The sequence below is a fragment of the Lithobates pipiens genome, unplaced genomic scaffold (assembly GCF_037356315.1).
Source record: "Lithobates pipiens isolate NorthernLeopardFrog02 unplaced genomic scaffold, aLitPip1_a1.2 Scaffold_19, whole genome shotgun sequence".
Classification (NCBI taxonomy): Eukaryota; Metazoa; Chordata; class Amphibia; order Anura; family Ranidae; genus Lithobates; species Lithobates pipiens.
Genome location: NW_027507764.1, coordinates 65,810,963 through 65,883,051, shown reverse-complemented (window position 1 = coordinate 65,883,051; position 72,089 = coordinate 65,810,963). Strand labels below are relative to the sequence as shown.

The 72,089-nt window shown below is 42.2% G+C and overlaps 1 protein-coding gene across 1 annotated transcript; it reads left to right on the top strand.

The window, feature by feature from the left end:
* Positions 1-13,736: 13,736 nt before the first annotated feature.
* Positions 13,737-50,942, top strand: STEAP4 (STEAP4 metalloreductase). Its single transcript, XM_077490842.1, has 6 exons — positions 13,737-13,896; positions 14,027-14,186; positions 33,704-34,165; positions 35,833-36,360; positions 38,295-38,459; positions 43,260-50,942. The coding sequence occupies exons 2-6, from the start codon at positions 14,163-14,165 to the stop codon at positions 43,527-43,529; spliced, it is 1,449 nt and encodes a 482-aa protein (XP_077346968.1). The 5' UTR covers positions 13,737-13,896; positions 14,027-14,162; the 3' UTR covers positions 43,530-50,942.
* Positions 50,943-72,089: the final 21,147 nt, after the last annotated feature.

The window sequence follows — 72,089 nt, the reverse complement described above, 5'->3', positions numbered from 1 at the left end:
GATCCATCCTGAACCTTTCATTGTCTTTCATTATTATAGACCCTGCTAACTACCTCTTGCTGTGTGTACCCCCATGTCCACCTCTATTTGACCTGGTAGTCCCCCGTTTTGAGTCTCTGTTCGGCTGCTTGTCCTCCTCTACTGACATAGCATTTATGATATTTTATTTTTACTTATTTAGCTCCAGAAGAAGCACTTCCCAAGCACGAAACTAGTCAAGCAAGTTTTTGGAATCTTTGAAAAGCAGAACCAACATCTTGTCAGCTTGTTTTAACCCCCGATCTATTATGGTAGAGTTGTACCCTCCCAGGTTATTGTATATGTGACCTTATAGGGGGTTTTTGTTTTTAACTTTTTTTCACTTTTTTCACTTTTTTTAACGTTTCTTTCTGGCCTACCAATGTTAGCCCATTAAGCATATCCAAATTGGCAGTAACAATGTACCATGCAGTTATTGTAATTAATGTAACTGCAAATTAGATGTAATATTTTTTTCTTATTGGAAGATTAAGTGTACTTTTAGAAACACTGCTTTAACCAACGCCCTTGCTCTTCTCATCAAAAATCTAATTAATCCTTCAGGCTTGCATAATCCTCTTTTACATGTTCCTTGTTATTGGGACTACCAGACACTTACTTTTTTATGCAAATTTGGTACATGCTTTATTTAAACATAACACACATGAACCATTGTGTAACTGTGTGTATCTACTCATACAAAAGACCTTTATTGTTAATAAAATTACTTAAAAACTCCAGAAATTGCCAATTCTTAGCCATGAAGGATATATGTTGAAATAGTAGTATGATCTACCTACTGTATGTATATTAAGCTAAAAATTAATCACATGGGTATATGCTAAGATACAATATATTGGTCTACATGACCTTTTCATAGCATGAAAATATCCACTGAAGACCAATCCAGCCTATCCATAGTATGAAATCTTTTTTACCTGTATTACCCAAGACATTAGACTGTTGCAAGAATATCATACAAGTAATTACTTTTAGTCAGCTAAACCATGGAAAGCAGCAATGTTTAGTTGTAAGGAAATTACACAATATGTCCACTAAGGACCAATCCAGTCCATCCTTTGTATAATATTCGCTAATTTGTTATATTATAATAATATTATACATGTATTTGTATATAATACCCATAATTATTTTTGATTTTAAAGAAATTATGTGTGTATTAGTAATCCACTGAACCAAACATTATCACAGTCATCTTATTTAAAACAATGGTGATACAATGCGTATGAGAGTGTTTTACGGTGAAGTCCAGGGTAGGTGTACAGTTGGAAGGAGATGGCATTACAGGTGAGCGGCTGGAGGAGTCCCATGGATGGTACTACAGGAGAGTGGTTGAAGATTCAGGGCCACCTAACTTGAAGGGTACTATTCTGGGGGGAATTAGGGAGGTGCTCCGTGCGGTAGCTGGGTCTCTCACAGAAGATGCGTACGTTTAGGTTTCTGCCTAGCTGCCTGCAAGCCGTGACTAAGCTACAGAAGACCAGAAATGTATGTTCCTTGGGTGTGTTCCAGAGTTCAGGGGCTTTTGTCCACCCAAGGGATTGTGGGAACCCAAGGGATTGTGGGAAAAGAAGTTAAATGCGCCAGCATCTGAAAATAGTGGGGGAGATTTACTAAAATTGGAGCACCCAGAATTTGGTGCAGCTGTGCATAGTAACCAGCTTCGAACTTCAGCTTGTTTAATTAAGCTTTGACCAGTGGCAGCTGGTGAAGTTTTATAATGGGGGGGGCGCCAGACCCCACCCTTCATTTTTGACCCCCACTTGGTGAAAATGGGCATGGTTTCAGCAAAATAGTGGGCGTGGCTCTAAGGTGGTGTGGTTGGCATCTGATATGAACGAGGGATGGAGGGAGAGGGAGAGAGGAATGGAGGGATGGAGGGACAGCAGGCCCAGATCCTACACAACAGTATAAATATATGTATTCTATAAAGTTTAACAATCAGCAGATAAAGATATTCCAAACACTTGGTGTTAGCACTTCAATCATCCCGGCACCATGGTTGTTATGATGTCAGGATGATTGAAGCACATTATTTATATTATTACATTGTAATATAAAATGAAATCATTCAACTCACAATAATGCAGAAACAGTGGGAGCCCTGAGCGTGTCACTAGCCACGTCACCTGCCACCAGATGCCATCAGGTGCCCCCAGCAGAGTCCCTCCTTACATGCAGCCTGTGTCCCATTAAATGCATTAGTGACATATGATGACATATTTCCTGTTTGCGGTCCATGCTGGTTGTCGACCCCTCCCGCTGACATCATTTCCAGGATTCATGCTCCACGCAGTTTCAAATGGCACGATTGCTTCACCAGTGTTCCCAGAGCCTGGGGTGTTCACCTGCTGGGACCTTCTGCTGCTGTATTGTCAGAAACCATGAATCAGACCGAGACAGAAGTACAATTAAATCACACTTGTTTATTTATTAAAAATAAAAAGGTAATTAGAGAACGCGTAGTCAAAGCATAGCCAGAGTCCAGTAACCGGATCGAGTAGTCAGCCAGTCCAGAGTTCAATAACTAGATTGGGTAATCAGCCAGGCCAGAAGTCAGGGATATAAATAGAGCAACAGCAAGCAGGATAAGGAGCCAGAAGGGATGTCAGCAATCCAGTCTTATAACAGAACCGCAGGAGATGGTTTCTTGTGATGTGACCAAGGCGAAGGCAGATATGAAGTGAGCTGGACAGTTTTAAGTAGGCAGGTCAGACGAGCAGGATAAGGAACAGCTGGTAACTGTGGAGAGAGATGGTAGCTGGAAATTAGCTGACAGCTGAGAAGCCAGCCCAGAGAAGGAAGGCCAAAGCCAGCCCTGACATGCATATCGTTATCCCTGGAAAGCTGTGATACACTGGGACCTCCTGATGCTGGATCACCTGCTTCATACATCCATGTTATGCCTCTTCTTATCCTTGATTCTGTAAGTGCCTTTAATCTTGTTTGGGGATATTAAAAGTTTTAATACTGCACTTAGAGGCGCCTTTTTTCTTTTATCATTTTTCTATTAGAGATTGCTCCCCTCTTTAGTGTCTGCTTCCACTGGCAGCAGCGATAGAGGAGTCTGCTCCTCATACTTCCAGTTTTCTCTCTCTCAGGCGCAATAGGATACTACGAGCGCCGGGCGGAAGCTACTTGGCGCTCCGGAAAGTGCCGCAAGGCGAGATAAAAGACATAAATTAAGTGCCGCGTCTGCAATCTCGTCATTGCATAGACATGCCACTTCCCATAGTGCACTGTGTCCGCCGTCCGAACACAGTGCACTTAAGGACCTTTTTTGTATTTATTTTTTATTTTTTAAAGGGCCGGTTTAAAAAAAAAAAATTGTGACTGCCTGGGGGGGTGGGGGGTGTCAGCCATGCTCCCCCTATGGACAGACTGCCACTGGCTTTGACAACAAAAACTGGAAGCTGATTGGTTTCTATTGGTTTCAGAGCAAATCTCCCCCACTGAGGCAAGGGGCTAGTATTCTTCATGACTGTGTCACTGCTTATTGCATATCAACATATCAACAAGGGTCATAAAGTACAAAATATTATGTTACCTCATCAAAATTGTGTCTTCGTCCAGGAATCACACTCATTGGTAACTCCTACTATTAGACATGTGCAATCTGTCTCGTTATGAATCATTATTCATTATTTGGAAATTTGGAAGTATCCAAATCTCTGATTCACAATGCTAACGAATTTCTACAAATCCAAAATAAATAACAAATAAACATAATGTTTTCAGATTCATTTGTTTCATTCAGACCTTTTGTTAATGTCTGAAGCATCCAAAGTCACGTAGTAACGAATGATCGAATTGATTCAGATCCATTTTGTGTTAAAGTGGTTGTAAACACAAAAAAAAAAAACTGCAGGACAAAGGCATAATGAACTAGTATGCATAGCATACTAGCTCATTATGAAATGCTCACCTTAGATCGAAGACCCCGTAGTGGTCCCAGTACACAGCTCCGGCCGACGACATCATTACTGGAGTTACTTCCGGGTATAGCAGTTTACTGGTGCTGTGATTGGCCAGAGCCGCGATTACGTCACTCTCGCGCATGCGCGCAGGAGCCACCAGTGATGGCACACTAGCTGAAGCAATGTCACGAATGTGCCATTGCTTCAGTGTGCATGTGACGATGACATCGGCAGATGCTGATATAGGGGATATCTCCTAAACTATGCAGGTTCAGGAGATATCCGGGGTAGCTACAGGTAAGCCTTTTTGAGGTTTACAACCACTTTAATGTAGATTTAACATGTTTCTTTATTATAAAAAATGGACTACATATGAGATGGAAACATATTGCAATAAATATAGTAAAGTAAAAAAGTGAAAGAAGATGATGATTCCTACTTATTGTGTTTTTGTTGGATGGAAGTGGATCCGTCAGAGTCTCTAAATTATAGCATAAGGAATGAATCCAAAATTAATTCTGTTCCATTTATTCTGTTATGATTCAAAGATTCTGATGGATCCATCTCCATCCAACTCAAGCAGAGTGCATAAGTAATCTCCTGAAATAACCAATTAACACAATAAAACGAGTATAGACAATCGTCCTAAATCATTTCCGAAATACGAATTGATTCGGAAAAGCAAATATATGAATCAAATTGAAATATACAAATAATTCTAAGATAACGAATATATTGAAATGTAATGATAAATGAAATGAATAAATCTGAAACAAAACTAAATTTTCCTTTGTGCACATCTCTACATTCCTTAAATACATGCTCTGCTTGGATAAATGGTCTGCTTTTATAAGCAAAATCTGCCTTCATCAGGTTGGTCAGTATCAACCAGCTACATCAGGAGGAAACATCTATAACCCATTGGGGGTACACCCACCACCCTTATCATATGTATATGTTCTCTTTTGATGATATCTAGATGTAACTCCTCATATGGAACTTTTAGAAGCTTGTCCTAGTTCAAAAATCCAGGAAGTGGAGGGTGGGATCAACACTAACTGTATGGGCATTATTGCAAAAAGTGTCTACACACAACTACGCAATATCCCAACAATACTACACCTAAAATATTATATCCAAATATGTATCTATCTTACCAATATATCTAATAAACTGAATATACACTTTATGATCCATAGTGGCACCTATAAGCACATACTGTTTGCCATTTTGCCATGGTGTGTGTTTATATGTGCCAGTATGGATAAAGTGTATATTAGTAAGCCCATGTAGTAGGTGCCCCCAGCCTAACCCTTCCTGAGCGGGAGGTGATCGGAAACCTTTCAGTTCGAGTGGCAACTTCCTAACGGATTCTGCCCTCACTTTGGAGGAATTTTCGCTCTGTCCAAAATAGCCCTCTATCAAGGCCAGGACAAGGTCATCTAGAGCCCAGGGAGAAAAAGCTAAACTGCGCCCCCCCCCCCAAGATTTAGTCCCATGTCTACATCTACCCTAAAACTCATCCAACCACCTGTTTTCCAAGTGCCTGCTGGCCTTCCTGCCTCCTTTATGCAACACCAATCCCAAAAGTAATGGTTAGAAATGTAAAGGTAAATATAGATTTTCAATGCTTGCATACTTCAAGCTACTATTGTAGCATTTACGTTAAGTCCTCACGCACATATACTGCGGAAGAGGGGCCGCTTTGTGCCAGATAATGTACCTAGAACGTGATCTGACACTTCCCAGGTCTGGGGCGCACGCACTGCCAGCGGCCCGCTCCCGCTGTGATTGGACACCACGGGAGCCAGTCAGCGGATCCAGCGCATAGTGGAAGACGAGCAGAACAGCAGTCTGCCTATATAATCAAGCAGTGGCAGCTGGTGCTCAAAATTTTTTGGGGGGGGCAAACAAACTGAAAAATTCTTAAAAGAAAACCCATCAATTGCAGCCTCACTGAACCCATTAACCACTTAACAACCACCCTATAGCCGAATGACGGCTACAGGGCGGTTTCTTAACTCTGGGAGGCCGTCATATGACGTCCTCCCAGAATTCCGCTCTCGCGTGCCCCCTGGGGCGCGCACTCAAGAGCATCCGTGACCGCCGAGTCCACAGGACCTGGCGCATCACGGATCACTCATAGCGGCCGTTTACCACGTGATCGCTCCGTCAAATGACGGAGTGATCACTTTTAAACAAACCGGCGTCATGTTATGACGCCGGTTCCTCCCTCCCCCCTCTCTGTACCGATCGGAACAGCGGAGGGGGAAGAGATCGGTGTCAGCAGCGATGTGGGCTGCATCTGCAGTGCCCACATTGCTGCTCATCGAAAATTAACCCCTCAATTCCCTGACAATACTCTGCAATACCCTGCCATTACTCTGCATTACTCTGCAATACCCTGCAACACTCTGCAATACCCTGCAACACTCTGCAATACCCTGCAACACTCTGCATTACTCTGCAACACTCTGCATTACTCTGCAATACTCTGCATTACTCTGCAATACTCTGCAATACTCTGCATTACTCTGCATTACCCTGCAACACTCTGCAATACCCTGCAACACTCTGCATTACTCTGCAACACTCTGCATTACTCTGCATTACTCTGCAATACTCTGCAATACTCTGCAATACTCTGCATTACTCTGCAATACTCTGCATTACTCTGCATTACTCTGCAATACCCTGCAATACTCTGCAATACTCTGCAATACCCTGCAATACCCTGCAACACTCTGCAACACTCTGCAATACCCTGCAACACCCGCCAATACCCTGCAACACTCTGCAATGCTCTGCAACACTCTGCAATGCTCTGCAACATCCACCAATACCCTGCAACACTCTGCAATGCTCTGCAACACCCGCCAATACCGTGCAACACTCTGCAACACCCTCCAATATCCTGCAATGCTCTGCAATGCAATACTCTGCAACGCCATACTCTGAGATACCCAGCCATACTCTGAGATACCCAGCCATACCCAGCCATAGTCGGTGATACCCTGCAATACCCAGCCATAGACACCCCCCCCCCTCCCGCCGCCCTCCGGTGCTTCTACCGACTCGCCAATACGATCAAATCCAGAATCTTTTTTTTTTTTTTTTTTTTTTCAGGCTTCCCAGCTTAGAGGTGAGATGCGGGGTCTTATTGACCCCATATCTCACTGTAAAGAGGACCTGGCATGCCATATTCCTATTACAAGGGATGTTTACATTCCTTGTAATAGGAATAAAAGTGATCAAAAAATTTATTTTTGGGGGAAAAAATGTCAAACTAAAATAAATAAAGTAAAATGAACAATAAAAATTTTCTTTTTTTTTTAAAGCGCCCCTATCCCCATGTGCTCGCATGCAGAAGCGAACGCATACATAAGTCCCGCCCACATATGAAAACGGTGTTCAAACCACACATGTGAGGTATCGCTGCGAACGTTAGAGCGAGAGCAATAATTCTAGCCATAGACCTCCTCTGTAACTCAAAACATATAACCAGTAAAAAAAAATTAATCGTCGCCTATGGGGATTTTTAAGTAGCGACGTTTGGCACCATTCCACGAGCCTGTGCAATTTTGAAGAGTGACATGTTGGGTATCGATTTACTCGATGTAACTTCATCTTTCACATTATGCAAAAATTGGGCTAACTTTACTGTGTTTTTTTTTTTTATGCACAAAACTGTTTTTTTTTTTTTTAAAAAGCATTCGAAAAATTGCTGCGCAAATACCGTGCGAGATAAAAAGTTGCAACGACCACCATTGTATTCTCCAGAGTGTTTGCTAAAAAAACATATATATAATGTTTTGGGGTTCCTTTGTAATTTTCTAGCAAATAGATGATGATTTTTACATGTAGGAGAGAAATGTCAGAATTGTCCTGGGTGCTCCAGAACGCATGATGGCGCTCCCTGCATGTTAGGCCTCTGTATGTGGCCACACTGTGTAAAAGTCTCACACATGTGGTATCGCCGTACTCGGGAGTAATAGCAGAATGTGTTTTGGGGTGTAATTTGTGGTATGCATATGCTGTGTGAGAAATAAACTGATAATATGACAATTTTGTGAAAAAAAAAAAAAAGTAAAAAAAATCTTGATTTTGCAAAGAATTGTGGGAAAAAATGACAACTTCAAAAAACTCATCATGCCTCTTACTAAATACCTTGGAATGTCTTCTTTCCAAAAAGGGGTCATTTGGGGGGTATTTGTACTTTTATGGCATGTTAGGGTCTCAAGAATTCAAATAGGCCGTCAGTACTTCAGGTGTGACCAATTTTCAGATATTGGCTCCATAGCTTGTGGACTCTATAACTTTCACAAAGACCAAATAATATCCACCAATTTGTACTTATTTTTACCAAAGATATGTAGTAGTATAAATTTTGGCCAAAATTTATGAAGAAAAAATTACTAATCTGCTAAATTTTATAAGAGAAGCAAAGAAAAATTCATTTTTTTACAGAATTTTCTGTATTTTTTTCTTTTATAGCACAAAAAATAAAAAACCCAGCAGTGATTAAATACCACCAAAAGAAAGCTCCATTTGTGTGAAAAAAAGGACACAAATTTCATATAGGTCCAGTGTTGCATGACTGAGTAATTGTCATTCAAAATGTGAGAGCACCGAAAGCTGAAAATTGGTCTGGTTATTAAGGGTGTTTAAGTGCCCAGTGGTCAAGTGGTTAAACACAGCCACTGTGCCATCAAACACTGCCACTGTGCCACCAAACACAGCCACTGTGCCATTAAATGTAGCCACTGCACCATCAAACTCAGACACTGTGCCATCAAACGCAGCCACTGTGCCATCAAATGCAGCCACTGTGCCCATCAATTGCCGCCACTGTGCCCATCAATTGCCGCCACTGTGCCCATCAAACGCAGCCACTGTGCCCAACAAACACAGCCACTGTGCCCATCGATTGCCGCCACTGTGCCAATCAAACGCAGTCACTGTGCCCATCAAATGCTGCCACTGTGCCCATTAAATGCAGCTACTGTGCCCATCAAACGCTGCCACTGTGCCATCAAACGCTGCCACTGTGCCCATCAAACGCAGCCACTATTCCATCAAATGCTGCCACTCTGCCCATTAAACGCTGCCACTGTGTCCATCAAATTCTCCCACTGTGCCATCAAATGCTGCCACTGTGCCCCCACACCTGCTCGCCTTCTGTCTGGCACTTAGTGGGGCGGCGGGTGGCTGGCGGCACGCAGGGTCCTCTATGCTCCTCCATGTCCTTGATGCCTTCTCCCGTCCTCTCCTATTATTATTATTATTATTATTAACGATTTATATAGCGCCAACAGTTTACGCAGCGCTTTACAATGTATGGGGGAGACAACACAATTACAGTACAATACAAAAGGTACAGGAGGGCCCTGCTCATAGAGCTTACATTCTAAAGGGAGGGGGTGGTGGTACAAAAGGTAATAGCTGCAGAGAATGATTTGATGGGGGCTCTCCTATGATTAGATGCCTGATAGGCGTCCAATCACAGCGCCTGCCATTTCAGCCAATCAGGTGATGGGCAACAGACTCTAGCACCTGATTGGCGGAGAGGCAGTTCAGTGTTAGGAAAGCGAATAATGATTCGCTTTTCTAACAAAGCTGGGGGAACTGCTAGCGCCAAGCATGGCGATCGCAGGTCACCTTTTTTGACACCTTTTAGAGCCTATGGCTCTAATCAGGTGCTTCAAAAACACCCCCCTCCCCAAAAAAGGGGACGGGTGCCTGAATAGGGGGTGGCAGCGGCGGCCATGGCAATGCATGAATTTATCTATTGGCACACCACTGTAAACAAGGAAAAGATGTAGGATGACAATGCTACTGTTCCCGTTTCCCATTTATGCTCCCACATTGTTGCCATGTCACACAGACATCCTATGGAGACTACAGCAAATGCACCAATTAGTACAGAAAATTGTTTGTTTGGGCTAGCTTGGCCCAAATGAACTATTTTAAATTCCTGGTGCCCAATGAATGTGTCCCTTTGGGCCCCTACAGACATTGGCAAGTGTTTCCCTATTGCCCTGTTATATCAGTGATCTCTAGCTGTCTAGTGTAATGTCTCTCCAATCTATGACTGTCTCTAGAAGCAGGTTAGCAGTTTCCAACAGCTCCTACTGTTTATTATGCTTACAGTCTCCGATGGTCTCCTGCAGCATGTCCGCAGTATCTGACCATCTGCTTTTGTCATGCCCATAGTCTTTGACCATCTCTTGTTTCATGTGTAGAGTCTCTGACCATCACTTGAATCTTGTCCACAGTCTCTGACCATCTTTTTTATCTTATCTATAGTCTCTGACCAATTCTTGTATCATGTATGCTGTCTCTGACCAGGTCTTGTATCATAAATCCTGTATTGAGTTGTATTGTAACTGTACTGTCTGCCCTCATGTTGTAAAGCGCTGCACAAACTGTTGGCGGTATATAAATCCTGTATAATAATAATAATAATATTAAAAAAATAACTATACACTGCACTTAAATAACCTTTTTCTAACCCGTATATTACTCGATGTGGATTTGATGATTTCGTCATCTGGGACTTTTTATATGTAGAATGGCTTGATTACTTTTTTACACTATAACGGACTGTTGTTTGTTTGTTCATCTGTTGTGTAATGGCAGCAGTCTCTGACCATCTCTTCATTCTCTTGTGCCATGTCTCTGGTCATCTCTTGTGTCATGTCCACAATCTCTGACTATCTCTTGTATCATGTCTGCAGTCCATGACCATCTATTGTGTGATGTTCACAGTCTCCGACCATCTCTTGTACCATATCTGCAGTCTCTAACCCAAAGCTCCCAACTGTCCCTCTGTCCCTCATTCCTTCTCAATTGTCCCTCATTTTGGTCTGATCCATATAGATGTACATAAAATGCACTTTTTATCTATCAAAAAGTGTTTTCCAGAGCTAAACCTTTCACCTGATTTCTAAATTGCTGCATTTGTAAATTCCAAAAGCCAATATAAAGGAATAGTAGTGGTAAAAAAAAAAAAACTGGTGGGTTTAACCAATCTTGTTTTTTTTTTGCGCAATTCTCCTTTAAGGGAGTGTGACAAGGGTTGTGTCCTATGCCTGCATACGTTTGCTGATAGATGTCCCTCGTTTCCATCACAAAAAGTTGGGAGGTGTGCCTAACCATCTATTTTACTGTATCATGTTTATAGTCTCTGACCATCTCTTGTATCGTGCCTGCAGTCTCTGGTCATCTCTTGTATCGTGTCTGTAGTCTCTGGTCATCTCTTGTATCATGTCTGTAGTCTCTGATCATTTCCTGTACCATAACCATAGTCTTTGACTATATCCTGTTGTGCTGTCTCTGATAATGAGTATTCACTTAAAGAGGTTGTAACCCTAAAAAAATAAAAAAATAAAATAAAAGAGAGAGAGAGATCATATTCCTTTAAAGCAGGTTTAAAGTGGAGGGCCACCCAAAAAAAACAGCATTAATAATCTTAAAAAAAAACATTTGAAAAAAATAATAATTTTTACCTTACCAGAAATCCCTGTTGCTAGGCAGACTTCCTAATCTGCCTCTTCCTCCTCCGTGGTGATCTTCGGTCTTCTCTCCTCGTCGCGTTTTCTTCTGGGTAATGGGGCGCACTGTGTTCTGGGAACCGTGTGTTTCCTAACACAGTGCGTCCCATTCACAAAGCACTGCGCGACTCGCGCATGCGCAGGAGGAAACGGGCAGTGAAGCCGTAAGGCTCCACTGCCTGTTTCCCTTAGTGAGGATGGTGGCGCCAGGCCCCGAGAGCCGAGGGACGGGTCAGCCTCGGGCAGCCGACATCGCGGGTGCCATGGAAAGGTGAGTGTCCTTATAAAAAGTCAGCAGCTACTTTTTTTTAGCTGCTGACTTTAAAAAAAAATAATTTCCCCGCTGGAACACCCCTTTAATAGCATAGTGCTTGTGTCTAATCTGTTCCTTTCTAAGCTGTAAAAAAAACCTGGTCAATCCTGCCTATTCCTGTGTCCCAGTATATAAACTGATCACAGTAATCATGGCTGCTGATCCATGATACCGTGCTCAGTTTACGTGCCTCTGTCATTCCTCTTCCCCTCCCTCCCTGCCTATCAGCTCCTGTGTGTGAGCAATCTCCTCCCTACCCCTCCCCTCCTGCCAGTCCCTCTGTTATACCAAGGTTTACTACACAGTGTAAATGCTTGTTTTGAATGATGCCGCTAAATACCTTCCTTCAGATTGCCTCTGTGCTGTCATGTGACCTACCACTGCTCTCCTCCCCGGGAGGGTCAGAGCGGACAGCGCAGTGGTCACGTGACCTCCCGGCTGCCGGTAGAGGGGGATCTCAGCTCCTCCAGCTGTAGCCTTTAGATCGGGAGAGGAGAGCAATGAGAGGTCCCTTAACTGCACAAAGACGATATGAAAGGAATATATCTGTATTTTTAAACAAACATGTACACTGTGTGGCATACCTTGGTATAACAGAGGGGCTGGCAGTAATCCTACTCTGACTTTACAACCACTTTAATTTTATGCAACCCTTTGGTGATTTTGGGGGCTGCATGGGGAGGCCTCATTTCAAGAGTTGACCACCACAATTTAAAGGGATATTAACCCCTATCTGACTGGCTCATGTCGTCAGAAGTGCACATACAGGCATATTAACATACCTGTACGTTGCCCTTTAAGACACGGCCTTGTGGACACGCGCATGAGCGCCGTGAGTGTGATCTCAGGTCCCACAGACTCGATGTCCACGGGGATACCCGCGATCATCTCACGGAGAGGAAGAACGGGGAAATGCTGATGTAAACAAGCATTTTCTCATTCTTCCTAGTGACAGGACACTGATCACCGCTCCCTGTGATCGAGAGCGGTGATCAGTGTCGTGTCACATGTAGCCCACCTCCCCCCCACAGTTAGAATCACTCCCTAGGAAACACTTTACCCCTGCAGCGCCCCCTAGTGGTTAACCCCTTCACTGCCAGTCACATTTACGCAGTAATCAGTGCATTTTTTATCGCACTGATTGCTGAATAAATGTGAATGGTCACAAAATAGCATTAAAAGTGTCCGATCTGTCCGCCATAATGTCGCAGTCATAATAAAAATCACAGATCGCCGCCATTACTAGTAAAAAAAAATATGAATAAAAATACCATAAAACTATCCCCTATTTTGCAGACGTTATAACTTTTGCGCAAACCAATCAATATACGCTTATTGTGATTTTTTTTTACCAAAGATATGTAGAAGAATACAGATCGGCCTAAACTGAGAAAAAAAAATAGTTTTTAATATATTTTTTCAGGATATTTATTATAGCAAAAAGTAAAAAATATATATATATTTTTTAAATCCTCACTCTTTTTTTGTTTATAAATAAAAAATAAAAGCCGCAGAGGTGATCAAATACCACCAAAAGAAAGCTCTATTTGTGGGGAAAAGGGGACACAAATTTTGTTTGGGTACAAAGTCGCACGACCGCGCAATTGTCAGTTAAAGCGACACAGTGCTGTATAACATAAAATGCTCTGGTCAGGAAGGGGGTAAATCCTTCCGGGGCTGAAGTGGTTAAAGGGACATTAAACATGGAGCTAGATGTGAATGGGCTAATTGTATTTATTAGAGTTTTATTTTAAAGCTTTTGTATTTGGAAATTTAGAATTTTTCCTTTAGTTACTTTTAATAAAATCCTTTGCCAAGAACACTTGTACAAAATATTTATAACAGCCTTTTCTTTTTTCTTTTTTTTTTGCCTTGTTTGGTTTTGGCAGATGCTTCATTAGGCTGTGGTTTCCGGGTAGTAGGGAGGTTGTGAAATCTTCAACCAAAATAAATAGAAAGGATCAAGGATCAGCCAAGGCTGGTATTAAAACACACTCAGCAGCAAGACTTTGACTTTGAATACATTTCCCCGAGGCGTCTTCAGATCTTATTAAAGAGCATCTTTCAGATGCAGGTAAATATCATCTACTCACAATCTTTTCCAATGACTTAGAAACAAAAAGCAGCAGAAAGTGAAGAGCGTTCCTTGATGTTTTTTTTTTTTCTTTTCATGCTTTCTAAACTTTTGCCAAATCTTTCAACAGAATGTAATTTCTGTAATGTTGTGAAATCTTCGGCCAAAATATAATACAATCCGATCGAGGTTCAGCAGAGACGCAGACCCGGCGTGCACAGCGGAGGGACCTCTCCGAAGATATCCTCCTTGGCTTTGTATCTTTTATGAAACACATCTGTCACTTCTTGGTAAGTAAAGTCAGTTTACTTTGTATTGTTCTTAAAAGGACCCTGCAGTGTATTTTCAATAAGTAAATACTGTGAGCTAATACTGAGATTTATTTATCACATGGATTTCCAATTTTGACATTCTTGATGGACCATTATTGGGTTATTGTTATATATATATATATATATATCTCAAGTGGTTATTTGGGTCTCACTGCAATCATGTAGCTTCTTCAAATATTACCGTATTTATCGGCGTATAACACGCGCTGGCATATAACATGCACCCCAAGTTTAGGAGGGAATTTTAAAGAAAAAAACTTTTAGGAGGGAAATTTAAGGAAAAAAAACTTACATTTAAATGCCCATCAATGAAACCTTATCAGTGTCCATCTGAAGCCTTGTCAGTGTCATTTGCAGCCTTGTCATGCAGCCTTGTCATTGCAGCCTTGTCATTGCAGCCTTGTCCATCTTTGCAGCCTTGTCATTGCAGCCTGTCCGTCATGCAGCCTGTCCGTCATGCAGCCTGTCCGTCATGCAGTTTGTCCGTCATTGCAGCCTTGTGCATCGTTGTCCCCTCAGCTTTTGTTTTTAAAAATGGCGCCGCTGAGATGTCCTTCGTATCTCGGCGGTGCCCGGAAGTTCTCGGCGGCTTTCAGCTGCCTCGGCCGTACTCGGAGGCTTTCGGCCGCTCTCGAAAACAACCGAGAAGGGCCGAAGACGGCCGAAAGCTGCGAGAAGGCTCGAAGGTGGCTGAAAGCCACCCAGAGCCCAAATATCGCAAGGAAATCGTGGCGGATCGGCGTATAACACGCACCCGCAATTTTTCCCTGATTTTAAGGGGGAAAAAGTGCGTGTTATACGCCGATAAATACGGTAGCTTTTGACAGAGATAGTTTTCCAGCCACATTGAGTAACCATAGCTATAAAGTGGTTGTAAACCCTTACAGACCACTTTGACCTACAGGTAAGCCTCGATTAAGTCTTAACCCCATCAGGATTTACTTCCTCTTTAATTAGCAGAACCAGTAGATGTGCATTTAAGTTAATAAGGATACAAGCTCAACCATTGTGCAGCACTACTAAGAACCCACCATGTTGGTACACAATCATTTTCAGGGAGATGATAATTGGTCATTTCCAGCTCAGGAATTCTGCCATTCCTCTATCTCATGGTCCCCCACATATTAACATACCTCCCAACATTTAAGCCCCATACACACTATCAGATTTTCTGCTGATTTTTGTCTTCAGATTTACCAAAACCATGTAGTGCAAGGGCCTGCCTGATTGCATACAAATTGAAACTCCTAAGGCCGCGTACACACGGGCGGACTGTTCGCCCAACTTTGTTCGTCAAACAGTTTGACAAACAGTCCGCTCAAAATTTGCATGAGCGGACTTGACTACACACGATGAACGAACAGTCCGCTGAAACCGTGCGCGATGACGTGAACGGCACGTACGACGGGACTAGAAAAACGACGTCCTATACACTGCAATGCAACCTTCGGCGTGTAAATTCTTTCTGAGCATGCGCGAGACTTAGTTTGACGAACAAGCCTACACACGAGCGGACTGTCCGCTCAAACCAAGTTTCAGCGGACAGTTTTACGGGATTTCCGAAAAACTTTGTTCGTCAGACTGTCCGCTGAAACTGTCCGCTGAAGCCCACACATGAGCGGACTGTCCGCTGAAACACTGTTCAGCGGACAAAGTTGGGCGAACAGTCTGCCCGTGTGTACGCGGCCTAAGGTTTGACCTCATATTATATGGTTTTGGTAAATCTGAAGGAAAAAAATCAGCAGAAAATCTGATAGTGTGTATGGGGCTTTAGAGATGGGAATGAGGGACACCTACTAGCAAATGTATGTAGGCATAGGACACGCCTCCTGCCGCACCCCCTTAAAAGAGAAGTAACCAAAAAAAAGGTTAATTAATTCCACAAGGTCTTTTTTTACCACTACTATTCCTTTATATTGGCTTTTAAAGAGGAAGTAAACTCTCCCACTCTGATGCTTCTCTTCATTTAGTCCATTATAATAAGTAATTATCAGACTATATCCACTGTAATCCAGCCCAAATCGCATATTACTTACTGTTTAAAGAAACTTTAAAAAACTTGTTTCCAGGGGTTAGGCAGCGCCATCTTAAGTATTGTTTTCCATTGAGTCCACAGTGGAGTGTATTTCCCCCCTTACATTGAGCACTTCCTGTACTGTTAACCAAGCCTCCTTCTCAATCCAACGTTTCTATGGCAACCCTGCTTCCCTGTTCATAGCTGACTTGTTTTATTTCATAGTATTTACTTGTGCCGATGTCTAATGTTTCCCTTTTCAGCCTTATCAGCTTCAGCTGATAAGAATGCAGTAATGGCCAGGTTTACATTATATGTCATGTCACATGGTGTGTAGGAGGAAGCTCTGAATGAGTCTGAAGTCTCCTCGGAGTTCAGTGGTGTGCCGTAGGAAGTCCCGATAACAGATAGATAAGACATAGAGAATGTGCCGTAAATCAGGGGAGATCTGGGCATGCTCAGTGACTTCATTCTAAAGAAAAGAAAGGATTACAACAATACTAAGCAAGCAAGGGGATATCTACAAGCAGTGTTCATTAGGGTTTTTTATGCTGATTTACATGGAACAAAATTGAGGGGGAGGGTTTACAACCACTTTTAAATTTAAAAATGCAGCAACTTAGAAATCAGATGAAAGGTTTAGCACTGGGAAACACTTTTTTGAAAGATACAAAGTGCATTTTATATACAATTATAGAGATCAGACCAAAATGAGGGACATATGAGGGGGGGAGAGGGACAGATGGACATTGCTCAAATCAGGGACAGTCCCTCAAAATCAGGGACAGTTGGGAGCTATGTATTAACCCTCTCTGTGACACTCCCTGTAACCCTAAGGGTCTGTGTCATTCCCACATAGTTAAATGGGAAACCAACACTGGCTTAAAGCAGGACAGAAAGAGGTTAACTGCAAGTCAAATGCACCTGACATTGAATTCTGAATGATGTCAGAAGTGTGTGAAACTGTTGCCATTGACACAAGTTTAAAGCCAGCCAACACAAACTCTACCACTAACCTTTGCTCTAATTCTCACTCTCATCACCCTCTTTGTAGTTGTAGCCCTAACACTAAATCGTCATTTGACCCTAACACTAACTTTCCCTGTTCTGCTAACACTAGCCCCCCTTGTAGCCCTAAGGCTACTTACACACTGAAGGCACCAGCCTTTCGCGCTAAAGCGCTGCTTATTGGCCACTAGCAGGGTGCTTATAACCCCAAAAAGGGGTTAAAAACTCCTGTGTAGCATTTCAGAAACCTCTTTCAGGCGATTCGGAAACGCGCTGTCTATTCATTGCAATGGGCAGGGGCATTTTAGGGGGCGCTCCCAACCCTCCCCAAAGATGCTGCTTGGAGGACTTTTCCAAATGTCCCGCAAGTGCACCGCCTGGGTGTGAAAGTACCCATTGCAGAGAATGGGAAGTTTTCAGGCGCATTACATGCGCTTTTACAAGTGCTGAAACTGCTGAAAACTGCCTCAATGTGAAAGGAGTTTAAGGCCGCGTACACACGGGCGGACTGTCTGACGGACTTGGTCCGCTGAAACGTGTTTCAGCGGACAGTCCGCTCGTGTGTGGGCTTCAGCTGACTTTTTCAGCGGACAGTCTGGCGGACTAAGTCTTTCGGAATTTCCGTAATACAGTCCGTCCAACTTTGGTTTCAGCGGACAGTCCGCTCGTGAGTAGGCTAGTTGGACGGACTAAGTATGGCGCATGCTCAGAAAGGATTTACACGGCCGAAGGTTGCATTGCAGTGTATTGGACGTCGTATTTCTAGTCCCGTCGTACGTGCTGTACACGTCATCGCGCAAGCTTTCAGCGGACTGTCTGTTCATCGTGTGTGGTCAAGTCCGTTCATTCAAAAGTAGGACGGACTGTCTGTCGGATTGTCTGACGGACTTAGTTGGCCAGACAGTCCGCCCGCGTGTACGCGGCCTAACATTCACCCTCCCTGTAACCCTGACAATAACTCTCCCTGTAACAATTATAACTCTAACAATAATTCTCCCTGTAACTCTAACACTAACCCTGTCTGCAACCCTAACAATAACTCTCCCTAAAACTTTAACACTAACCCTCTTTGAAACCCTAACACTAACTCTCCCTGTAACCCTAACACTAGCCCTTCCTCTACCTCTAACACTCACCCTACCTGTAACCCTAACACTAACCCTCCCTGTTCTTCTAACACTCACCCTCCCTGCCACCCTAACAATATCCCTCCTTGTAACTCTAATGCCCCGTACACACGAGCGGACTTTTCGACATCCAAACTCCGACGGACTGAGTCCGTCAGACTATCCGATCGTGTGTGGGCTGCAACGGACTTTAGCTTCGCTAAAGTCTGACGGACTTTAGAAATGAAGCATGCTTCAAATTTTCCCGACGGAACTCCGCCGGACCCGGTCCCCTTCGAAAAATTCGCTCGTGTGTGTGCTACTCCGACGGACTAAAACCGACGCTAGGGCAGCTATTGGCTACTGTCTATGAACTTCCTACGTCGAATCCAGTCGTACGTCATCACGTTCGACTCCGTCGGAGTTTGGTGTGATGGTGTGTGGTCAAGTCCGTTCGGTCGAAAAGTCCGCCAGAACTCCGTCGGAACTCCGGCGGAACTCCTTTGGAGGTCTGTCAGACTTAATCCCTCTCGTGTGTACGGGGCATTACACTAATGCCCCGTACACACAAGCGGACTTTTCAACATCCAAAGTCCGTCAGACCGAGTCCATCAGACTATCCGATCGTGTGTGGGCTGCAATGGACTTTAGCTTCGCAAAAGTCTGACGGACTTTAGAAATGAAGCATGCTTCAAATTTTCCCGACGGAACTCCGCCGGACCCGGTCCCCTTCGAAAAATCCGCTCGTGTGTATGCTACTCCGACGGACTAAAACCGACGCTAGGGCAGCTATTGGCTACTGGCTATGAACTTCCTTATTCGAGTCGGGTCGTACGTCATCACGTTCGAATCCGTCGGAGTTTAGTGTGATCGTGTGTGGCCAAGTCCGTTCGGCCGAAAAGTCTGTCAGAACTCCGTCGGAACTCCGGCGGAACTCCTTTGGAAGTCTGTCGGACATAAGTCCTCTCGTGTGTACGGGGCATAACCCTTCCTGTTCATCTAACACTAACCCTCACTGCAACCCTAACAATAACTTTCCCTTTAACCCTCACACTAACCCTCCCTGAAACCCTAACACTCAACCTACCTGTAACCCTAACAACAACTTTCCCTTTAACCCTCACACTAATGCCCCGTACACACGAGAGGACTTATGTCCGACAGACTTCCAAAGGAGTTCCGCCGGAGTTCCGCCGGAGTTCCGACGGAGTTCTGACAGACTTTTCGGCCGAACGGACTTGGCCACACACAATCACACTAAACTCCGACGGATTCGAACGTGATGACGTACGACCTGACTCGAATAAGGAAGTTCATAGCCAGTAGCCAATAGCTGCCCTAGCGTCGGTTTTAGTCCGTCGGAGTAGCATACACACGAGCGGAGTTTTCGAAGGGGACCGGGTCCGGCGGAGTTCCTTCGGGAAAATTTGAAGCATGCTTCATTTCTAAAGTCCGTCAGACTTTGGCGAATCAAAAGTCCGTTGCAGCCCACACACGATCGGATAGTCTGACGGACTCGGTCCTTCGGACTTTGGATGTTGAAAAGTCCGCTCGTGTGTACGGGGCATAACCCTCCCTGTTCTTCTGATGCCGCATACACAAGACCAGACTTTCCGGCAGACTTGGTCCGAAGGGATTAGTTTGACGGACAATCCGATCGTGTGTGGGCTAGTCCGATCGTTTAAAAAAAAAAAATCAGACAAACCTAGAAATTGAACATGTTTCAAAACTGTTTGTTTGTGTGCTGGTCCGATGGACCAAATACGACGCAAGGAAAGCTATTGGCTACCAAACTTCCTTGTTTAGTCCCGTTTACGTCATCACGCTCAAAATGAACGGACTTTCGAACAGACTTAGTCAGTTTGTGTGTGGCCAAGTCCGTTCATTTGGAAAGTCAGCCGAAAGTCCTTCGGGAAGACCGTCGGACCTATTCTGCCGGAAAGTCTGGTCGTGTGTACGCGGTATAACACTTACCCTCCCTGTAACCTTAACACTAACCCTGCCTGTTCTTATAACATTAACCATCTCTGCAACCCTAACACTAACTCTCTATGTAACCCGAACACTAGCCCTCCCTGTAACCCTAACACTCACCCTACCTGTAAGCCTAACTGTAACCCTCCTTACACTATCCCACTTTCAGGAACTGAAACCCCCTGAAACCACCTGCTGGTGGTTCTGTAGTTCCTGAACCAGAAGGTTGCAGTTCCGGTGTCTCCCAGCAACAAGCAGATCCCAGCAATTAGTCTCCACCTGATGCTGCCTGCTGGGAGGGTATTTAGTCCCTCCTTTACATTTTCTTCTTGCTTCAGACGGCTTTCACATCGAGCCGCCCCGGGCGTCGGCTGTAAAGTGCGCTTTACCGACGTGTTAGTGGCACTATTCGGTGGCGGTTTTAACCCCCCGCTAGCGGCCAAAAAGGGGTTAAATCCGCCCACAAAATGCAGCTGGAGCAGCGTTTTGCCAGCGGTATTGCATCGCTGCCCCATTGATTTCAAACTTGTGAAGCCTGGCAAGCCCAGTAATAGTTTAGCAAGTCATTTTCAATCTTGCAGCACAATGGTTTGCTATCTGGGTACCTGTCCAGGGATCCATCGTCGTCCTCTACTGGGCTAGACCTTCATTAGCCTTTGGGATCCTGGCTCTAACATCCTAACTGTGGGGAGGGGGGAGGAAAACTGTCAAAACTAGGTATGCCTCCTCCCCTAAATAAATGATATGCCTATACCCTTCTGGGTGAAGTTCCACTTTATTTATACCTGGAAGTATTAGATATTTCCCTTTAGGCTCCTTTCACATGGGCTTGTCCGTTTGATGGACTCCGCTTTGCTCAGTGGGGAATAAATCCTCTGATCCCTGCTGAGCAGGTGGATGACAGGTCCGTCTCCGCTCACTGTGCTGAGATGGACCTGTCAGAGTTCCGCTCTACTCTATGGGGATATTGGATGAAAATGGACCGCCTGTCCGATCCGCTAGACGGATGGAAAATAGGGTCAGCATCTGTCTGGATTTGACGGACAGGATCGGATAGCAGTGGGTGTCACTCAATGGACATGTCACCGCTAGTGGTGAATGGAGCATCAGATCAGGTCTCCATGAAAAACTGACAGGCAGACCTGATCGGAAAGTCCACGTGAAAGGGCCCTAACTCCTGGCATCCAAAGTTGGTGTCATTGGAGGAAAGCAAAGGCATGTTGCTGGAAAGCAGCATCAACATAAACTTGTTATTTTGGCCTACATGGGGAAGCATAGATTTCTTTCAAAGCAAATACGTATACTGAAAATGTACTGTAAGTTGCTAGCTGCCTCTGCCTTCTGTACTTGTTAGTTATTGATGTAACTAAAGTCGAAATTCTTGATGTGCATATCTATTTCACAACAGTGACTCTAAGTCACTGGATCAGCATGATAGTCAGCCAACTTGTAAAGAAAGGTAATCGACAGAAGCCAACTTTCTGCTCTGAGCACAGGAATTCTTAACCACTTCAGACCCGGACTCATTTACCCACTTCCTGACCAGGCCATTTTTTTTTGCGATACGGCACTGCGTTGCTTTAACTAACAATTTAACTGACAATTGCGCTGTCGTGCGACGTGTCACCCAAACAAAATTGACATCCTTTTTTTCCCACAAATAGAGCTTTCTTTTGGTGGTATTTGATCACTTCTGCGGTGTTTATTTTTTGCACTATAAACAAAAAAGACCGACAATTTTGAGGAAAAAAAACAATATTTTTTACATTTTGATATAATAAATATCCAAAAAAACAAAAACAAATTTCTTCATCAGTTTCGGCCTGTATGTATTTTTGATTAAAAAAATCGCAATAAGTGTGTATTGATTGGTTTGTGCATAATAGGGGATATATTTATGGCATTTTTATTATCAGGTGTTTTTTTTTACTAGCGATTTTTAGCAGGAAAGCGACATTGTGGAGGACAGATCAGACACATTAGCCACTGATTACTGTATAAAGCTACTTTCCCACTGAGACCCTTTGCAGGCACCATAGTGCCTGCAAAGCACCTGTAAAGAGCCTCTCCACTAACTCCAGTGTGAAAGCCCGAGTGCTTTTACACTGGAGCGGTGCGCTGGCAGGACGGTAAATCAATGTCACTTTGCAGGTGCTTTTAACCTTTTTTCTGGTGTCGTGCTGGGGGTGTGCGCGCGAGCCCCTGGCGGTGCACGTGCACCTTCTATAGCCCTTAAAGCGCCCGCTATACAGCAGTTGGAGCCATCCTGCCGCCGTATAACACCAGCGGCTAAAGAACTTAAAGTCATTTTCAGCCCATAAACCTGCCATCTTGGCCTCGGTTTAATCTTCAGCTGCCATGATGCTGCAAATGTGATCAGTTATGACACCAGACATTGGATGATCTGACAGTTTGGTTGAGAGCACAGCCAATGTGACAGTTAGCATTTCTGGCAAGTCGGTATGTAACTGTTTTTTGAAACTGCTAAATCGATGGGTTTACTTGCGCTTTAAGCAGACTCTAAAGGCTGTAGTATGGTGGCCGTAGCACCGGCTACAATAAACCCCCCCATCTTCCCGTTGGGTAATCTATAGTTTGGCCCTGTACTTTGTGTTTAGGTGGGCAGATGGACGAAGATCGCACAGGAGGCATTTTATGTAACAAACAAAATTGAACAATAAAATCGGGAACTCTGACACTTTCAGAATAAAAATGATTAGCAAGACAAATGCGTTTCAAAACTGTTTACAGGCTCTAAAAAATAAAAATAAAAGATAACGCAGCAGCTGGTCCCTCGGCTCACAGGTGTAGTCCGCTCACACTTCTAAATGGAAATGGAATTTATGGCTGGCATGAGGTTAGACAGGAGATAAGGATGTATGACTTTCACAAGGCATGCTGGGATTTCAATGTAATGGAAAAAGTTCACATCGGGCTCTGCAGTTACTTGTATCTGTTGTATCATCAAATGAAAATAGTTTACTTCTAAAAAAAAAAAAAAAAAAAAAATGATTTATCGCATAAAGTAAAAAAATGAATGGGAAACAAGGATCTTTTACAGTATTTATAGATAAATAAGGGGATTTTATCACTGGGTGTTAATCTCTAAAAAAAAAAAATTGTTTCTGTGTATAGTTTGTAAATATATCCCATTACATAGTCCAGCTTTACGTTCCTGCTGTGTACAGCGACTGCTCTGCTCCTCTCTCTCTGTGCGTCTATGGGCCGGTCTGACCTGTACAGAAATGATAAGGCTCCTTTCACATCTAGGTGTTTGCTTTTTTTACAGTAGTTTTTCGGGTGTTTTTGCAGTGTTTGTTCAGAGTTTTTGCAGTGTTTTTGTGCAGGCGTTTTGAGCTGACAAGCGAAGAAATGAAAAGCAGTAAAAGGCCTGTAATATGCCAAAAAGAAGCTAATTTTTGAGCGACGGGCATTATGCTTAACTTTGCACTCTGATATACGTTGGCACAATGGCAGCCGTGGGAAAATGGGTGTACTTGTACGTCCCCTTTAATTGGCGGGGTCAGCGGGCGTGCGCCCGCCCGTAAGATACAGCATGACCACGCCTGCGAGACTGGCAGACTCGATGTCCAGCGATCGTGTCACGGAGCCGCAGAACAGGGAGATGCCTATATAAACATGGCATTTCCCCGTTCTGCCTTGTGACATGACAGAGATCACTGCTTTCTGTCACCGGGAGTATTAATCACTGTCATGTGAGTTGTAGCCCACCCCCCCCCCCCACCGTTTGAATCACTCCCTAGGACACACTTAACCCCTTGATCGCCTCCCTAGTGTTTAACCCCTTCCCTGCCAGTGTCATTTACACAGTAATCAGTGCATTTTTATAGCACTGATCACTGTATAAATGACAATGGTCCCAAAATACTGTGAAAAGTGTCCGATGCGTCCGCCATAATGTTGCAGTCACGATAAAAATCGCAGATTGCCGCCATTACTAATAAAAAAAATAATAAAAATGCCATAAAATTATCTTATTTTGTAGACACTATAACTTTTGTGCAAACCAATCTATATACGCTTATTGCGTTTTTTTTTTTTTTACCAAAAATATGTCGAAAAATACATATCAGCCTAAACTGAGAGAAAAAAATTATAATTTTTTTAGATATTTTTGGGGGATATTCATTATAGCAAAATGTAAAAACTATTGCTTTTTTTTCAAAACTCTCGCTCTGCCAAAACGCAAAAAGTGCTCTGGTCAGGAAGGGGGTAAAATCTTCCAGGGCTGAAGTGGTTAAGGCGACAGAGCGCTCAGATGTGAACAGGGGCCATTGAAATGAACAGGATTTATCTTGTTGGGCATTTGGTCTGAGGCTTAGGCTGGGTTCACACTATTGCGAATTGGATGCCTGCATCTAAATCGCATGCCAGGAGATTGTGAGCGGCTCCGGAGCAAATTGCACAGAGTCCTGTGTGTCTTCTGGTCCAATTCAGGTCCGAATTCAGCCCAAAATTCAGACCAAAATCAGACCTGAATTGGTGAGTAGGGACTCACCGGACTCCTGCTGTGAGCCGCTCTGCACGGCAGTGTGAACCCAGGGAAGTGGTTAAAAAACGCCCCAAAAATGCCAGTAAATCGATACGCTTAGGTGTGAATGGAGTCTGTGGGGCCAAAAGCGCTTGTAATCTGTCAAAAAGAAGCTCTTGTACTTTTTTGAGCGTCAGACATTTTGCTTCAGGCGACAAAACACTGTGAACAGGGGACTATTGAACTTGGAATTTTGCTTGTTGGGTGTTTTGGAGCTTCAGCTTTACAAGCTGAAAAACACTCAGGTGTGAACAGGGCATAAGGGTAAACCTCAGTTTAGAATACTTTCCTGAATGCAAAACAAAAGGTGGCAAAGTGTTACAATGTTTTTTTTTTTTTTTAGACAACACAGCAGCCACAGCTTGAGTAGAAAAGCCAGTCCTCTGTGCTGCAGAGATGGACCCTTGCTCCATCTATAATGAAGCAGTGGTCCCTTTGCAGAGATCTGACATGTTCCCTGCTAAGTCCTAGGTAGAGGTCTCCTATGAGCAGGAAGGATAAGCATTGCCCATTAATTCCAGTGCTATAGGTCTGACTCAGCAGTGGGCACATCAGACCCAGATCTCTGCAGAGAGGCCACTGTCTTCACACATAGAGCAAAGGTCCATTTCTACAGTTTGTCTCTGAATGTTCATTTGGGCTTTAAAGTTAAATGCAACACACATTTGGAAGCAAGAATGGGACTTTTTAGGCACCGAAGTTAAAGCACAATAAGAATTGTTCTAAAAGCATACAGATTTTATTAATACATAATATATTCTTAAAACAGATGCAAAGAAAATCTGGTCATTATATTACAGCATGACAGATATATGGCATGTTAATCAAAATCCGAAACCACAACAAAGTACAAATCTGCAGCTCATGACAAATGCATATCTAGTAAGAATGAACCCAACGCATTTCAACTCTCAAGGAGTATGAAACTTCTTCAGGGGGTTAATACCATGGGGGATTAATGATGACAACATATGAGTTAGGATGAGTGCATTCACCAAAAGCAACCCCAGGAAATGGGTCTGGAACAGCACAAGGCACGCCTAAAGGTCAGCAATCAACCCAAAAATCCTAAAAACTTAATCATGTTGGTCAAAAGAAAGATCAAACGTGGAAGACTGGTCGGTGATGTTACACTTAAAGTGGCAAAAAACACAATTAAAAATTAAGTTCAATAGTGAAATGAATTAAAGATTCAAAACGTAATCCATAAGACACCTAATGATGTAATACACAAGGAAAGAAAAAGCAGAGTCACTTGAACCGGACAGTAGCACCAGCCACAATCACCCACATAACAGAATGCTCTGCACTTCAGGCCACCCGAATCCATACATTGAACTGTATGTGACAAAGTGACCCCACTGCAGTCACTGTACTGTGCATTAGATAGTGTAGAATGCCCTACATGTGCACTGTACTGTATGTGACATACTCCAGGCTGCCTCTCAATGTACTTAGTACTGAATGTGTGTGTGTGTGTGTGTGTAAAATTCTGGACTTCCACACCTGTACACTATGCGGTTAATGGTGTACCCTACACTGCACCAAACCATACTGTGTTGTATATGACATACTCTGGGCTATCCCACCTCTACACTATGCTGTACATGGCATACTCTAAACGTTATTATGCTGTGCTGTATGTGACATACTTGTGGCTGCCCCACCCATACATTGTGCTATACATGATCAACTCTATGTATACTGTGCTGTATGTGACATACTCAGGACTGCTACACCTGTACACAGTACTGTATGGGGTTGATTTACTAAAACTGGAGAGTGCAAAATCTGGTGCAGCTGTGCGTGTTAGCGAATCAGCTTCTAACTTCAGCTTGTTCAGTTAAAATGACTGTAAAATTTCGTTTTTTGTTTGTTTGTTTTTTTAAATAAAAAACATGTTATACTTACTTGCTCTGTGGTTTTGCACAGAGCAGCCCCGGTCCTCCTTTTCTGGGGTCCCCTGGTGGCGCTCATGGCTCCTCCTCTTCATCGAGTGCCCCATGGAGAGACCCGCAATCCACGGGGGCACTCATGTGGGCACGTTCCCAAGTCCAGCTGCTGCATCCATTGACACAAACAGCAGGACTTTCCCCCATCCCCCAGCTCCAGTGTCACTGGAATTGATTGACAGCAGCGGGAGCCATAGCAATCTGTCCAATGAGGACCCGAGACAGAAGCTGGAGCTGCTGGGCTTGTTCTCATCACTGGAACAATCGGGTTCAGGTAAGAAAAAGGGGGGGGCTGCTGCGGCGCAGGTTTTTTTACCTTAATGCATAGAATGCATTGGGGTGAAAAACCCTGAGACTTTACAACTCCTTAAAGTGGAGGGCCACCCTGAAAAAAAAAATACATTAAAATTTAAAAAAAAAAGTAAAAAAAAAAAAAGAAAAAAATTATTTTTTTTTACTTACCAGAGATGCCTGTTGCTAGGCACATAATCCAAATCTACCTCTTCCTCCTGCGCGGAGATCTTCTCTCTTCTCTCCTCGTCGCGTTGTCTTCTGGGTAATGGCTCGCGCTGTGTTCTGGGAACTGTGTGTCCCAGAACACATCGCGTCCCATTCACAAAGCGCTGCGCGCTTTTAACAATCACTGGTCACTTTATTTAATTTCACTAAAGATTGTATTTTACAAACTTTTTGTGTTTAAGTATACATAATGAATTGCACGTCTTAATATAAGATATTTTTTACTTTATGGAATATTTTTTCCTTCTACTTGAAGTTATTTATGTTTATATATAACACATGATCTCTGGAATTTATGTTTTATAACACATTGGATACTCTTTGTTTTATGGATTAACTTGGTGGAGCAAGATACAATTTAATTTAAATTTTTTTTTTTTTTTTTTTTCTCTTCTCTCTTGCTGTTATAAATATGTCACCCATTTAATACTATCAACAAAGCACTAGGCACCTTAATTTGCACTTAAGATAGGGTAGCTGGTTTTTAGATAGAATTTATTTTTCTAGTACAAGACACTTTAATTTTATTTAGTTCAGGTAGCGCAACACCATCTGTTTGATTTCTAACCCCTGTGTGATATACTCTGCCCCATACATCGGACTGCCCCACTCCATACACTATGCTGTATCTGATATATATTCCAGTGCGCTCCTCTCCAAACACTGTGTTGTATGTGACATTCTTTTCTGTATGCCATGCATTGCACAGTGAGGGTAAACCTTTCCATAGGCTGCCATAAAAACTCACTTTCTTTTTTTTTTTTTATGTGATTGAACTGGCTGTTATAAAGGTATATACAGATATAGGGCAAATAGAAGGCAAACGCCAAGGACTAAGTGAAATTCATGTCCCAGATGCTTAGACCAATTTTGGGAAGGTTTAGTGAAAATTTGGCTAACGTTTTTTTTTAACCTATACAAACAACTTCATAGTCTTCTAAGTGCAAAGATGATTACTGATGACAGATAAAAAGAGATACCTGTCAAAATGATTTTCCAACTTGTTGACAAATCGTTCTGCAGACATGATTGTTTTTCTGACATTTTATCAGTATAAACAATCATTTAACCTACAAGGTAATTATAGTGATAAAGTCAATCTGACACAAAAATGGGCAATTAAAAATGAGCCGATGACAACAAAAACATAAGCAGAGGTTACCTTGAATGAAACCCACTTGTCAAAATCATCAGCAGAAACAGATATATTGGCAGATGAAGTTCTATATGAATCTCTTAACTTTTTCTTTTAAAAATTGATCTTGGCCCCGCTCTTCTACCTTCTGAGATTTTAAAGTGGTCCTTTAATATGATGATTGACTGACTAAAGCCTCGTACACACGATCAGATTTTCCGACGAGAAATGGGTGATGTCAGGCTGTTGGTGGAAAATCCAACCGTTTGTACGCTCCATCGGACAAATGTTGTCAGATTTTCTGCAGACAAATGATGGATGGCAGGTTTATAAATTTTCCACGGACAAATGTGTGTTGTCGGATTTTCCGAGCATGTGTACACAAGTCCGTCGGACAAAAGTCCTAGGTGCAGGCAGTCGTCGAGTTACGGACAGGTTAGGGCCTGCCTGTTTGTTCTTAAGTCGGATTTGTTCGTAATTTGGATGCGCATGCGCAGAACGACGGTTTCCAATGTTTTCTGCAGTTTTCCAACGTCGTTTTCCAATGTTTTCCGCTGTTTTGTGATGTGTTCCGGTGTACCTGACGGTGCCACCTGCCGTTCTTAAGTAGGAGTTGTTCGTAAGTCGGAGGTTCGTAACTCGCATGCTTGGAAGCAAGGACGAGCCAGAAGCGGTCGGTCTTGTAAACTAGCGTTCATAATGGAGAATTAACATTCGTGACATGAAATCTCCAAACACAGTGCACAATTCTATTATTTAATGGGATAATAATGAAGCTGCTTTGCTGGTGATACTGATGGAGTTCTGCCAAATGTATTTTCAAAGGATTTTTTTATAGTGATATCAAGAATAATATTATTATGCCTGTTTTTTTTGTTTGTTTTTTTTGTGGCAAGTTACCACAGCACCATTATTCTGTCGTTTTTAAGATCAAAGATACAACTATGTTGGTGTCCCTTGTCAATTTTACATTGTATTTTTTTTTCATGTAACTTCCTACTCCCAAACTGTCATTTGAAGTAAAACACATAGCCAAGTATTATTCTACACATTTTTTTTATTGTGCATTAAAAAAAGAAAACAAATAGAATTAGACATGCTATCTGCCAATAGAACTTAACCAAAAAGTGCATTCTATGTATCCAAAAATATAGAAAATATAACAAATCAAATCATTATTATTCAACCAAAAAATGAAAAGCCTCATGCATGTATCCAGCTTCTTAATATAGGGGGTCAGAAATGACAAGAGTTGGTGAAAGCAGGGGTCCGTCATCCAGAGATAATTCAGAAAATCATCTGGATTATTCTCCTGGAGCTCCAGCAGCAAAGGCATATGACATAATTGGTCACAATTATTAAAGCAACCAATTTTTGGTCCATGAAATCCTCCTCCTCCTGTTCCTGGACTGGACTTGGGTCAAAGCAATAACTCCAAGGCCAATAATAACACGTTATCTCCTCCGATTCTGCAACATGTCTGGTTGACGAACGACCATTCAGAAACAAAGTGAAAAGCACGAAATGTAAAGTGCAAACTGAAAAGCGCTAATGAAAAGCGGGAAATGAAAAGCGCAAATCAACATTCATCAAACTTCTACTAACCCAAAATTAGCAGAAGGAGCCCAAAGGATGATGCTAAAGAGCTGAAAAACCACATAGTACGTCACTATGTTCGTGTTAGTTGGCCAACAATTCCTTGCTGTTTGTATGCAAGACAAAATCCAGGCACACGGCCTTGGACAAAAGTCCAAGGTTTTGTCTGCCAAAAATCCCATTGTGTGTACAAGTCTTAAGGCTGGACATAGTAGAGTGGAAAAACCGGATGACCGCATAACAGTGTCACCTTCTTTATTCAAATGCTTGAAATCATCATATGAAGGAATATCAGCCACACTTCACTTAGCTCCTCTTAGACCCCTTTCACAATGAGGCGTTTTTCAGGCGTTACAGTGCTAAAAATAATGACTGAATAACACCTGAAAAAAGCCTGAGTGCTTTCACACTGGGGCACTGCACTGGCAGGGCATCACAAAAAGTCCTGCCAGCAACTTCTGTGCAGCGGCGAATACACCGTTCCTACACCGCTCCTGCCCACTGAAAACAATAGGACAGCGCTGCCATACTGCCAGCAAAGCGCCACTGCAACGATGTTTTGTGGGCAGATTTGACCCCTTTTCGGTTGCTAGCGGGGGGTTAAAACTGCCCAGCTAGTGGCCAAATAGCGCTACTAAAAGCGGTGCTAAAAATAATGCCATTTAACCTGTGACGCCCGCACATCATGACTTAGGACTTGGTGGAGAAACCCTTGTTGGCAAGTACAGGGGTAAGACATTTCTTGTAGTTGGTGACCAGGTTTGCACACATCTCAGGATGGATTTTGGTCCACTCTTCTTTACAGATTTTCTCTAAATCCTTAAGGTTTCTTGGCTGTAACTTGGCAATTCGAGGTTTCAGCTCCCTCAATAAATTTCCTATAGGATTAACCACTTTTTTCTTTTTCTTTTTCTTTGCTGTGATGTATGTTGCTTCTGAAAATATGTGTCTTTTTATACCCTAGATTGCTACAACTAAAAAATAATATTGCATGTCAAAATATCCCTGAAGAAGGAGTACAGAGACTCCGTAACGCGTGGGATTTAGCCAATGCATATTTATTATTGTAATGTAATATCCTTTTGAATGTATATGTTTCTTTGCGAGTGCCTCTGATGCACTCAAAAACATCTTGTGCAGTTATTATTTTTTATGATGTTTTGTAAATATTCTATATCATTTTTGGATAATTGTTTAAAAAAAATACTTTATACTTTTTTATAAAATGTATTGTGTCACATATTATGCCTATAAAGTCCCACCCGACAAGGGAAAATTTTTGTATATATAGGATTAACCACTTAAGAACCGGAAGGATTCACCCCCTTAATTACCAGGCCATTTTTTGTGATAAGGCACTGTATCGCTTTGACTGACATTTGCGCGGTCATGTGATGCTGTACCCAAACAAAATGTATGTCCTTTTCTTCCCACACATAGAGCTTTCTTTTGGTGGTATTTGATCACCTCTGCGGTTTTGATTTTCTGCGCTATAAACAAAAAAAACAGCGACAATTTCGAAAAAAAAAAAACATAAGGTCTCATGTGGTGTAGGTGGAGCCTGGCGGTGGAACCTTATCACAAATGAGTGAGACTTAATGATGTATCATGTATGCTTTCAACCTTTTTAAATAAATGTGAGTTGTATACTAGCTGGGGTCGAGAGGCTCATTTTATAATCCATAGGATACTGCCCTATTGGAGGCACTTTCTTTCTTTCCATGTACTGTTGAAACTATCGGTGGCCACTGTGGATTGAATTGGATCTAAGTTGGAACTAGCACAGTGGAAGGAATCTCTATCAGTTCTGTACCATTATCTGGGTTTTTGAAAGTCTAACTAGAAGTCATCAAGGAGCAGTGGAGTTTTTCTTTCCTGAAAGGATCACAACACATTGTGCAAGTTGTGTTTGGCCCCCTCAGGGTCTTGCAAGGAGGTCAGCGACTATTGCAAGTGGTGGCGGGAGCACTATACACATAGAGGCTGTGGGGGTTATTTTACGAAAGGCAAATCTACTTTGCACTGAAAGTGCACTTGGAAGTGCAGTTCCTCTAAATCTAAGGGGTAGATCTGAAATGAGTGGAAGCTCTGCTGATTTTATCATCCAATCATATGCAAGCTAAATGCTGTTTTTTATTTTCCTCACATGTCCCCCTCGGATCTACAGCGACTTTACTTTCAAGTGCACTTGCAGTACAAAGTGGATTTGCCTTTCGTAAATAACCCCCTGTGTGAAGTAAAGAAATACTTTGCATCTCTCTGTGAGATAATAGAGGAAATCATTACTTTATTATTGGACTTTTACTTTAGCACAATAAGTCTTGCACAGTATTATTATCATTTATTGTGGATTTTCTATATATTGATGCAGCGCTGTCACATTTATATCTTAATCACTTTTCTCATGATCATCCCTACCCCATGAGGCGAAATCTTGCATGGAGCTCCAGACCGAGGGCAATTGATGGTTATTTTGTATTTCTTAAATTTTCAAATAATCGCTCCAACAGTTGTCTTCTCGCCAAGCTTATTGCTGATGGTCTTGTAGCACATTCCAGCCTTGTGTAGGTCTACAGTCTTGTCCCCAATGTCCTCTGACAGATCTTTGGTCTTGCCCATGATGGTGAGGTTTGAATGGAAGAAAGAAATTCTGTGAACAGGAGTCTTTTATACACATAATGAGTTGTCGTAAGGAGTGCCTTCCTAAATCAACAGGATTAATCTGGGCACATACTGTAGCCAGTCTGTGGGAACCAGAATTATTGTTGGTTGGTAGGGGATTAAATACTTAATTACCACACTGAACTGCAAGGCAATTTACATTTGTATCGTGTTTTTTCAGAATTTCTGGTTGATATTCTGTCTCAATCATTTAAAATACATCTAAGATAAAAATTATAGACCCTTCATTTCTTTGTAAATTGGCAAACTTACAAAATCTGCAGGGGATCAAATAATTATTTTCCTCACTGTATCTCTAATCTAGGGAAATCATTTAATGTATGGACAGCTTATGGTAGCAAAACTTCAGCAGCTATTATTTTTAAATAGGCACCCATAAGATCAGCGAATGCGGTTACCATTACTTCAATGGACAGGGATGCTGATTTGTGCATATATAGGATCCTAATACCCTACACATGCACAAATCAATGAGCAATGCACACTTGGGTGCCATTATTTCCTAGTAACACCCCAAATGCGCTAAGAAAGCAGGCATGAAAAGAAAGCAGGAAAAACACCTGAAATCACGCTATCCAAAAACACACCAAAGTTGGCTCAAAAAAAAGGTAATGGAGCTACTTTGGTGCATTTTTTATAGCAGAGGGCAGCCCATTCAAATCAATGGTGTCTCTCCAAAAACATACCACAAAAAATCATTAAAAACACAATACTGGAATGCCTCTAGATGTGAACGGGGCCCTACAAAGGGGAGACCTTGAGACCCTAAGACTATGAATATGCCTGCCATGTTGAATAACATGTGGAAGCTGAGTGTTGTCATCAAAACAAGGGATGAGGGTAAATCTTCCAACTGACAGGGGTTCTTATCCCCATGTTGCATGCTTGTGGAGCAGAAACAATAACTTGTAACATTGTATTTGTGTCTCTTTTTCAGACAATGGAAACCAATGGGGTTGACCTGACCCCCCTAAACTTGAATTCAACTGAAACAAACAACAGCATTTGTATTTTTGGAACTGGGGACTTTGGCCGGTCACTCGGATTTAAATTGCTACAGAGTGGCTTCCATGTGATATTTGGGAGCCGAAATCCTGCAAGAGCTGATTTGCTCCCCAAGGGGGTGGAAGTGCTTGGCCATGCTGAGGCAGCACAAAAATGCCCGCTTATCATTTTGGCCGTACAGAGGGACCATTATAATGATTTTCTCAGGAAACTTGAAAATGTTTTAGATGGAAAAGTCTTAGTGGATGTCAGTAATAACCTGAAGCTAAACCAGTACCCAGAATCCAATGCGGAATATCTTGCCCAGATGTTACCAGGAGCTAAAGTCGTAAAAGCATTTAACACGGTGTCAGCATGGTCTCTGCAGTCTGGAGCCCTGGATGCCAGCAGACAGGTAACTATTGACTATCACAGGAAAGCTGACACTTATATTTAGATGTTTGCAACACAAAATAGTTTTATCAGTCACTACAACTTATGTTCAGATCACAGTCATGTAAATAAATACACATGGGGGCCAGTATAGGCATAAGCTCTATCACTATTTTTGGGGGGAATGAGCGTAAACCAGAACACCATGGGGTTCATTTACTAAAGTCAAATAGACTGTGCAATTGCACTCTGCAAGGGCATTTGCTCCAGAGCTTTGTAAATTAGGTAAAGCTTCACTTTGCAAAGAATACCCAATCACATGCAGGGAAAATAAAGCATTTTTTTCTTGCACATGATTGGATGATGGAAGTCCACGGGTCTTTCCCTTATCTACTAAGTTTTAGAGCAAATGCCCTTGAGGAGTGCAACTGCACTTGTAAAGTGCACAGTCTATTTGTCTTTAGTAAATCAACCCCTATGTGTCTATGGTACCTATGGTGGGCTTGAATCACTGGTGATAATTGAGCACCAGCACTGCAAGGTCACTGTGCTGCGTCGTACTCTAAGACTACTTTCACACTCAGACCGCCCGAGCGTTAGCGGTAAAACGCTGCTAGTTTTACCGCCATTTTACCGGTTCTGTGTGGGCAGGAGCGGGCGATTTTAACCCCAAAGAAGGGGTTAACAAGGGGTTAAAAGTGCCCGCAAAGCGACGCTGCCCATTGAATTTAATGGGCATGGCAGTGTGGGAGCGGTGTATACACCACTCCCACACTGCCCAAAGATGCTGCTTGTGGGACTTTGCAAACTGTCCTGCAAGCGCACTGCCCCATGTGAAAGCACTCAGGCTTTCACACTGGGGTGGCATGAGAGGCGCTTTTACAGGCACTTTACAAGTGCTATTTATAGCGCTAAAATGCCTATAAAGTGCCTCAGTGTGAAAGGGGTCTAAAGGTACAGCCATTAAAGGAAAGCTCAATTTTTGATTGAAAGAAAATGAACAAATGCAGATGGTATGGCTGGTACTCCTCTTTGCCAGCAAAGAGCACTGGAGTTAAAGGCCAGAAAAAACTAAGAAAAATATGTATCATAAGACATTTTTAGGTGAAAATCAGTTGAAAATCAGAGATCGAGGACTATAAAGTACTATCAGGTTAAAAAACTTCAATTAGGCTTTAAAGCAGAATTCCACAAAATGCTTTTTTTTATTTTCAGATAGAGTTGGGGTCTAGTCTAGTTGCTTTTTCCCTAGTGAATGCTATTATCCTGATAAGGAGATCCCACTTCTAATCCTGAAGTGACAGCCAGATTAAAAATTCCTGGTTCGCCTCGCCAGACTGTGTTCTCCTCATACTAATCTTAAGCCCCACAGACACTATCAGATTTTCTGCAGATTTTTTTCCTTCAGATTTACCAAAACCATATAATATGAGGTCAAACCTTAAGAATTTCAATTTGTATTCAATCAGGCAGGCCCTTCACTACATGGTTTTGGTAAATCTGAACGCAAAAATCAGCATACAATCTGATAGTGTGTATGGGGCTTTAGAGAGAGGGTGGAAGGGGTCCCAAAGCACCATTTATAGGTTATGTTGAGATTTGACAGCTCTGCAATTTAAAACTATAGAAATGAATATGTTTATACCAGAGTACTTTTTTGCATACTAATGTGTGAATTTTCTACTACAGGTCTTTGTGTGCTCAGATGATAACGCAGCCAAACAGAAGGTGATGGACATTGCCCGTGCCATTGGGTTGACACCACAAGATAATGGATCATTAGTGGCAGCTAATGAAATAGAGAATTACCCCCTCCAGCTTTTCCCTATGTGGAGACTCCCCATCTACCTATGTGCAGCACTAACTGTTCTTGTTTTTCTTTACTGTGTGATCAATGACGTTGTCTACTCTGCTGTTGTCCTTGAAAAAGATACTTCCTTCCGAATGGCCATCTCAATTCCGAACAAGGTGTTTCCCATTGTCTCTCTCATGCTGCTGGCCTTGGTCTACCTTCCGGGAGTGTTTGCCGCCATCATTCAGCTGTATCGCGGCACAAAGTACAGACGCTTCCCCAACTGGTTGGACCGCTGGATGTTGTGTAGGAAGCAGCTGGGATTGGTGGCCCTGTCCTATGCCTTTCTCCATGCAATCTACACTCTGGTGATTCCAATTCGATATTATGTAAGGCACAGGATAGCCACCAACACCATAGCACAGGTAAGTTGGTTGAAGTTATTAAAAAAATGTATACTAAGGGAAGTGTGGGGGTTACCATTGCTACTGTCCTTTAAAGAATAATGTTTGCCTGCATGTCATTGACGTGTAACAAACCTTGAAGCTTATATGATCCTATGGGATTGATTTATTAAAACTGGAAAGTGCAAAATCTTGTGCAGCTGTCCATGGCAGCCAATCAGCTTCTAACTTTAGCTTGTTTAACCACTTCAGCTCTGGAAGGTTTACCGTCCTTCATGACCAGGCCATTTTTTGCGATACAGCATTGCATTAGTTTAACTTAAAATTGTGCGGTCGTGTGACGCTGTACCTAAATAAAGTTGATGTCCTTTTTTTCCCACAAATAGAGCTTTCATTTGGTGGTATTAAACCTCCTTGGCGGTATGATTAGTTCTGGTTTTAGGTGCTGAAAGCGGTACAATTATTTTGCATGGAAATTTGGCGTTTTATATTGTAGTCCTGTATTTCTTAGGAATAACTCTCTTAAATCTGTTCAAACCAGAGTCTAGCAGATATCCCGGGTATGTTATATAATAAAGAATAATAAAAATAAAAAAATATTCAATAATGTAATCAAATCCTAAAACACTGAAAAAGGGACACGTTTTTGTTGCTATGGACAATCTCCAAATTTTAGGCAGAAAAAACTGTATTTATAATATAAAAATGCATGCAGGGCACTGCACAGACCACTAGGGAAAAAGGGGGTGTGTAATTTTTTATACAGTACTGTAATCAATCTGTAAGATTACAGTACTGCGCGTGTTTTGTGTCTTTTTACTTTTTTGAATTTGGCGCCGATCTCCGCTCCCGTGCGCCGTAACGTTGCAGGGAACGGAGATCGGCGGCACTCGGGCATTGTGTGAATCGAGCGGAGGACAGCTCGATAACACAGCGCGGAGGACATCACTGGATCCAGGGGACAAAGCTAAGTAACTCTCCCTGTGTCCTCCCTGTATCCAGTTAACTGTGTGCCTAAAATGTGCTTGGTTATTGTGGGAGAGGTGCTTGTACTATAGGAAGGCAGAGATCCGAGTTCCTGCATTGCAGAAACACAGGATTAGTGCCTTCCCTAATGACAGAATGTCAATCTGCCTTGTTTACATAGGCAGACTGCCATTTTGCTTGTGTCCCCAATGATCGGCGGGTCCCAGCAGACAGTAAGTCTACCAAACTCGCTGATTGGCTCCCGCTGTGATTGGAGCAGGTCGCCATGGGGGGGGGGGGGGGCGCTTGCGCACGCCCCAGACTCAGAAGTGCAGGATCACTTACTAGGTACGTGTATATCACTTGCTAGGTATACTATATGTGTACAGTATATGGTTGGCACCTGGTTAATTAAACTTTATATAAACTGCAAGCTGATTGGTTTCTATGCAGAGTTGCACCAGATTTTGCACTCAACAGTTTTTGTAAATCAACCCCAATGAGTATTTTTTACACCATAAGTACATTGAATAGTCTCAATAGTCTCAAATGTGACAGATATATACAAACTCTGCTGGACAGTGTATCACACACTTTATGATATCCAGCACCATATAGAGGGCATTTAACTGAGTGCCAAATCTTCTGGTTGAACTTCATAGAGCTTAGTGCACTTTCTAAATATCCTACTTTTGCATTTGTATTACTTTTTAATACAGAATTATGCTGTTGGAGTGCTCTTCTTATGTTTTCACCAATATATACACCTAATGGGCCTTGGCAAATTTTATTTCTCAGTTATGGGCCTGACTGAGATATGGGCTTCAGCTTTAACTTTGTCAATACTTAATATAACAAAAGTACCCTTAATACATATATCATTTATTTTGGCATAAACAAGGCTTACTCTTGGATATATTGTCTTGAAAAACAAAATCTCATTGATGTATTGATTCCAGCATGATTAAACTATGAACCATCTTCAACAGGTCAAGAATAATGAAACCAGCCCCTTCTCAACAGTCATAGCCTGGAGGACAGACTCATACATAGCCCTGGGAATTCTGGGATTTTTCTTTTATGTTCTCCTTGGAATAACATCATTGCCATCTGTTAGTAACGCTGTCAACTGGAGAGAATTCCGTTTTGTCCAGGTACAATAGATAATTCTGTCTTCTTACACAGTGACACAACCTAGGTTATTCATGGTGCATGTTAATTCTGCTCATATTATGACCAATCACAGTCTTACTCTTGGTCATGTTCAATAAACAGGTCAAGGAGAAAAGGCCATAACAATCAATCAGAACTATATATGAAATACAGCACAGAAAATCTGTATAACATATCAAAGTTATCATTCCATGTCCATTTGAGCAGGACAAGGCAAAACACAACCCCCTATATACAAACACACTTTTTTATTTGCTGCCAACATGGGGGTGTACCCACAGAGGTCGCAATTGTGACTCAACGCTATGATTCAGGGGGCCTGTGCGGCTCTCTTGACAGACTCAGCTCTACACCTGGATAGGAGGGGCGGGTGGGATAGCATACAGAGGAACCAATGCCCACCATTTTCCTTCTGCAGCTGCTGAAAGCCTGCTTCTCCTTCTAACCCCCCCGCAGGCATTCAGCAGCAACAGGAGGAAAGTGGATCGTCTCCTCTATATGCTGCCCCCGCCACCCCTCCTATCCAGGTTACTTGTCTCCTGCTGCCCCTGTGTGCTCTCTAGTCCCCTCCACCCCCACAGATCTGCCTGCTTCCCCCTTCCCCTCTCCTGCCAGCTACTGCGGAGGGTGTGTCAGGATGCAGATCAGGGAAGTGGCTGGTAAAAATGTCAGTTACCGGCCCCTTCCTTTTCTGAATGAACAAAGTAAATGATTGAATACTGATTGTTCCTGTATCAATTCACAACTGAAGCATAGTAAACTTATGTTTACTATGGAGAAATGTAGTTATAGAGCAAGTCTAAAGGAAAAACTCAATTTGAAAGCGCTACATCCCTCTTAAAGTAGAAAAACACAGAAAATAAAAATGTTTGGGACTTTTTAAAGAGGAAGTAAACCCTGATGAGTTTACTTCCTCTTTCATTCCCTGCAAAGGCAAAGCATAATGGACTACTATGCATCGCATAGTAGTCCATTATGTGTCACTTACCTGACACAGGAGCCAGCGAAGTCGCCGCTGTCCCCTGTAGTCCGCCGCATCCATCTTCTTGGTGGGGTCTCGCAGCTGCGCCGCTGTCATTCGGCGAAGCCGTCACTCCCGCGCATGCGCACGGGAGCCGCAGCTCCGTAGTTGAGAATGCCGTGCTCAGTGTGCCTGCGTGCCGCTGTCTACGGCGCATGCGCCGTAGACAGCGGTGCCTGTTTTCGGGCAAATATCTCCTAAACCATACAGGTTTAGGAGATATTTCTTGGACCTACAGGTAAGCCTTAATCTAGGCTTACCTGTAGGTCAAAGTGGTTTGTAAGGGTTTACAACCACTTTAAGTGCATACATATAAAAAGAAGAAATATATATAGAAAAATATAAATTTTATTCAATTAAAAAATCCATAAACAAGGAGAAATTGATCAGTAACAGATACCACCAAATGTGTAAATTGTTATCTCTACATGTTTCGGCTGTTAAGGCTTCCTCAGGAGACTATTTTGCAATAAACACTGTAGGTGTGGACTGACCACGACAATAGAATGTACAAGATGTATATCGAAACAAACAATTATACAAAGTAAATACATGTAAAAAACAACAACAAAAAAAACAAACTGAATACATAGTTTAATATAGAACTGTGTGCTAACAAACAAAAAGCATGCTCTGATCTGGTACCAACCTTAAAAAGATCAATGATCATTCAAAACTGTGGAAAAGCAAGGCAGGACCATTTGACAGCATCATAGAGAGAGATAGCATATTTGGAAAGATCTAAGAATCCATCTAGGTCAGAAGGTCTATGCATATAAAATCAATAAATGTTCAATAAGATCAAAAAACTAAAAATCTCAACTATAAAGAAGCCTACCTTAAAGAATTTTCAAGATGAAAAAATATCGACTAGAAATCTACCCTTTCAGAAACACTTTCAAAATGCTTCAAAAATAGCCTGAAGGAAAAAGAATAAAAAATAAAATAAAAAGGGAAAAACAAGGAAAAAAGAAAAAAAGGGGCTAAGTTTCAATATAAAGGATTGCCAATAAAAAGATAGTAGGCATCAAATCTAGATATAGTATACCTGTTGTTTACTGAGGCATCAAACAAACCCTCCTTCCTTCTGTGGATCAAGCCTAACACTGAATGGAAACTTCCTTCCTTATATATCCCCCTCCAGACCGTTACTAGGCTTCAGTTTGTGAATGAATGGGAAGCTCTACTCCTGTCCAGTCATTTTGTGCAGCTGAGGCTGCAGAGATGGAGATTAAGGGCTTTGTCCTCAATCTCCTTTCTCTATTTTAAAAGTGAAACATCAGAGGTCTGTTTAGACCCCTGATATCTTTCCAAAGCCCCCCAAAAGCCCCCCTCCCCCAAAAAAATTGTGAAAAATAATAAAAAATAACAAAAATAAATATAAATAAAGGTTCCAGTGACAGGAGTAAAGGGATTGGTGGGAATGTCCCTGGACCGGAGGGAAGGGCCCTTGGCTCAGAGTGAAGGGCCCCGATAAAGGGTCAGTTGACCCCTTCATGGTTTCTTGCATCGGGGCCCTGAAGGTTCTAGTTATGTCACTGACTACCAACAATAATTAAAGAGTAAATCCACCTTAGTATATGCAAAGTGTACTTACCCTCACTTTATAATATCCACAAATCTGGTTTTCCCACTCCTAGTTTTTAGTTGTAAGATTTTTTTGGTTTGTTTTTTGAGGGGGAATCTATAATGGTTTATAGTGATTATGGGTTAGCTTTATGCCTTATGGGTCCTTTATCCAGAATGCAGATTTATTGTTACAAAAGGTGAACTTTAAACTTTAAGGCTGGGCTCACACTAGTGCAAATTGGATGTGACTTTCGCCACATCCAATTCACACAGCAGGAGATTGTGGAGCCGGCTCTATGGAGCCGGGTCACATATCTCCACAGCGGCTCCAGTGTGATTCGCACAGGAGACCTGTGCATCTTTTGGTCCATTTCAGGTCCGAATTCAGCCATATTACATAGGGGGGGGGGGGGGGGGGGATGGCAATTGTCAGTTTACAGAAGATAGCCAGGAATTAAAGTGATTGTAAGAGGTTTTAAAAAAAATAATAAACATATCATGCTTACCTCCACTGTGCAGCTCGTTTTGCACAGAGTGATCCCAAACCTTGTCTTCTGGGATCCCTCTGTGGCTCTAGCGGCTCCTCCCGGCATCAGATAACCCCCATCAGAGAAGCGTTTCCCCGTGGGAATTACCTTGCGGGCGCGCTCCCGAGTCCAGCATTTGGTGCCCATAGCCGGCGAATGTATGATTCGGCCCCGCCCCCGTGTCATTGGATTTGATTGACAGCAGCGGGAGCCAAAGGCTGCACTGCTATCAATCTATCCAATCAAGAGCCAAGAACACCGGGCAGAGAGACAGCATATCCCCGGCGGGTCAAGTTCCAGGGCAGAGGTGAGTAAAACGGGGGGGGGGGGGGGGGGGCGGTGACTGACAGGATAGGATGCATTAACCACTTAAGCCCCGGACCATTTTGCTGGCTTAAGACCAGACCATTTTTTGCGATTCGGCACTGCCTCGCTTTAACTGACAATTGCACGATCGTGCGACGTGGCTCCCAAACAAAATTGATTTCCTTTTTTTTCCCACAAATAGAGCTTTCTTTTGGTGGTATTTGATCACCCCTGCAGTTTTTATTTTTTGCGCTATAAACAAAAATAGAGCAACAATTTTAAAAAAACGCATTATTTCTTACTTTTTGTTCTAATAAATATCCCCCAAAAATCTATAAAAAAAAATTCCCTCAGTTTAGGCCGATACGTATTCTTCTACATATTTTTGGTAAAAAAAAATCGCAATAAGTGATTACTGATTGGTTTGCGCAAAAGTTATAGCGTTTACAAAATAGGAGATAATTTTATGGCATTTTTATTAATTAATTTTTTTTTTACTAGTAATGGTCGGCGATCAGCGATTTTTATTGTGACTTTATGGCGGACACATCGGACATTTTTGACACATTTTTGGGACCATTGTCATTTATACAGCAATCACTGCTATACAAATGCAGTGATTCCTGTGTAAATGATACTGGCAGTGAAGGAGTTAACCAGTGGGTGGCAGTGTAGGGGTTAAGTGTTCCTAGGGGCTTGTTACTAACTGTTGGGGGCTGGGTTTTCTTTTAGTGAACACTGATCTCTGCTCCAATCACATGGAGCAAAGATCAGCGTCACTTGTTGCTAGGCAGAACTGGGAGATGCTGTTTACAACAGCATCTCCTAGTTCAGCCGCCCCGTGAGACGATCACGGGTATGCCCGTGGCGATCGAGTTTGCGGGACTCGCAACCGGACTCATTGGGGTCCCGACCTGCACACGAGCGTGCCGCTGCCGGGGCACGCTCGTGATGGCAGGGTGGAAAATTTAAAGGGACATACAGGTACACCCATTTGCCTGCCCGTGTCATTCTGCTGAGGTACATCGGCATGCGCCGGTCAGGAAGTGGTTAAGGTGAAAAAACACGAAGGTTTACAACCCCTTTAAGATATTCTTCAGTGCAGCTCAAGGAAGTGACAAGCAAAATGCATTTCTGGCAACATGTATTTTCTGTACTTGCTGAAAATATTTTTAGGTTGAAAAAAAAAAGAAAACGAATGCAGCCACCATATTCAAGGGCTGTAAACTGCAATATATTGCATTTTTATTCTTGTTTTTTTTTTGTTTTGTTTTGTTTAGTTACCCTTTAAATATAGATTTTCATTACCTTTTGGTCTTCAAAATAATTCCTAAAAATGTGATTACTTCTCTTTTCAGTCTAAGCTCGGCTACCTCACCCTGGTGCTGTGCACAGGACACGCATTTGTGTATGGCTGGAACAGGTTCCTGAATGTGGCTCATTTCAGATGGTATATGCCCCCTGCCTATACGTTCTCTCTGGTCATCCCATGTGTCGTGCTGATCCTCAAATTCATTCTCATAATCCCGTGTATTGATAAACGGATTACCAAAATACGGCAGGGCTGGGAAAGACGCTCCGCAGCTCAAGCAGATAAGAAGTTTAAAAATGGCAATGTCGCTATATAATTATGTATGATGTACTGTGTGTCTGACTGCTGGACTGAGTCAGTATATTACGGAGGTGCCTCCGTAACATTTTTGGGGGAATTTATTTTTTATCCATTACATGACCGCTTGCTGAGTGCCTCAATGTGGTGGGTGATAAGCCTTCGAGGGCACGCTCACTTGCCCCAGTTTTACCACCTTGTTCTTCCTATGAGTTGAAGAGACCTGTAGTCACACAGCGAGAGTGCTCATGGTGGTGTGACAACAAAGCAGTGGGTGAGCGTTGTCACCCTGTTACAGGAAAGGCCAGGGATCACATGGCTAAAAGGGTAAATTTTTATAGATTAAAAAAAAATAATAATAATAAAAAAAATCAATGCTTTAAGTATATGTAAACCCTCACCATGTAAAACAACCCATTTATTTTAAAATAAAAATGAAACGCAAAACATTTGTGTATAGATATAAGAAAAAACATTATAAATACCTTTCTCCCACCCTCTTTTTTTTATAAGTGATCACATTCCCTCTGTTCTCAGATGCATACGGATCTTAGAGAGGTGGGGAGGAAAAGCAGCAGTACACTGACCTTCCCAGTTGATGGCTGTGTAGGGGGCGTGTCAGCAAAAGTCTGATTATTGGAGGAGGGCAGACTGAGTTCTCAGCACAGCTAGAAAACTGTCCATGCTGTACTGTAATGCTTAGTGTGGTCAATGTTTATTGGAAAGCAGAGGGACTGGCAGAACACCAGGGATTTCACATAAAGGAAGCAATACATAGAGAACAGGAGACTTTCTCATACAAGTATATGGTACAGCAGGCACATATCAGGACTATGAAATGTTGGGTTGACATATTCATTAAAGGCTACAAGGTACATTTTTGGGTTTACATGCAGTGCATGAGACATTTGCTTTTCTTAAATAATCTTTTTTTTTCTACTTTTTTAACTCAATAGCGTATATATAACAGATTCAGTTTTTATAACATAGTGGTTACTATTGCCCTAATATTGAGGCACATTTCATAAAGTGTCCTGTTATTAGAAGTGGTCATATCTAGCAGAGCTTCTCTTCTAGTTTTAATGTAGAACACAAATCAACATATTTTACTACAACCACTAGCATCGTTTGTCCTTACTAATAGCTGGATAGTTTGAATTGTCTATAATAAGGTCTCTATTTAAAAAATTTAACTTAAACTCCTGGCAGATATAAATCACAGATTAGAGGTAATACCTGAATTTAAAGTGGTTGCTAAGCCACTATATGATATTTACCCCATCCCCTCTGTTATATAATGATATATGTCCCTGTGCCTGTGCTGTATAAAAACTAAATCAATCTCTACATTATCTCAGCGTGTCTCCCCGCGCTCACATGTCTGCTCGCCTCTCTCCTCTCCCTCGCTGACAGCTCCATCAGGCGGGGCCGGGAACTCCTGCTAACGTCAGCCAAGAGGAGGGGAGCAGAGAAACAGAGAGGCGAGCAGTCACGTGAATGCCGGGAGACACTCTGAGATAAGGAAGAAATCAGCATTTTTATACAGCACAGGCACTGGGACACATATCGTTATATAACAGAGGGGATGGTATAAATATAATATCGTTTTTTTTATAGCAGTAGGAGGGGAGGGGCGGGAAGTGTCTCAAGCTGACAGGCAGGAATGAGAGGGGGGAGAGGGCAGAGGAGAGCTTCGGATGACAGAGGCACGTAAACTGACCACAGTGTCAGAGCTCAGAAGCCACAATAACCCCTGGTCAGTTTACAGGGGGAGGGCAGAACCAGGCAGGATCAGCCAGGTATTTTAGGTTATACAGTGGGCCAAATGATACAGTGCAAGTACTGTGCTGCTATTCATGTTACAAATACTTAGTATCAGCCACTTTCCATACTCTGTACAGCAGAGCTTAGACTGGTAATAGGAGAAGCAGCACAAGAAGCCAGTCCGTTCATATTCTAACAAGAAACATGCTGATAGGAGGAGAAAAGAGTGATGAGTTTGTAAACTTGTTACTTCTCCTTTACCCTTCAAACACAGGTTAGGGCAATTACAAGACCTATAATTATTACAGTAGAGAGAAAAAAAATCAGGTCTCCTGCCCTTTCCAGACAGGGCTATGCTGTGAGGTAGAGCTGTGTAAATCTCAGGCCTGAATGGACAGAAATATTTAATCATATTTAATCTGTGTATTTTGATACTTGCCCAAGGTTCAGCTTTAAGTATGTAAGTAGTGTTGCTTGTAACAAGTCCCTGAAAACAGTACATTACAATGATTATTGATTATATGATTAAAATGATTATACAATGATTATTGATGATATGATTGTATTTTTGAGCTAGTCCTGGACATGATTTTACAATAAAAAAATGTTTTTTTTTTATTCCTTACCTATCCTTTTCAAACACACAATAGCATTTCAAGTATATTCTCCAGTCAAAACTTTTGTCAAGCCAAGTTTCTGTTATACCTATCATAATATGTATATACATTATATCTTAAAAACATTTTTATTACTATTAAATATACATAAGGCATAAGCCACAAACTATTTATCAATAAAAACAACAACTGACTATATGTTAATGTATTTTTGAACAGTGCTGCACTATTAATAGTGTTCAGGGTGCATTTCAGGTGAACATCAATCTGTTGAATCTCCCATAAGCTTCCTATTTTTGTCAAGTACATATGTAGCGCTCGCTGTCTTTCTCCCACACTGCCGTTTCTCCCCTTTCATTTGCCAGCAATTCATTTTGATAGCCAGGAGTAGCTGTTTAAATACAGCAGCTGCTGTCAAAAATTGACCTGATAGTTTTTATGAACAAGACTGTATACAAAAAATGATGGCTGCTATTGACAGACCACGTCCATAAATTGTACAAAACCAAACCCAAATTGTAATTGGACTCTACTGGTACAGAGAGGACAGACACATAAACTTTACTTAAACGTTTTATTTATTTCAAATTAAAAAATCACATATTAAAATATTCAAGAAATTGGTCCCATGAATATCGGACCCTTGTGAATCACATATGCTATACAATGTTTTGTATTGTTTTTGCCTGAAAAAGTACAAGAGGTTGACGCGTTTCTCATTCTTTGCTTCTTCAGGACCTTGCGTTCTTGGAGGCAAAGAAGAATAGCCTAGACATTGCTTTTAGGTTGCAAACAACAGCAGTGGACTAGTGGTGGACACCGACACCAAAGTAATATGGGTAATATAGTAATCCTTGTTCAAAAAAAATGTAAGAAAACTGATCTAGCAATTCAAACCCTTATGGCCTGTCCAATATGGAGTATATGGAGATAGATCTATCATAGGAAGACTGCCAATTCAAAAGGATCCCCCAAGGTCAGCCCCACCTGGTATTTAATATGAATCATGAAAACAGCATGGGATGCCCGGATGATATTGATCATTAAATATTCTCAGCCAGAAAAGCTATATATATTTTACCAGGATCCTCAGCTGGTATAATGAATGGATAAATATGGCCCAAATCTTAAGCAAGCATAATAGGTAGATGAAACAGACCACAACTCCGCCATCTCAAAAGAACCCCTACTGAGTGTCCAATATGTTCCTTTGTACCTCTGTATTTGAACAATGAATATCCATTGTTCAAATACAGAGGTACAAAGGAACATGGTTACTTTTGCATTTACTCTGTTTCATTAATCTGTAGATCAAACAGATGAGCTTTGATCTGCAGTAGTTGTGAATATACAATGTTACTGACACTTTCTGCATAGTTATAACTATGCAGGCACCATAACTGACACTGTACAGACACATGGTGTGCCTGTATTCCATAGTCTGTTTAGTCTGAGGAATAGGCATGTTGTACGTAAGCAGGGGGCGTGTTCAAGAGGCAGGCTGCGCTTGGGAGGGGATGTGTGGCAGAGGACAGTTGTGATTGGTCAGGGGGCGGGGTGGCTGAGCAAACCACCCAATACAGGCAGGCTGTGTGTCTGCACAGTGTTTTGTACCTCTGAATAGCCAGTCAAAGAATGAAAACTGACCACTTAACACAGATCATCTTCTGTACTTTGTGTGGTCAGTTTAGAACAAGAAAGAAAGATGACTAGCAGGATCAACCAGGTATTTTAGGTGGAAGAAGTACATTAAAATGAGAGACTATAATTTATAAAATACACATATATGAACACACACATAGAATATAAATATATATTTTTCGGGTAACATGCCCATTAGGCCATACTGACATCTAAAAAAAATACATATTTCCATGACATATTATATATTATTTGAACAATGCATTCACAATCAAACTTTTTTTTCATCCTATTATTTTATAAACACATTTACGCTTTTTGCTTAACTTAATACATCAGATTGATGATATTAACCACTTCAGCCCTGGAAGGATTAGCCCCCTTCCTAACCAGGCCATTTTTTGCGATTCGGCACTGCGTCGTTTTAACTGACAATTGCACGCTCGTGTGACGCTGTACCCAAGCAAAATTGATGTCCTTTTTTCCCCACAAATAGAGCTTTCTTTTGGTGGCATTTGATCCCATCTACGGTTTTTATTTTGTGCGCTATGAACAAAAAAGACGGACAATTTTGAAAAAAAACACAATATATTTTATACTTTTTGCAATAATAAATATAAAAAAAAAAAAATCTTCATCAGTTTAGGCCAATATATATTCTTCTACATATTTTTAGTTAAAAAAAAAAAATCGCAATAAGTGTATATTGATTGGTTTGCGCAAAATTTATAGCGTCTACAAAATAGGGGATAGACTTATGTCATTTTTATTATTTATTTTACTAGTAATGGCGGTAATTTTTATCAGGACTATGACATTGCAACAGACAGTTCGGACACTTTTGACACTATTTTGGCACCATTGACATTTATACAGTGATCAGAAATAGCCACTGATTACTATATAAATGTCACTGTCAGGGAAGGGGTTTACACTAGGGGGGATCAAGGGGTTAACTGTGTTCCCTAGGTGTGTACTAACTGTAGGGGGGATGGGACTGACTAGGGGGAGGAGAGAGATTGGTGTTCATACTTAGTATGAACACACAATCTGTCTTCTCTTCCCTGAGAGAACGGGGAGTGTGTGTGTTTCTCATTCTGCCAGCGGCCATTGCCACCGCCGAGCACTCGCATCGGCTCCGGGGACACGGGCGCATGCGTGCATGCCCCTTCTATTATGTCTTAAGGGAGCAGCGTACAGCTACAGCAATTTGCACAGCCGTGCCAACCTGCCACAGTATAAATTTGGCGGTTGGTCAGCTAGTGGTTAAAGTGTTACTAAAGCCAAAACAGTATATGCAGTAAAGCATGCTTGTTATACTCACTGTGGAACCTAAGGGGTCAATCCCATGCATTGTGTAAATAGGCTGTTTGATCCTGTCTTCTCTGATCCTCCCCTTCTTCCACAGTCCCAATTGTTCTCCTGATAGTACACAGCCTTGGGTGTACTCTGCACATGCCCGGTTTGATGTGTATTGCTAGAGAGGATTATTTAGAGGAGGGGCGGTGCATGTGATCAGCACAGATCCAATCGGCACTTCACAGACAGAGGGTCAGGAGTACTGCAGTCTCATAGAACAATCAAAGGAGAATAAAAACTCCTCCTACAAGCTTTAACCAGACACTGATAGAAGTCATAAGACTGCTATATACTGTTGATAAGAAAAGGTACTGTATCAGCGTATAACATGCACATTTTCCCCCTGAAAATAGGGGGCAGATCAGGGGTGTGTGTTATGCGGCGACAGCGTACCTCGGAGGGGAACGAGTGCCGCCGGAATTCACTGATCCGTCATCTCCTTTCCACTCGGCTCTCATGTCACACACACACACACAGTGTGGACCGGCATTGAACCAGTGTTCTATCACAGGAGCTGGACCAATGCCGAGATGACAGCTCAGTGATTTCATGATGTTCAGGCTGCTTTGATGAGAGATGGTGAGGCTGCAAATTAGGCTAAAAAAGTGGCATTAATCAGGCTGCATTGATGCATTGATGGGCTGCAGATGGACATTGATCAGGCTGCATTGAGGACATTAATCAGGCTGCAGATGAACATTGATATGCACTGACCCTTAGTTTGCTTCAAATCTGTTTGTTTAAAAAATGTTTTTTTCCTGAAACTTCCCTCTCAAAATTAGGGTGTGTGTTATACGCCTGTGCATTTTATACGCCGATCAATACGGTATTTATCAGTTTATATTTATTAAATCAAATGCATGATTTCCATGTTCTGTGTACTGTGGGAGACAAGATATATATATATATATATATACATACATAGATAGATAGATAGATAGATAGATAGATAGATAGATAGATAGATAGATATAGATATCTATATATCTATATCTATAGATATATCTATAGATATATATATATATATATATATATATATATATATATATATATATATATATATATATATATATATATCGTATATGTATATTTTATAAATCACCCTCCTATCAGATAACTTCATCTGTTTTCCCATGGAACACATAGGGCACCAGGAGGTCCAAGAGGAGCCTATAATATTTTACAACGCTGCATTATATATCTTTAGGATTCAAAAGTTTTGCTTCTTATCTCCGACCTACCTTAGGTGTGCACCGCAGGAAAACGTTATCCCCTCTGACCACAGTAAAGGGCCAAAATCGACTTTTTTCATTTAATCCCACTGATACATTCCTTTTTAGTTTATAAATCTATTTACTTTCTAACCTTAAAAGGATTTTACTTTGACCCTCATCCCCAGGGTCTAAATGTAATTTATCTACCACCTATGTGAAAAATTCATATGCTTTACAACTGCGTTCCAAATTAAAGTAGTGACCAATCAGAGATCACATTATTGCCCAAGAGAATGTCATATTGGTGTTCATAGATTTTCTGTTGTTTTTTTCTACATAGCACGCATTGCATCACTTGTAACTTAGTAATAGATGACAGCATTCTGTTGAGCAGTCTGCTTTATGGTATAAATGTTCTGTAACAATTTTAAAACCTTGATATATTTGCCTCTCGATCTATTTACATTTTTTTCTTTTTAAAAATGATTCTTACCAATATATTTTTTAAAAGATTTATTTTATTCCCATTCTAACTCATTTAGAATATTTTAGAGTATGATATTTTATTCCTATTTTATATCGTATTTTATTATACTTCATCATACTTTAAATTACTCAGTTAGAATGGGTTTTTGACAAGGAATCCAGAATTGTTAAATGTTCATCCATGCTTAACAATTACTAGTTTGTTAAGAGTACAAATTATTATTATCAGATGAATCGCACATACTGTATTTACCCTTCTTCCAATATAAGCATTATTTGACACATTCTGTATGATAACCTCTTGTTTGTACAAATTATCCAGAAAACAATAAAAATTATGGAAAAAAAAGATTTATTTAGCCTTTCTCAATGTTTTAAATGTTTTTCCCCGACAAATGGATCCCAACCTTGTATTGGTCTGCAAAATTGTCTAATGATTTGTCATTATTCTTCTAATATCATCTGCCTGGTTACAGGAAGCAGTAATCGTTCTTATCTTACTGTCTTACGTTCTTATCTTACCTTCTTTTTATTTTTCCAAAAAATCCTCAATTTCAGTCTGTTTGGCTCCTAAATACTCTCTCTCAGCAATGTCCCAAAGAGTTACATATGTACTAATTCTTCATTTGGCAATTTACTTAGTTAGCCCTTGTACACACGGTCGGACATTCCAACAACCAAATCCGTTGGATTTTGTCCGACGGATTTTGTCCAAAACTGGTGTTGCATACACACGGTCGGACAAAGTTGTCGGAAAATCCGATCGTTCAGAACGTGATGATGTTATTTCATTACGATGGGACTACGTTCAGGCTAGTAGCCAATAGCTTTGGTCTAGGAATTTGATCTGAGCATGCGTGGCACTTTGTCCGATCGGAATTCTCTACAAATGATCAGACAAAGTCCGAATGGATCATGTTGTCGGAAAATCTTATAGCCCAGCTATAAAACTTGGCAGATGGAAACAGTCCGATGGAGCCCACACACGGCCGCATTATCCGACAACACGGTCCGATCAGACATTTTCCATTGGAATGTCCGACCGTGTGTACAAGGGCTAATTTGGCATCAGCACTATGAAGGATATATATTTATTTGTTATTTATATATTACTTTTACCTTGAGCAGAAAAAGTGTCTTTACTGTGCCTTCTGAAACCACAGTTTAAATCCTTTGCTGATCTAACCAGATATTCAATAAATATTAAATAATACAAGAGCTGTAGCAAAAATAATGCAGAAGTGGGCATAACTTTTTTATTAACTTTCAAAGGTCATTCAAATTTCACATGTTGGTAAAGTAGGGCAGGCCATACAATATGCAAGTTTTGTTTCCTTCAACAATGGGTAGAAGGAAACATAAATGGCTCCATCCTGCTGCGCTATTGTATTCGGCCAGCAGTGATTGAATGAAAAAAACAAGAGGCTGGTTGCACTGGAGCTGATCGATAGATTGACTTCAGCACGACCAGCCTGCCCATAATCGGATGGAAATTCGTCTGGTTCCTTGTGAAATTTCTACATTTCGATCCATCTATATCACCAGGGTGCAGCACTTTTTTTTTTTTCAAATTAATTAACTAGTGAGGCCCCAATAAAACGGATGGCGTGACCAAAACTTTCAAAATTCGTTCATGTTTGGAGAGAATTCGGTCACCCCAGCAGTCTGATGCTGGAGTTTGTAGGGCATTGTACAGAGCTTAGTATTTTGTAGGATAGTTTACAGAGGTCAGTAGTAGGTACGGCAGTGTACAGAGATCAGCAGTTTGTAGGGTAGAATGTAGGGGTCAGCAGGGCAGAGGACAAGGGGTCAGTATGGCAGTGTACAGGAGGTCAGCAGGGCAGTGTGTAGGGAGTCAGCATGGCAGAGGACAGGGGTCAGCAGGGAAGTGTACAGGTTGTCAGCATGGCAGAGAGCAGGAGTCAGCATGGCAGAGAGCAGGGGTCAGCATGGCAGAGAACAGGGGTCAGCAGGGCAGAGGACAGGGATCATTAGGGCAGCAGACAGAGTCAGCAAGGCAGAGGACAGGATGTCAGTAGGGCAGAGGAATGGGTCAGCAGGGCAGAGGTTTGGGTCAGTAAGGTAGAGGACAGGAGTCAGCAGGGAAGAAGATGGGGTCAGCAGGGTAGAGGAATCAGTCAGTAGAGCAGAGGTTAAGGTCAGTAAGGTAGAGGACAAGAGTCAGCAGAGCAGAAGATGGGGTCAGCAGGGCAGATGGCATAAGGCACAGTGCAGTGGTCAGTAGTATGTAACAAGCAGCTGTCTATTTGTATCTACAGCTCTGGCCATTGACTGTTTCCTACTCTCAGACAGCTGCCACTATAATGCAAAATAAATGTTGGTGTCTAGCAGGTACTTGCATTGCAGGCAGCAGCAAACCTACGTAATACTGCCAGTTTGCACTGAGGACCTGTCATTACAGGCTGCGACCTCCTGGCACCAACCCCTGCTGCCTTTTCACCCATATCAAGCATCCAGTTACCTGTATTGGAGCATGTGCCCTGCCAGGCTCTGTCTTTCTCGGTCCAGTCCAGCCCCGCCCTGCCACTTTCTTAGTACTTCTCTCGGTTTGGCTTTACATGGTGTAGATCTGAGAGGTGCCAGGCACAATCAGGAGCAAGTGGTATATATGTCGGGTCTATATCAACCTGTCAGAGGAAGATTTACTCTATTAACCTATGTAAGTTATTCAAAACATTATGCCCACTTTTTCATTACTTTTTGTGCAGTGCTCCTACATTCTTGGCTGGAGTTTGGCTTTAAAGTGGTTGTAAACCCTGTTTCACCACTTATACCTACAGGTAAGCCTATAATAAGGCTTACCTGTAGGTACTGTAAATATCTCACAAACCTGCACAGTTTAGAAGATATTAACCATATAAGCTTGCGCCGACGTCATTGGTGAATGCGCACTGAAGAAATGGCTCGCTCGTGCCGTTTCTTCAGCAGCAGTAGTGCCGTGACCGGCGGCTCCCATGGGCAATGCGCGGGAGTGACGTCACCGTGGCTCTGACCAATCACAGCGCCGGAGCACACAAACCCAGCAATAACTTCAGAACACATTTCGCTGGTCACAGCAATGTGCTGTGCAACAGCTTTTATCTAAGGTAAGTATTTCATAAAGAGCTAGTATGCAATGCATACTAGCTCATTATGCCTTTGTCTCACAGGTTTTTTTTTTTATCTTTTGTTTTTTTGGGGTTTACAACCATTTTAAGGAACCCAACCTGGTCCTTTCTATAAACAGTGCAAACCACAGAACTTCATTGAGAAGTAGAATACAATGTTCTCTGAAATATACTATGGAGTACAGCAAACCTGTTTTTGATTAATATTTTCACACTAGAAATTAAACATTCTAAAACAAAAACTTATTGAAATTCACATTAAAATTTACAATTTTTAAAGGAATAAAATATTTGTACATTTTCTGTGTAAATAAGCTTAAAGAGGAACTGCAGTCTGCTCACAAAATTTGTAATAAAAGCATCTTTGCCATTCTGAAGCTTCCCTCCAACCACTTTGCATATTATTTTATATATACTGTGATTCTGTACTTGCCAAATATGCTGCAGAAATCTCCCTCCACTGAGTCTGCCCGCAACCATTTTAATTGTGGGCAGCTGAAGCTGCTGTCTGTTCACTTTCTGGATTTACACAGACAAACAGAGGCACACCTCCAGCTCTGCAGCTCTGATTTGCCCTCTTATGGCTCATCCCCCCTCCCTTCCTGGCAAACACTCAAGAGTGAGAGAGAGAGCTGTGCATGATGTCATAAGCCTAGGCCAGGGGTCTCCGAACTGTGGCCCTAGGGCCGAATGTGGCCCTTTGCTTGCCTTTATCCAGCCCTTGGGGAACTTTTCCTTCCACTGATACAAGACACTATTCCTCCCTCTGATACCAATGATGGTGTACTATTTCTCCCAATTGATGCCAGTGATGGGTCACTACTAATTCCACTGACACCAGTGATTGGGCACTATTCCTTTCACTGACACCAACAATGGGGCACTATTCAGCCCACTGACATCAGCAATAGGGCACTATTTCACCCCCTAATACCAAAGATGCATTGTTTACTCCCACTGATACCAGGATACTTTTTACTCCACAGTATGGCCCTCCTAAAGTCTGGAGGATATTAAACTGGCCCTTTGTTTAGAAAGTTTAGAGACTCCTGGCCTAGGCTAATGACCATACAAGAAACAGCAAATGGGCTGTATAAGGTATTTACTGGCAGAAATAAAATGTTTTACTATCCAAAGTTAAAACAACAAGGGCAGAAGATTTAATAGCTGGAAAGTTGAAAAAATGACTGAAGATCCACTTTAAAGCGGAGGTCCACCCTAAAGTGGACCTTCCGCTCATTGGAATCCTCCCCCCCTCCGGCGCCACAATTGGCACCTTTCAGGGGGGAGGGGGGTGCAGGTACCTGTACAGTACATGTATCTGCACCCACTTCCGGCGTAGATTCTGCAGAAGGTACGCCCCTTTCCGCAGAATCTACGCCCCTTTCCGAAAGTCCCCCGCTGCCTGCTGGGAAACACACGGATCCCAGAGACAGCGGGGACCATCCTTATTGCGCAGCGTGACTCGCACATGCGCAGTAGGGAACCGGGAAATGAAGCCGAAAGGCTCCACTTCCTGATTCCCATACCCAAGATGGCGGCGGCAGCACCCGAGAGACGATCGAGAGATCGGCTTCGGGTGCCGACATCGCGGGCGCGCTGGGCGGGCAAGTGTCATTATTTTAAAAGTCAGCAGCTGCAGTATTTGTAGCTGCTGGCTTTTAAAAAAAAATAAAAAAACGGCGGAACTCCCGGCAGACTCCCGCTTTAAAGAAATAAATTGTATTTTTAAAATGCATTTTTGCGCTCATAGTTTTTGCTTACTTTTTAATTATTTTTGAGTCCTAAGGGTGTAATAGGCTTTAAATGGCAACTGAGGATTACAGAAGCTCATTTTCCTGGACCTGTTCTTTTGCAAAGACACACAAACAAACACATACACACACACTATTATTATTCAGCTTATTTTCCTAGAAAGAGAAAAAAGACAGGAAAAAAAAAGTTTAATATAAAATGTAAGCAATAGTATACAAATATTGTAAAAAAAAAAAAAAATACAAATAAGGAAAACATAAAAAAGGGAAAAAAAACAACCTTTAAATAACGAAAAAAAAAGAGTTATTTTTTTCCCCACGCAATTTTCCCCCAAGCAGCTCAATGAGTGCAATTGAGAGTTTCTGCTTTGGCAATACTGGTAATTTTACTATGAAAGCTGAAATTATTCCTCTCATTGTTAATAAGAATAAGTACCAGAGTATCTCCAAAGAAGGTGAAAAAGAACGAAGCAAAAATAAAATGAAAGGCACTGGAAAGCTTCCTTCAGCAGTCAAGCAGGACTCCAGGAAAAGCCACTTGCCTTGGCTTTTTCCGATTTATTTTACCGTATATATAAACCTGGCTTAGCTGATCTCTGTCTTGCTAGAATGACTTCAGTACCAACATGGGCCAAATATACCATTTCTTTCATTACCTAATGTCTAGAGCTACAGACACTGATTTTCATCGTGTGGTCGTAGTACTAAAATTGCATACATTTGATTGCCTTTTTTATCAATTCCATGAGTAATTTTTGAAGCTGAAATCTAGGTCCATACTTATGCAGTGCTGTATTTATTCATACACTCCTAAATGTATTTTTTTTAAATGCAAGCAGTGAAAGTACACAAATTTAGCCTGGTAACCGGCTCTTGCAGTCCCTGCAGAGCTTTGAGTAGGGAAGAGAGAAGCAGCACAAGGAGCCAATCAGTTTTGCTGCAGTGTGCTAACAAGAAACATGCTGATAATAGGAGAAAGAGTAGACAGACTAAGAAATTAATTTATACAAAAGAAATACTGCGCTTGTGCACAAAAAAAAAAAATCATACCAATGAAATTAAACCATTACAGTGTAAATATCCAGCAGCACCACTAAAGTGAGATATAATCACATTACATAGCATATACAAAAACAGTGTTGCGCTAAACATAAATTTTGCTCATAAAGTGTTACAAAAAGTCCAATTGTGAAAAAACTCGAAAAACACAAATTACAGATGAATCCAGAAAACCCTCCACCTCGTGCAGATACCACCACCATAAGGAATATAGACTCTTACCAGAGAGGCTGGACCCTTTATTACAGAGGGTCAAACAGGCTTGATGTAATAATCTTTGCAGGGATCATCAGCTGAGGATGTGTCCTCATATCAAATTAAGAACTTTAATTGGATAATCAAACCAGGCTCCATTCCTTCCACGACCAGATTTAACCATGCAAATGGTTAAGACGCCAGATAGTGTAAAATCCCAAAGGACTCATTTAATAAAAAGTATTGCACTTACATTTGTTCAGATAAAAACCTGCATTGAATACAACAGAGGCGGCCACCATAAAAACATCCAGATACTGTAAACAGGGACATTAAATGAATAAATAAATACCCCCTCAAAAAAAAAAAAGGATAGCAAGAAACAGCTCCTTTACCCGACCGGTTTAGTCGCTGAGAGGACTTCTTCTGGGGCATCATCAATGTGCTTCCTTTTACTGTCCAGCAGGGGCGGCCCATCCATTACCACTTGCCGACCAGCTCACATACACCGGCAAAGTGGCTCATTCCCGTGAATCACCATACCCGTATGTCGGCCCCTTTAAGAGCCATAGCAGGTGCTGGTGCACACTGCATGGCGGGGGGCCCGATGCACATGGCCGGCAGGCACAATAACCCGCCAGCCACCTGCGATCGCAGCACAAGATCCAGAATGAGGTAAACACACAAATACCCGTTTTGACAGATGAGAGACAGATCTGCTTGTCGTAGTAATTACTAACAGCGATATGTCTCCTCCCCCAGTCAGTCCCATCCCCTCCACAGTTAGTAACACACATAAGAGAACACATCTAACCCCTTGATCACCCCCTAGTGTTAACCCCTTCCCTGCCAGTGACATTAATACAGTAACCAGTGCATTTTTATACCACGGACCGCTGTATAAATGTCAATGGTCCCAAAAAAGTGTCACAAGTGTCCGATCTGTCTGCCGCAATGTCACAGTCCTGCTAAAAATCACAGATCACCGCCATTACTAGTAAAAAAAATAATAATAATATTATTGCCGTTTTGACACAAGACCGGCAAGCGTGTACACTCCGGTACACGAAAACTTTGCTGTTTTGACATAACAGCGGGTATTGAGGAAAAAGCCGCCCCCCTGCCGCGGAGGCGGACATTTTGTTGGTTAGTGTCGGAGTGGACTAACAATATACGCTCATAATACCGTGTACCGGAGTGTATACGGTTTCCTGTGTTGTGTCAAAACAGCAAGTCATCAAAATCTACAATTACTGACGGTTTACTGTAACCAGAAGTGATGTAATTGGAGATCTGGAACACTGAATTGACTGCAGACAGTGAGCAGGGGGGGTTTGAGGTGCCACGGGTGGGGGGGGATTACTAGCCCCCCAAAAAAAAGTCACAGGCTGGTGGAGGGACAAGACCCATACAAGTTAGTGAACTGCAGCAGAAAAAAAATGAGGTCTGCAAGACATGGCTGTGCTGTGTGGTAGAACTGGATGGATTTCAGCTTTAATCAGGGAATTATGTGGAAAGGCGAAAGAGATTATTAAACTTCTGGCTTTATATACAAACGTGTAGCGCTTAAACAGAAAAAAGTGCAAAAATTACATGTACTTTATATCATATCCCGCGTGCTAACCACCAAGGCTACCACAATGTTCCTTATGATGAGAACATTGATCTAGGTAAACATTATACAAATAAAACAATGAAACTTCTGGCTTGCCAGGATCCTGCAGAGAATGCAATTAGTCACTAATTTCTATGATTTTCTGTACAAAAAACTATCTAGTGAACTATCTGTTTTTGAAAAATGAAACATTGTATTATCAAAACTGGCAGAAAATGCACACGAAGATGTGACGTTAGTAACGGCTCATTTTTTTTTTCTTAGGCCGCGTACACACGCGGGGACTGTTCGCCCAACTTTGTCCGTCAAACAGTTTCGGCAAACAGTCCGCTCAAAATTAGCATGGACGGACATGCCCACACACGACGAACGAACAGTTTGCTGAAACCGTGCGCGATGACGTGAACGGCACGTACGACGGGACGAAAAATACGACGTCCTATACACTGCATTATAACTTTCGGCGTGTAAATCCTTTCTGAGCATGCGCGGAACTTAGTTTGACGAACAAGCCTACACACGGGCGGACTGTTCGCTCAAACAAGGTTTCAGCGGACAGTTTTACGGAATTTCCGAAAAACCTTGTTCGTCAAACTGTCCGCTGAAACTGTCCGCTGAAAGCCCACACACGAGCGGACTGTCCGCCCAAACACTGTTCAGCGGACAAAGTTGGGCGAACAGTCCGCGCGTGTGTACGCGGCCTTAGTTGAAAGATCAAAGATTGACCACATAGCTCTAATCCTCTGGTGCCCAAACTGCAGCTGAGGGGTCACATGCAGCCCTTTGGCCTCAGACCCCTTTCAGACAGTAGGCTTTTTTAAAGGGGGCTGTAGGGAGCATAAAGCATGGATTTGTATAGGAGCTGTAATACATTGCAACACATCGCTTCACTTTTTCCACATTTTGTTATGTTATAGCCTTATTCCAAAATGGATTAAATTCATTATTTACCTCAAAATTCTAAAAACAATACCCCATTAATGACAACGTGAAAAAAGTTTGTTTGAAATCTTTGCACATTAAAAAAAAATCACATATACATAAGTAATCACAGCCTTTGCCATGACACAAATAATTGAGCTCAGGTGCATCCTGTTTCCACTGATCATCTTTGAAATGTTCCAAAACATTGAGATCTTTGGTGATACACCCCCATCCCGGCCATGTCTGCCCCCCGTTTGTGCTTTATTGGGTTGATTTTTCCTCTGCCTCCGTAGCTCTCGAGCCAAAAGCTCATTACTGCCGCCTCTGGGTATTCAGCATTTGTTAGTCTGATCCAGCCTGTGGTGAGTATAGAGCCATGCGTTTTGGACCTTCTTGCCTAATTGTTACGATACCATCTCTGTGTTGATACTTATTTGGTTCATTATACCCCCTACCAATGTACTACACACGCATCTATCCCTAATGAAGCGAGCATGGTCTTGTGAAATGAGTTGGAATACTTTTCATGCCTGTGTACTTTGAAATTTATATTTTATACCATGATACGTGTAATGACATTTTTTTACTGTATGTATCATTTCAGTGGCTTGGCTATGATTTATGTTGTTTATGTTTGCATGACAATTTTAATATATTTTGAGACTGCATTTGCTCTGTCAATTGTTGGCTAACCGCATTCACCTCATTTAAAGTCCTGGGGTGATTTCCTGTATTTTGTTGTATATATTGAGATGGAAGTGGTTTGTGGGTGACATCAGACCTTTTAATTTTTGTCTACATTTGTTTGGAGTTCACCTGTGGTAAATTCAGTTGATTGTACATAATTTGGAAAGGCACACACCTGTCTATATAAGGTCCCACAGTTAACAGTGCATGTCAGAGTACAAACCAAGCCATGAAGTCCAAGGAATTGTCTGTAGACCTCCGAGACAGAATTTTTTTCAAGGCACAGATCTGGGAAAGGGTACAGAAAAAGTTCTGCAGCATAGAAGGTCCCATTAAGCACAGTGGCCGCCATTATCAGTAAATACAAGAAGTTTGGAAACACCAGGACTCTTCCAAGAGCAGGCTGCCCGGTCAAACTGAGTGGTCAGGGGAGAAGGGCCTTAGTCAGGGAGGTGACCAAGAATCCAATGGCAGAGCTCTAGTATTTCTCTGTAAAGAGAGGAGAACCTTCCAGAAGAAGAACCATCTCTGCAGCACTCCACCAGTCAGGTCTGTATGGTAGAGTAGCCAAACAGAAGCCACCCACTCCTCAGTAAAAGGCACAGGACAGTGTGCCTAGAGTTTGCCAAAAGGCACCTGAAGGACTCTCAGACCATGAGAAACAAAATCCTTTGGTTTGATGGAACAAAGATTGAACTCTTTGGCCAGAATGGCAAGCACCATGTCTGAAGGAAATCTGGCACCTGGCCAATACCATCCCTACAGTGAACCATGGTGGTGGCAGTTTCATGCTGTGGGGATGTTTTTCAACAGCAGGAACTGACAGACTAGTCAGGATCGAGGGAAAGATGAATGCAGCAATGTACAGAGACAGTATAGTAAGTGAAGAGTATAGTAAGAGTATAGTCTCAGTGATAACTGTAAAACGAATTAAATCCTCATAAAGAAAGCCTTCCAAAAAGTGTTCCACTGCAATTCACCAACCATGCCCGCACCAGGGTGTGCACTCATCTGCCAATATGGACCCCCTAGGCATATACCAAGGCAGGTCTACAAGGCTTCAATTTTCTGCTGTGTCAACACCCGGAAGTAATGAATGTGCATCGCCAATGTAGCTCAAGAGAAGGAAAAAGGACCATGGGAAATATTATAGCGTAACTAGTTCTATTTTTTAATTAAAAGAAATATATCCACTTCCAAAATGGGTGCCATATTCTGGCACGTAGAATGATATGCCGGTTGCTCAGAAGGGCCACTGCTGCTCTGCAGTGCCCTGGAGACAGCATGCGTTTCACTAGACAGAAGTGACGTGGTATGTGGCAAGGTCCCTGCACCTATGCATTTCGTCACCAAGACATCATTGTGTCCAATATTAATTATTTTTTTCATATTACACACTTTGCGTGGGTGATTGGTCGTATACATTGTCTTTAGAGTAGTGAACTGCAGTCTCATGCAATGAATATCCAGTCTTTGACTGTCTCCAGCAGCATGTAGCTATTGATCATCTCTTTTTGCATGTCCTGTGCTATGTCCGAATATCTCATTGTGAAGTGCTGCTACTAATGGTGCCCAGCTCTGCCCTATTGTTGTGTACAGATGACTCACCTGCAGACCCTGTGTTTGCATGTAAATTACCGGCATTCATATGTAAATAGCAGCGGTATTCATGTGTAAATACCGGCGGCCGTCAGCATTCATATGTATATCATGCCCCCCTGAGGTCATATCCACAGTAATCTCTGGCAACCAATCAAGAAGCAGAAACCATGTGCTGTAACCTCTAGTAACTAATCAGTGAGCCGTAATGTGTGCTGTAACCTCTAGCAACCAGACAGTGAACAGTAATGATACACTGTAACCTCCGGCAACCAATCGCAATAGCTGCCTGATCTAATTCAGTAAACTGATTTTGAGTCTAGCTGCTATTTACTGTATGTCTCAGAGCAGTTGGAGAGAAAAACTGCATGGGGGAGGGCCCCAAGAAAAGTTTTGCTCATGGTCCAATCAATATTAAAGACGGCCCTGATTCTAATATATACCATTGTATCACCTACACTTTCAAAAGGTCCCATATACATTGCCGATATCTATGATGATGATTACCACAAAGTGTTTGCTGAAACCCAGAGAAGTAAACGCACCTAGGCCTAGGGTAAATGCGAATTTAGTACAAGACTGACACTTCACTTTTGCTTTGTTACTGACAAGCTGTAGGACTCATAGGATTCTTGTGTGTCTCCAGGAGATCAATGACATGATATTCCATCCAAAGTTATTAGCTCTGGCCCACACCTACAGCTTTTACAAATCCAAATGAAGTTATTTTCCATGATTGCCTATTCATACTGTGACATTATAATTGGGGATAATAAAATATCACATGACACTTGTTAGATAGTAGCTGAAGAGAGACCACATGGCCCAATTGAGTTAGAAGCTAATGAGAAATCACATGACAAATTCTAGGTAGTAGCTCCAGAGAGATCACTTGACCCCTTTTATGTGATAGCTGATAATAGATCACATGATCTATTCTAGATAGTGATCAATAGATATCACATGATCCCTTCTAGGAGATGATTGATAAGAGATCACATGACCCATTCTAAGTAGCAGCTTGTGGGCTGGATTCTGGGCTCGATGCCTGTAGGCACTCACACAGAGACCAAAAGTTGAGGCAAGATGTATTAACATGGAGATATTGAGGAAGTTCAACAGAGGCCAAAATATTTACAATGAGCCGCAGAGGTCAGTCAGGGCAGCAGTGTCCAACCGGACAGCTGCTCCCCTGATAGCACCTATAGAGGCATCAGAGGAACGTGGGTTCCTACTTGTTCTCCGCTCTCACTGGACTGCCTGACAGCTCCACCCTTGCAGGGAGGCCAAATTACACCTGCCTACAAGCTGATATGAGATCACATGAACCCTTCTAGGTTATGGCTAATAAGAGACCACATGACTCATTCTAGGTAGTAGCTCATAAGAGATCACTTGACTCCTTCTAGGTGATAACTGATAAGAGTTTACTTGATTAATTCTATGTAGTAGCCAATTGGAGATCACATGACCCCTTCTAGGTGATAGCTGATAAGAGATCACATGACTCATTCTAGGTAGTAACTAATAAGAGATCACATAACCCAGTCCAGCGCATAAGTGATCAGATTAGCCTTTCTACATTATAGCCAATAAGAAATATGGCCCATGTTAGCTGATGAAAGAAGACCGACCAATTCTAAGCTGAAGAGAGATCACATGACCCATTTTACATTGTAGCTGATATGAGATCCCAAGACGCATTCTGTAAAGTAACTGATGAGCGATTGCATGACACTCTCTAGGTAGCACATGATGAGAAATTTACATGACCCATTCAAGGTAAAATAGTGAGAATCACTGTCAAAGATCTGCAGCTTTGCTCTACCAGTGCAGGCTACATTTAATCACATGTCTAAAAAAATAGAATATCCCCACAAGCAGTCGTGCTATGTAACTTTTTAATATTGTTTGTATTTATTTTAATTTCTGCAGTAAAATGTAATTCATAGTAAGAGGCCACTTTCCTGACATGCAAATTATCTCTGTCCATAAAGTCTCTCCAGTTGCTGGATGGAGAGCCAGGAATGGCGCTGGACCAGGCGGACGAGACTGTTAAACTTCTGCTGCAGGGTTCTGGCTTGCCAAGTGCCTCTCACCATCCAGCCGGTCCATTTCATATTTATTTCCCTTTCCGTGGCTCCCTTTGTTTTCGCTCATGTTGATAAATATTTTGGATGTGATTTATCTCTTAGTAAAAGTAAAATGTCTTTTGGACAACCATTCAAGTGTCAAACAAAAGCAATTTGTGTACTGTTTGAGCAATTTTACCACGACGTAGGAGCCGGGAAACATGCAGTAGACTAATCCCAGATGCTCAGTAGAACTTGCTGGGGGCAAGAGTTCATATTTATGAGCTATCAGCGGTGGCCGTGTGAAAAACCGGGGCATTAAAAAGAGAGAAATTTTCAATTAAAGAACCAATTAACCTAAAGTACAAACCGACTTGTGTTAAACAGTTAGAACATTTTGTGAAGTATAGGTCAAATTATACAGGCTCGAGGGATCTAAAGAAGTTACTGTAGAAGTGAAGCTGTTAATATCAGGGCACATCTTATGGCACACATTAAGCTATCAAGTTGGGGAACTTGTTGGGGAATATTGTAGACCAGCGTTCTTTGTCCTCAAAGAGATAATCGCTCAGGAAAGAAATATGTAAGCAACCACTGCTGACTCCTTTTTGAAGGTGCAGGGCTCATACTTCACTACTTATAGAGCCTAGAGCAAGTATGCAGTGCAGCCACTGAAGTTACTGGTTCACCTTAAAGTGGACATGTTGTAGCTTTACAAGTCTACATTGGAACATTCCTGAAATGGCACAATATACAGCAATATTTTATTTATTTCATTAACACTGCAATATTTATCACAATAAAGCCATCCTATTAAGATTTGTATATAAAGTTGTCTTCAGTAATAAGGACCTCTATTACTTGGAGGCCATGGAAGGCTGTACACAAAGCCAACTCATTTTGTAGGTAAATACACCAAAAAATCCCAGTGGTCAACTTGGGTTATGTTGAGAATGAGTGGACCTGAGATTAAATTAAAGGACTGCACCATGATAGTATAGTCCTGATATAATTGTATTTCAATGTAAACATTACATGGAATACTCTACACAAAGCCAGTGCAGTATAAGAGCCAAGGTTTGCCCCCTTCATTGGGGTTTAAAGCAGAACTAAACTTTTCCACCCTTTACAGCCAAGGAAGCTGCCAACTTAGCCTTTGTTTGATCTGCAGTTGCCATGGTGCTCCATATGGCATCAGTTAAGAAACCAACCATTTGATGCTAACCCACATAAAAAAACTCCTAAAGAAGGAGGAAGTACATCTGGTCACAAAGGAGGGGGAGATGGCGAAGGTATTGAATTTATTCTTCTCAGTCTTCACGAGGGAATCGGGGGACTTCAGTAACCAAAACTACATTGTTTGTCATCATAACATCACAGGAAGCACCCTCATGGCTAACAGAGGACAGAATTATAAATAGACTTGGGTAACTTAACATTAATAAATCACTGAGACCAGATGGCTTGCATCCGAGGGTACTTAGGGAACTCAGTCAAGTAATTGCCAGACCATTGTTCCTAATTTTTACTGACAGTCTTCTGACTGGAATGGTACCAGCTGATTGGAGAAAAGCCAATGTAGCACCAATATTTAAAAAAGGGCCAAAATACATCCCTGGGAATTACAGACCAGTTAGTCCAACATCAATATTATGCAAGTTCTTGGAGGGGGATGATAATGGACTATATATACAAGATTTTAGTAATTAAAACAGTGTCATTAAGAATCGTTCTTGCCAAACCAATCTATTAACCTTCTATGGGGAGGTGAGCTGCCATCTAGATAATGGATGTCCCGTATCTGGATTTTGCTAAATCATTTGACACAATTCCCCATAAACGTTTACTGTACAAAGTAAGGTGCATTGGCATGGACCATAGGGTGAGTATATGGCTTGAAAACTGACTACAAGGGCGAGTTCAGAGGGTAGTAATAAATGAGGAATACTCAGAATGGTCAGGGGTGGGAAGTGGGGTCCCCCAGGGTTCTAGGACCAATACTGTTCAATTTGATTATAAATGACCTGGAGGATGGGATAAACAGCTCAATCTCTGTATTTGCAGATGACACAAAGCTAATCAGGGCAATAACTTCTCCGCAGGATGTGGAAACCTTGCAAGATCTGAACAAATTAATGGGGTGGGCAACTACATGGCAAATGAGGTTTAATGTAGAAAAATATAAAATTATGCATTTGGGTGGCAACAATATGAATGCAATATGAATGCAATCAACTCACTAGGGGGAGAACCTCTGGGGGAATCTAGGATGGAAAAGGACTTGGGGGTCCTAGTAGATGATAGGCTCGGCAATGGCATGCAATGCCAAGCTGCTGCTAACAAAGCTAACAGAATATTGGCATGCATTAAAAAGGGGATCAACTCCAGAGATAAAGCGATACTTCTCCCGCTCTACAAGACTCTGGTCCGGCCTCACTTGGAGTATGCTGTCCAGTTCTGGGCAACAAGTCTCAGGAAGGATGTACTGGAAATGGAGCACAAAGAAGGGCAACAAAGCTAACAAAGGGTCTGGAGGATATTAGTTATGAGGAAAGGTTGCAAGAACTGAACTCATTCTCTCTGGAGAAGAGACGCTTGAGTGGGGATATGATTTCAATTTACAAATACCATACTGGTAACCCCACAATAGGGATAAAACATTTTCGAGGAAGGTAGTTTAATAAGACATGTGGCCACTCACTAAAATTAGAAGAAAAGGGGTTTAAACTTAAACTGCGTAGAGGGTTCTTTACTGTAAGAGCGGCAAGGATGTGGAATTCCCTTCCACAGGCGGTGGTTTCATCGTGAGGGCATCTATAGTTTAAAAAAACTTAGATAAGCACCTGAAAGACCGCAACATACAGGGATATACAATGTAATACTGACATATAATCACACACAGGTTGGACTTGATGGATTTGTACCTTTTTTTCGGCCTCACCTACTATGTAAATATGTATCTATGTAACTGACTTTTTACTGGATCTGTGTACGTTTTTAGCATGTGAGCGTGCTTCAGATCCCCCCACCACCACCACCAGCTATGTTATGAGAAAATTGGAGGGGGGTATTTGTAGTCTCTTCTAGGGTGACAATACTGCTCTTCCATATATACCGTACAGCAAGTTAGTGTTGTCACCCTAAGACAGGAAGTGTTACTAGCAGGATCATTAGGTAAAATAAACTAAAGAAAACTTAAAAAAGGGAACTAATTTAATCACTCAATCTAAGGACTGGGTAGCTACAATATTTTACATTTAATTCTTGGGTTTGTAGTACATACACTTTAACCCTATACAGTCACAAGAATGCCATATTCAATATTTTCCTCTAAAGTAGTCCTTTTTTTCAGCAAGTTTTGACATCCAAGTAGACACAAGTCTTCCCCTCCCCCCTCCTCCCTTAAAAACTTTTCTTCATCTTACGGTATAAATAAATAATCCAACATTTTGGCAACAGGTAAAACACAGCCTCCAACCAGTTGTGACAGTACGCTGGACTACGTTTCGGCAACCATCTGTTCAAATTTTTAATGTATATTTCATGTATAAAGGTCAAAAATTCAAAAAGCTTATTTAGATATGCAACGCTTTCCTTGGCAGGACTTTGATCCTCGGAACTGAAAGCATATCGGCTAACTTCAGTCCAGGAAGATTCCTAGAACCGTTATCAGCATAAGAAATTATATTTAATATGTGAGCGATTTATTTACACCCAAAGCATCTCTCCAGCCAAAATGTTATTTGTGCTTTGGATAGAGCGGGGAAAGTTTGGAACCTCTGTCTTGTTTATATTGTTGTTTGTGTCAGTAGGGATGAGGCAAACTGAGAGTTTTTACTTTCCCAAAATATTGTTGAAAATTGAGGGATTTCTGGAAACTTAAATGGATTGGAGTCATTGGTGAAGGAGAAATTGTAGTGATATTAAACCCAAAAACTTACATGCAATATAGTGCAGCCAATAAATGCAAAAACATGGTGTCTGCAGTAGTTATTTTTTAGGCTTTCTTCTTTTATATTCAGTGATCCAGCTAACTGCTTGTTTACCATACTTGGGAGAAACCATTTCCCTTGATACCACTATATGATAAGAATGTCTACAATTTATTTGCTGGAAAATTGTGTCTGTATCATGTATATTGACAGTATATTCAGTATATTTATTTCTTGAAATAAGTTTTTTTATATTTATTTTTATATTGTTACTCATTGCTTCTCTCACATGAATTGTATTATTTAACATCTTGCCAAATGACGGCCAAAGTGTGAACCTGAATTTCCAGGAGGCCGTCATATGACGGCCTCCCCTGTGCACTCTCCCTATGCGCGCTGTGATCACAGAGTCTCTGTGACTCGGGTGATCACCAATCCGAATACCGGCCCCTTACCATGTGATCAGCTGTCAGCCAATGACAGCTGATCACATGATGTAAACAAAAGCTTGGTAATCATTTTTTTTTTCTCCTCACGCTGACAGTGTGAGGAGATAAAAAAGCCGATCACCAGCTCATCTACAAGGGACATCGGTCCAGAGGAAGAAGAAGCAATTCTGCCTCATCTGTGCACACCAGTACCCCCTGCCAGTGCCACCTGCCAGTGCCCACCAGTGGCACCTATCAATACCCATAAGTGCCACCAGTGGTGCCAATCAGTGCCATCTAGCAGTGCTGCCTATCAGTGTAACCGATCAGTGTCCATTATTGCCACCCATCAGTGCCCATCACTGCCACCCATCAGTGCCCATCACTGCCGCCTCATCAGCGTACACCAATGAAGGAGAAAAATGACCTGTTTTCAAATTTTATAACAAAATATAAAAAAATATATATTTTTTTTAATTCATTATTTTACATTTTTTTTAACAAAAAATAAAAACCGCAGGGGTGATCAAATACCACCAAAAGAAAGCTCTATTTGTGGTAAAAAAATGATAAAAATGTCATTTGTGTACATCGTTGTATGACCGCACAATTGTTATTCAAAGTGTGTCAGCGCTGAAAGCTGAAAATTGGTCTGGACAGGAGGGGGGTTTAAGTGCCCAGTAAGCAAATGGTTAAAGGAACATTGCAGCTGTTTTAAAAGAATATCACTTACAGTGCCTTGCGAAAGTATTCGGCCCCCTCAAACTTTTCAACCTTTTGCCACATTTCAGGCTTCAAACATAAAGATACAAAATTTTTATTTTTTGTGAAGAATCACCAACAAGTGGGACACAATTGTGAAGTGGAACGAAATCTATTGGATTTTTGAAACTTTTTTAACTAATAAAAAAATGAAAAGTGGGGTGTGCAAAATTATTCAGCCCCCTTGCGTTAATACTTTGTAGAGCCACCTTTTGCTGCGATTACAGCTGCAAGTCGCTTGGGGTATGTCTCTATCAGTTTTGCACATCGAGAGACTGAAATTCTTGCCCATTCTTCCTTGCAAAACAGCTCGAGCTCAGTGAGGTTGGATGGAGAGCGTTTGTGAACAGCAGTTTTCAGCTCTTTCCACAGATTCTCAATTGGATTCAGGTCTGGACTTTGACTTGGCCATTCTAACACCTGGATACTTTTATTTGTGAACCATTCCTTTGTAGATTTTGCTGTATGTTTGGGATCATTGTCTTGTTGGAAGATAAATCTCCGTCCCAGTTTCAGGTCTTTTGCAGACTCCAACAGGTTTTCATCCAGAATGGTCCTGTATTTGGCTGCATCCATCTTCCCCTCAATTTTAACCATCTTCCCTGTCCCTGCTGAAGAAAAGCAGGCCCAAACCATGATGCTGCCACCACCATGTTTGACAGTGGGGATGGTGTGTTGAGGGTAATGAGCTGTGTTGCTTTTACGCCAAACATATCGTTTTACATTGTGGGTAAAAAGTTCGATTTTGGTTTCATCTGACCAGAGCACCTTCTTCCACATGTTTGGTGTGTCTCCCAGGTGGCTCGTGGCAAATTTTAGACGAGACTTTGTATGGATATCTTTGAGAAATGGCTTTCTTCTTGCCACTCTTCCATAAAGGCCAGATTTGTGCAGTGTACGACTGATTGTTGTCCTATGGACAGACTCTCCCACCTCAGCTGTAGTTCTCTGCAGTTCATCCAGAGTGATCATGGGCCTCTTGGCTACATCTCTGATCAGTAGTGATGGACGAACTTCCGACGGGACGTTTTGTGAACGCGGACCGCAAACGCGGCCGATAGTTCGCGAACCGTAACGTTCGCAGCGGGCCCCATTGACTTCAATGGGAGGCGAACTTTGCAAACCTACAGGTCAAATTTGCAGCCACGAAATAATTACTAGCTGCGCAAACATAGTCCCACCACATGACCAATGACATAACACATGTATGAGGTGAATCTGGGATCGACAACTACAAGCATTCTTTTTTATATGTGAAATTGTTGTGACAATTCAGGACTGTGGAGTGCATGAAGGCAATGGAGGAGAGGGAAGGTCAGGGTAGGCAAAGAAGAGGGTGCAGGAGATGATCACCATCAGCGTGACATACAGCAATGACCCCTGCACCGTGATAGAGTCATCTGACACCAGCACCATGATAGAGAGCACTGACATCAGCAGCGTGACATACAGCAATGACACCAGCACCGTGATATAAAGCACTGACACCAGCACCGTGAAATACAGCACTGACACCAGCACCGTGATAGAGAGCACTGACATCAGCAGCTTGACATAAAGCACTGGCACCAGCACCGTGATATACAGCACTGACACCAGCACCGTGATAGAGAGCACTGACATCAGCAGCGTGACATACAGCAATGACACCAGCACTGTGATATACAGCACTGACACCAGCACCGTGATATACAGCACTGACAGCAGCACCGTGATAGAGAGCACTGACATCAGCAGCGTGACATAAAGCACTGACACCAGCACCGTGATAGAGAGCACTGACATCAGCAGTGTGACATAAAGCACTGACACCAGCACCGTGATATACAGCACTGACACCAGCACCATGATAGAGAGCACTGACATCAGCAGCGTGACATAAAGCACTGACACCAGCACCGTGATATACAGCACTGACACCAGCACCGTGATAGAGAGCACTGACATCAGCAGCGTGACATACAGCAATGACACCAGCACCGTGATATACAGCACTGACACCAGCACCGTGATAGAGAGCACTGACATCAGCAGCGTGACATAAAGCACTGACACCAGCACCGTGATATACAACACTGACACCAGCACCGTGATAGAGAGCACTGACATCAGCAGCGTGACATACAGCAATGACACCTGCACCGTGATATACAGCACTTACACCAGCACCGTGATAGAGAGCACTGACATCAGCAGCGTGACATAAAGCACTGACACCAGCACCGTGATATACAGCACTGACATCCGCACAGTGATATACAGCACTGACATCAGCAGCGTGACACAAAGCACTGACACCAGCACCGTGATAGAGTGATCTGACAGCAGCACCGTGATAGAGAGCACTGACATCAGCAGCTTGACATAAAGCACTGACACCAGCACCGTGATATACAGCACTGACACCTGCACCGTAAGCAGCCCCAGGAGGAAGTCAGCATAGCACAGGGATGGTGGGAGCCCCTCGTAATGAGCATAGCACAGGGATGGTGGGAGCCCCTCATAATATGCACAGCAGAGGTACAGCCCCAGGAGGAAGTCAGCACAGCACAGGGATGGTGAGAGCCCCTCATAATAAGCAGCCCCAGGAGGATGTCAGCATAGCACAGGGATGGTGGGAGCCCCTCATAATAAGCAGCCCCAGTAGAAATATGACACCGCTCAACCTCTTCAAACGGGAGGGTACGGGCATATAGTACGGTGTGCTTTTTTTGGACAAGGAAGTGAGCCAAATGAAGAAAGAAGGTCTGTGTGCTCGATTAAAAAAATAGTTTCTAGACATATACATGGTCTACTGGTCACATGTGTTGAATTCCTCCGAGATCCATGCCTCATTCATTTTTAGAAATGTGAGGTTGTTAACACTGTCGTGAGCTAGGCGAGCACGCTTATCGGTCACGATCCCTCCTGCTGCGTTGAACGTCCTTTCGGACAGGACACTGGACGAGGGGCAAGCCAACAGTTCGATTGCAAATTGGGCAAGCTCTGGCCAGAGGTCAAGCCTGCCCACCCAGTAGTCCAGGGGTTCATCACTCCTCAGAGCGTCCACATCGGCCGTTAACCCGATGTAGTCGGACACATGACGGTCTAGGCGTTCCCTGATGCTGGATCCGGATGACACCTGTCGATGGGTCGGCTGAAAGAATGACCTCATATCCAAAGTCACCAACACATCTTCAAACCGGCCTCTTCTTGCAGGCGCTGTTGGATTGGTACCCGCAACTCCTTCTCTGGGAGTGGGAATTGCTCCTCTGCCAGCGCACGCAAAAGCAGAATGCAGCATTTCTCGAAGCAAGGCCTGGAAGTGCTGCATTCTGACAGCCCTCTGTGACGGCGGTAACAT

What these genes read in the sequence shown, in the direction of transcription:
- STEAP4 (XM_077490842.1), top strand. Translation starts at nt 14,163, where the DNA reads ATGAAACACATCTGTCACTTCTTG. An exon ending in CCACCAACACCATAGCACAG is followed by an intron (nt 36,361 to 38,294) that starts GTAAGTTGGTTG and finishes CATCTTCAACAG; the next exon opens with GTCAAGAATAATGAAACCAG. An exon ending in GAGAATTCCGTTTTGTCCAG is followed by an intron (nt 38,460 to 43,259) that starts GTACAATAGATA and finishes TTCTCTTTTCAG; the next exon opens with TCTAAGCTCGGCTACCTCAC.